At 46.5% G+C, this 72,089-nt stretch overlaps 2 protein-coding genes across 2 annotated transcripts; both read right to left on the minus strand.

Annotated features, from left to right (window-relative positions):
* Window positions 1-2,334: 2,334 nt before the first annotated feature.
* sdf4 (stromal cell derived factor 4) lies at window positions 2,335-42,236 on the minus strand. Its single transcript, XM_078425496.1, has 6 exons — window positions 41,764-42,236; window positions 17,373-17,509; window positions 12,442-12,555; window positions 6,197-6,355; window positions 5,198-5,373; window positions 2,335-4,685 (listed from the first exon to the last, which is right to left on the minus strand). Exons 1-6 carry the CDS (start codon window positions 42,066-42,068, stop codon window positions 4,509-4,511), a joined length of 1,068 nt encoding a protein of 355 aa, XP_078281622.1. The 5' UTR covers window positions 42,069-42,236; the 3' UTR covers window positions 2,335-4,508.
* Window positions 42,237-50,750: 8,514 nt separating this feature from the next.
* b3galt6 (UDP-Gal:betaGal beta 1,3-galactosyltransferase polypeptide 6) lies at window positions 50,751-63,108 on the minus strand. The gene is made up of 2 exons (XM_078425743.1): window positions 62,914-63,108; window positions 50,751-57,257 (listed from the first exon to the last, which is right to left on the minus strand). Exon 2 carries the CDS (start codon window positions 57,221-57,223, stop codon window positions 56,231-56,233), a length of 993 nt encoding a protein of 330 aa, XP_078281869.1. The 5' UTR covers window positions 57,224-57,257; window positions 62,914-63,108; the 3' UTR covers window positions 50,751-56,230.
* Between the last annotated feature and the right edge of the window lie 8,981 nt (window positions 63,109-72,089).

Below are 72,089 nucleotides of genomic sequence, written 5' to 3' on the forward strand. Positions count from 1 at the left end.
GAATGTTGGCCTTCATAACAAGAGGAGTTGAGTATAGGGGCAAAGAGGTCCTTCTGCAGTTGTACAGGGCCCTAGTGAGACCGCACCTGGAGTACTGTGTGCAGTTTTGGTCTCCAAATTTGAGGACGGATATTCTTGCTATTGAGGGCATGCAGTGTAGGTTTACTAGGTTAATTCCCGGAATGGCGGGACTGTCATATGTTGAAAGACTGGAGTGACTAGGCTTGTATACACTGGAATTTAGAAGGATAAGAGGGGATCTTATCGAAACGTATAAGATTATTAAGGGGTTGGACACGTTAGAGGCAGGAAACATGTTCCCAATGTTGGGGGAGTCCAGAACCAGGGGCCACAGTTTAAGAATAAGGGGTAGGCCATTTAGAACGGAGATGAGGACTTTTCCAGTCAGAGAGTTGTAAATCTGTGGAATTCTCTACCTCAGAAGGCAGTGGAGGCCAATTCCCTGAATGCATTCAAGAGAGAGCTAGATAGAGCTCTTAAGGATAGCGGAGTCAGGGGGTATGGGGAGAAGGCAGGAACGGGGTACTGATTGAGAATGATCAGCCATGATCACATTGAATGGTGATGCTGGCTCGAAGGGCCGAATGGCCTACTCCTGCACCTATTGTCTACGTCACAAGAAGGTGCAGTATCTGTCGATTACGTTAGAGGTTGTTGGAAGCGTGTAGGAGGTCAAAAGTGGAAATGTCAGATTACGGCAAAAGAACTGAAGTGATGTGACTGGAAACATGCCGTCACCTTTGCAGAATAGTGTTCTTCAAGGGTGCCGCCGATCTGTGTTTACCCTGCCTGCTGTCAGTCGAGACTGAAAGCAGTCTGCCCTCAGATAGCTGCCAGGTCAGTGACTTCACAACGTCCTAAGCAATTGGAGCAGAAGTAGGCCATTCCGCCCCATCAAGTCCACTCCGCCATTCAATCATGGCTGATCTGTCTCTCCCTCCTAGCCTCATTCTCCTGCCTTCTCCCCATAACCCTGACACCCGCACTAATCATGATCTTGTGTACATGTCACCACACTGTTCCCCTGTACATGGACTTGATCTGTCAGCCCAGCTGCAATCTCCACTGACAGCCCAAACACATCTGGCCCCAAGACTGCAACATCAATTCTCAACATTGGACCCAATGAGCTATCAGGTGCCTTAATATAACTAAAAACATTTTGTTTATTTATTGTCGCGTGCATGTCACGAGATGGAGTGAAATGCTTAAGAAGGAATTGCAGATGCTGGTTTACACCGAAGATAGACACAAAATGCTGGAGTAACTCAGCTGGTCATAAGTTCAAAAGTTCCAGGAGCGGAATTAGGCCATTTAGCCCATCAAGTCCACTCCGCCATTCAATCATTGCTGATCTATCTTTTCCTCTCACCCCCATTCTCCTGCCTTCACCCCACAACCGCTGACAGGCGTACTAATCAAGAATCTAAGGTAGACACAAAATGTTGGAGTAACTCAGCGGGACAGGCAGCATCTCTGGAGAGAAGGAATGGGTGACGTTTCAGGTCGAGACCCTTCTTCTGTGTCTACCTTCGATTTAAACCAGCGTCTGCAGTTCTTTCCTACTAATCAAGAATCTGTTTGGGTAAGGGCTCAGGCAGCATCTCTGGTGAAAAGGAAAAGGTGATGTCTCGGGTCGAGACCCTGAGGAAGTGTGTGTTTGTAGGTTGATTAGCTTTGGGAAAATGATAAATTGCCCCTCGTGTGTAGGATAGTGCTAACGCACGGGGTGATCGCTGGTCGGCATGGACTCACAACCCGCCCCCTCCTCTGACATCAGTCTGAGGAAGGGTCTCGACCGGAAATGTCACCCATTCCTTCTCACCCGAGATGCTGCCCGACCCGCTGAGTTACTCCAGCATTTTGTGTCCACCTTCGTCTCTTCCGCAGAATTAGGAATATAAATGTTAAACAAATTGTACGTTGCCTGCAAAGCGAAGATGAAGGGAGGAACAAAGGGAAAGTGTGAAAGATGCCAAGTGTGTGTGAACGAGAGATGGATGAGAGGAGGGATCATGGGATAAGTCAAAGGAGAGCGATTATGGGGCAAGCAGAGGAACAAAAGGACTTTCTGCTGACTGGTTAGCACGCAACAAAAGCTTTTCACTGTATCACTGCACACGTGAGAATAAACCAAACTCAAACTCCCATCTGACCATATCCCTTTGAACCTTTCCTATCCATGTACCGCTCCAAGTGTCTTTAAAATGTTGTCATTTCTCAGCTAATTTGGTTAAATATTTGGCTTTGCTCCTAAATCAAGAGTCAGCCTCATAAAATCCCGACTTTTATGTCAATTACTTTTATTCTTTCTAATGATGTGGAAGTAAAGTTACAAATTCACACCTTCACCAACACAGTTGCTCAGCACATAAATGATTTGCTAGGCTGTTTGGAAATCAAGGTGCAGCAAAATTGCTACACACGGTGAAACCTTCAACCTTTAAGGGCCAGAGAGCCAGGTTCGATTCTGACCTGGGGCGCTGTCGGCACGGAGTTTGCACGTTCTCCCTGTGACTACGTGGGTTTCCTCCAGTTTCTCCCACATCCCAAAGACGTGCAGGTTTGTCTGTTAATTGTCCTCTGCAAATTGTCCTGAGTGAGTTGGATAGAACTAGTGTGCGGGGATCGCTGATCGGCGCGGACTCGGTGGGCCAAAGCGCCAGTTCCCGCACTGTATCTCTAAACAGGGGTTGACATCTGTACCACAGCCTCTATTTCTGCCAAACACCTGCTTAAAAACAAGATTTCTCCTGCAACTCTGATTCATGATTTTATTTGATTTCTTAAGTGCAGATGCAGCAGATTCCATTTGAGCAATAAATATTAACTACAAATGTCAAGCACAAAAGAAACAAAAGTCAAATTATTGAAGCAAATGTGCAGACGATTGAACAAGCGTAATCAAACGGCCATCACCAGAGAGGATCACGAAACCCGCGGCAATACTCAGAGAATTACGCTCTTTGCGAGATTAATCCTGATTAACCCTGCAAAGTTAGAAAACTAATACAGTAGTAAGGCAGACCCGGAACTAATTCTTGGAAAGAAAAGCTTACTGAAATAGTCAATCATTGTGGTTACCCAGAACGTATTCTGCAGCAAACAAAATGGTGGATAGGATTTTGTTGATAAAACTGCACTGACTATGAAATGGCATTTGGATTAGTACTTAAAAGACAAAAATCTTCACACAAGCTCAAAGCTTTCAGCAACCCCACTTTACAGAAACAACCTGGCTGTGTCCTGTACCCTCTGATTTATGGACAAATTTAAACACAAGCACTCAAAAATAAAATGGGCAGTTAGCTGTTTTTGCTTGTTTACAAATTGGTTGGGTCATGTCACACCTAACAACATTGGTCATGAGTGGGAAGAAAAAGCATCCCCTTTGATGTCTCGTTTTCACACCGTACCCTTCCATATCTCTGTGTGTCTCCCACTCCCCTGACTCGCAGTCTGAAGAAGGGTCCCGACCCGAAACGTCGCCCATTCCTTCCATCCAGAGATGCTGCCTGACCCGCTGAGTTACCCCGGCATTTTGCGTCTAACATTGGTCGTGAATTTGTACAAAACGTACTCTGTATCCGCAGCTGAGTGACTACAATTTAAAATACAGTGATCACTAAGTAATCGAACTTGGCCATGCCCCTGTGATTAGTAATCATGATTCGGAGTCTGACAACCGTGGGCTATTCAGTGTGAGCTCCATGCTGACTTTGCAGTGGATGCGGAGATCCAGCCTGGAACTCCACAGACAACATGATTCAAAGCATTTCCTTTGCCTCAGGGCAGCGCTGAACAAGTGCTACAAGAAACAAAGCCATTTCCCCCCTGGATACAGAGGCACACCGGGAGAAAGAAGCACAGAGTGCTGGAGTAAACCAGAGGGTCAAGGCAGCAGCTCTGGAGAACATGGACAGGTGACGTTTCGGGGTCGGGACCCTTCTTCAAACTCTATTCGCCATCGAAACTAAAGGTCCCGACCGGAAAAGTCGCCTGCCCATGTTCTCCAGAGGCGCTGCCTGACCCGCTGAGGTACTCCAGCACTTTGAATATATATATATTTTTTGGTAAAGCAGCATCTGCAGTTCCTTGTGGCAACACTCCAGCTGGCAGCTCTTCACGACATACCAGTGGCGTTCTGCGCTCCGTACAAGCACCAAAGCATCTGTGGAGACTCGGCAGACAGAAGCCTTTGTGGACCACGTTCCCGTGAATCAGACCGAGACTTCCAGGAACAGTCCTCTAACCGCGTGGACCGTCACAAAGCAGAGTGTCAGAGCATGCCCCACGCCGGGCTTCCACGAAGACTTCCAACGCAGCAACGATCCCGCCTCGCTGTTTCCGAGCTCCTTCTGACAGTTGGGGCAATCGTACCGACACAGGACACGGATGGGAGTAATGCAATGAGCGAGGTTTTGTTAAAGCAGGGTTCTGGTTTCTGCAGCAGAGGAGACGGTGGGCGGTAGGGGGTGTGGGGAGGGTCAGAACTCCTCGTGCACACTCTGGGCGTAGTTCATCAGCTTGCTGCCAGTGAAGTACTCGCTGTACTTCAGGATCTCCTCCAGCTCCAGGTAGTGGTCCTGGTTCTCGTCGGCCACGGCGATCATCTGCTTGGCCTCGTTCAGGGCGCTGTACTCGTTCATGGGGTCCATGTACTCCTGCCATAGAAACACAGCGTCACACAGGGACATAAGCGGAGGTGCAGGGAGCGGAGGTGTGGGGAGCAGAGGTGCGGGGAGCGGGGGTGCGGGGAGCGGAGGTGCAGGGATGCGGGGAGCGAAGCTGCAGGGAGCGGAGGTGCGGGGGTGCGGGGAGCGGAGGTGCGGGGATGCGGGGAACGGGGGTGCGGGGAGCGGAGGTGCGGGGAGCGGAGGTGCGGGGAGCGGAGGTGCGGGGAGCGGAGCTGCAGAGTGTGAAGGTGCGGGGAGCGGAGGTGCAGGGAGCGGAGGTGCGGGGGAGCGGAGGTGCGGGGGTGCGGGGAGCGGAGGTGCGGGGAGCGGAGGTGCAGGGAGCGGAGGTGCAGGGAGCGGAGGTGCGGGGGTGCAGGGAGCGGAGGTGCAGGGGCCGGAGGTGCGGGGGTGCAGGGAGCGGAGGTGCAGGGAGTGGAGGTGCGGGGGTGCAGGGAGCGGAGGTGCAGGGGCCGGAGGTGCGGCTGATGTGGGTCACTCACCACCAGCTCGTCCATGGTGACAATCCCGTTCTGATTGCCATCGATCACCTCCTCAAACTCCTTTCTTCTCTCCTTCACCCAGTCATCATCAATGTCCTGGGCCTCTTGGTTTTCCACCGTGCCCACGGGTAACGAGATAAACTCCGAGACCGTCAGCTTCTTGTCGCCATCCTGATCTGCAGAAGTAGGCGATTACAACTGATTTATTACCAAGGTGGTGTTCGGAACCCCCCACCCCACACCACCTACACCAAATTAGCATTACTGGATCATTTGTAGTCTGGAGACACTATGCCAATTTATTTTAATGAACGGTGCACAGTGGTGCAGCAGGTAGAACTGCTACCTCACAGCGCCAGAGACCCAGGTTTCAATGTCGACCACGGGTGCTGCCTGTGTGGAGTTTGCATGCTGACCTGCGTGGGTTTCCTCCCGGTGCTCCAGGTTCCTCCCACATACCAAAGACATGCGGGTTTGTAGGTTAATTGGTACTCTGTAAATTGCCCCCTAGTGTGTACGGAGTGGATGTGCAAGTGGGTTAACATAGAACTAGTGTGGATGGGTGGATGATGTGGACTCAGTGGGCTGGAGGCAGACACAAAATGCTGGAGTAACTCAGCGGGTCAGGCAGCATCTCGGGAGAGAAGGAATGGGTGACGTTTCGGGTCGAGATCCTTCTCCAGACTGATGTCAGGGGAGAGGGCGGGACTTTGTACCTCTTTGTAGCGTGGGAGGAAACCGGAGCACCCGGAGAAAACCCACGCAAAAAAACGTACAAACTCGGACAGCACCCGTAGACAGGATGGAACCCCGGTATCTGGCGCTGTGACACAGCAACTCTACCGCTGCGCCACCGGGTGCTTCGGCGAAGGGCCTGTTTCCGCGCCGCATCTCTAAACTAAACTGTACCTCGGTGCGCGTGACAATAATAAAGCTAGGCTTTGTAAAGCAACGCCTGCACCAGTGGGTGCGAGCAGCGAGGCAGGTGGAATCAGGTACCTAGGTCGCGGATGATTTCTTTCACCATGAAGGTGAGCATTCCTCGGCTGTGCTCCGGGTGGAGAAAGGCCAAGAACTCGTCCTCGTTCAGGAGTTGATTCGCAGGGTGCTCGTCAGCCTGAAACCAGCGATCCTTCAAATTATCCAGCACTTCCTGAGCTGCCAAGCAACAAAAAAGCACACTGCACTCAGTCGCAGATTTAAAATACATTCTCTCCACAGAGGAAGATCATTTCACTTATCGAAGTTTACGCGGTTGCAGGGAGAACGTGCAAACTCCGCACAGACAGCGCCCGAGGTCGGGATCCAACCCGGGTCTCTGGCGCCGTGAGGCAGCAGCTCCACCACTGCGCCGGAGTTACGCAAAACCTAAATATTTGACGTTCCTAGTATTGGGTTGTGGGCTACCGAAGTGAAGCCTGAGACATTGGAGATAGACACAAAAAGCTGCAGTAACTCAGCAGGTCAGACTCGTATCTCAGCAAGATACTGAACATCTTTATAGGACTTTATGCAACGTTTCAGAAACATTTCAGACAGGTACATGGATAGGGCAGGTTTCGAGGGATTTGGGCCAAACGCAAGCAGGTGAGACTAGTGTAGATGGGGCATGTTTGGTCAGTGTGGGCAAGTTGGTCCAAAGGGCATGTTTCTAGGCTGTCTATCACCCTGTGGCTTTGGTCAGGCTGCATTTGGAGTATTGCATGCAGCTCTGGTCACCCATTACAGGAAGGATATGGAGGCTTTGGAAAGGGTGCAGAGGAGGTTGATGAGAATGGTGCCTGGATTAGCGACAGGGAGAGGCTGAAAACAGACTGGCAATGTCTTCTCTGGAACGCCAGAAGGTGTGGAGAAACCAGACAGAAGTATATAAAATCATGAGCGCCATAGGTAAGTTCCTTAGTGAAGACAGATCCAAAGTACCGGTTCAACTCGTCTGCCATTTCCTTGTTCCCCATAATAAATTCCCCTGCTTGTCTTCAAGAGACCCACATTTGCCTTGACTATTTTTTTCCTCTTCACATACCTAAAAAAGCTTTTACTATCCTCCTTTATATTATTGGCTAGCTCATACCTCATCTTTTCTCCCCGTATTGCCTTTTTAGTCATCTTCTGTTGCTCTTTAAAAGAATCCCAATGCTCTGTCTTCCCACTCTTCTTTGCTGTGTTGTACTTCTGCTCTTTTATTTTTATGCTGTCCTTGACTTCCTTTGTCAGCCAAGGGTGCCTCTTACTCCCCTTAGAATCTTTCCTCCTCTTTGGGATAAATTGATCCTGCAACTTCTGCATTATTCCCAGGAATACCTGCCATTGCTGTTCCACTGTTTTCCCTGCTAGGGCCTCCTTCCAGTCAATTCTGGCCAGCTCCTGCCTCATGCCTCTGTAATCCCCTTTGCTATACTGTAATACTGACACTTCCGATTTTCCCTTCTCCCTCTCAATTTGTAGAGTAAAACTTATCATATTGTGATCACTGCCTCCTAATGGCTCTTTTACCTCGAGTCCCCTTATCAGATCAGGTTCATTACACAACACTAAGTCCAGAATTGCCTTCTCCCTGGTAGGCTCCAGTACAAGCTGTTCTAAGAATCCATCTCGGAGGCACTCCACAAACTCTCTTTCCTGGGGTTCATTACCAACCTGATTTTCCCAGTCTACCTGCATGTTGAAATCTCCCATAACCACCATAGCATTACATTTGCGATATGCCAATTTTAGCTCTTGATTCAACTTGCACCCTATGTCGAGGCTACTGTTTGGGGGCCTGTAGATAACTCCCATTAGGGTCTTTTTACCCTTACAATTCCTCATTTCTATCCATACTGATTCTACATCTCCTGATTTTATGTCACTCCTTGCAAGGGAGTGAATATCATTCCTTACCAACAGAGCGACCCCACCCCCTCTGCCCACCTGTCTGCCTTTTCTATACGTTGTGTACCCCTGAAGTCAGTTCCCTGTAGCTGTTTAATTATTTCTTTAACATTACAATAGTCCCTGCCACAACTACCTCCTCTGGCAGTTCGTTCTGTACACCCACCACCCTTTGTGTGAAAACGTTACCCATCTGATTCCTATTAAATCTTTCCCCCTTCACCTTAAACCTATGTCCTCTGGTTTTCGATTCCCCTACTCTGGGCAAGAGGTTCTGTGCGTCTACCCGATCTATTCCCCTCATGATGTTGTACACCTCCATAAGATCACCCCTCAACCTCCTGCCCACTAAGGAACAGAGTCCCAGCCTGGTCAACCTCTCCCTACAGCTCAGACAACACGAGTCCTGGCAACATCCTCGTAAGTCTTCTCTGCACACTTTCCAATTGGATAACACAGTCCCTCCAGATTCCAGTAACTAGTGGGCCCGGAAACAAAAGCAGCCATTACTGTGGCTGACCACATCAGAAACCAAGATTCAACTCAGATGATAAACGAGGATACAACGCAGTGACGGGAAACATGAACCCGACTAAAAACTACGCTAATGACAAAACAACTTGAAAATAGAATACACAATTCCTTCCTCAGCATTCTCTAGTCTCACCGACTGTATGAGTCATTTCTGGTTTGGATTCTGTTCTACTTGCCACACGCTTCCATATCCCCATCAAGTTTGGAAGCAGCAGACTGTGGTTCACAACCAAGATATTACTGGATAGTGCGACTGGTGGGTACATTCCCCGCCAACTGGCATGTAGCCGATGGGCCGAACGGTCTCTTCCTCCGACTGGACAGGACACGTTTAAAGGGATATGGGCCAAATAAAAGGACGTACCTTTAGAAAGGAGATGAGGAAGAATTTCTTTAGTCAGAGGGTGGTGAATCTGTGGAATTCATTGCCACAGACGCTGAGGCCAAGTCGATGGGTACTTTTAAAGCGGAGATTGATAGATTCCTGTGTAGGAAGGAACTGCAGGTGCTGGTTTGCACTGAAGATAGACACAAAAAGCTGGAGTAACTCAGCGGGTCAGGCAGCAGCTCTGGAGAAAAGAAAGTCTTCAGAGTTTGAAGAAGGGTCTCGACTGGAACCCTTTCTCCAGAGATGCTGACTGACGCGCTGAGTTACTCCAGCTTTTTGTGTCCACTGACAGATTCTTGATGAGTAAGGGAGCCTGGGGTTATGGGGAGAAGGCAGGTGAATGGGATTGAGGGGGAAAGATAGATCAGCCATGAATGAATGGCGGAGTAGACTCGGAGGGCCAAATGGCATAATTCTGCTCCTATGAATTATGAACTAATGAACAAAAGCACTGAAGTGTCAGGGTGCTGTACTTAAACCCCGAGATCTAGTTAAATGGAACACGCAAAACAACACATTGGAAGAATTGAAGATAGTACAGGTCGGCAAATTGTAATGCACGCAGAGTGCAAGCGAGTGGAACAGAGCGTATTCTCAGTTCTCTGACATTTAATATTTAACCCCCATCAGCGGTGAATTCGCTTACCTGAAAATTTCCCCAAACGTAAATACACAACCTTTGCTCAGCTCAAACACGTTAAATGTTTCCATTTTTGTACGGGCAAAGATCTGTAACTTGTAAGGTCGGAGAGAGTGCAGATAACATCTCCGTGTGTGTGTGCAGAATCACTTGCGTGTGAGGGGGTGCTGCAACCATTGAACTTTGTGTGCTTGCAGAACAGAGAAAAATAAAAATAGGAAGCCAAGTAGATGTGAAAAACGTCGTGTTGATCTGAAAACCTGAGGTCGAGGTCTGATCCTTTGTTCCCAGGGTTGGGCAAGTACACACACACATATATTCACACTCATACACTAACACACACACATATATTCACACTCATACACCAGCACACACACATTCACTCATTCACCCACACATATATATTCACTCATCCACCAACACACACACATATTCACACTCATACACTAACACACACACACATATATTCACTCATACACCAGCACACATACATTCACACTCGTACACCCACACACATATATATTCACACATACACCAACACACACACATATTCACTCATACACCAACACACACATATTCACTCATACACCAACACACACATATTCACACTCATACACCAACACACACACATATTCACTCATACACTAACACACACACATATATATTCACACTCATACACCAACACACACACACACACACACATATTCACACTCATACACCAGCGCACACACACACACACACTCATACACCAACACACACACACAAACACCCTTGACTCCATCCAGGGATCCCAACAGTCCTTTCAGGTGAGGCAGAGGTTCACTTGCACCTCCTCCAACCTCATCTACTGTATCCGCTGTTCCAGGTGTGGTCCCCTACATGTCCGTGAGGCCTCGCGCAGACTGGGCGATGGTTTCGCTGAACACCTTCTTTCAGTCTGCCTAGACCTACGCGATCTCCCGGTTGCCAAACATTTCATCTCCCCCCCCTCCCATTCCCACCCTGACCTTTCCGTCCTGGGCCTCCTCCACTGTCAGAGTGAGGCCACACGCAAATTGGAGGAACCGCACCTGACATTTCACTTGGGCAGCTTACAGCCCTTGCATCCCCTCTCTCTCCGTCCCTACCCAACCCTCGTGGTTGTACTCGTTTAACTGTTGTCCTCTTGAGTTTCACTGTCTGTATAACTGGTGATCACCTAGCCCACAGCCAACAAGGGAACATAGTGGGCTCCATCTTTCCTTGATCATCGTTACTTTTTTGCAGATCTTTCATTCATCTGTTCTATATCTCTCTCTCTGTTGCACCGTTGATATCTCTCATTTTCCATTCCTCTGATTCTCAGTCTGAAGAAGGGTCTCGACACGAAACATCACCAATTCCTTCTCTCCAGAGATGCTGTCTGACCCAAAGGTAGATACAAAATGCTGGAGTAACTCAGCGGGCCAGGCAGCATTTCTCTCCTGAGATGCTGCCTGACCCGCTGAGTTACTCCAGCATTTTGTGTCTACCTTTTAGACTAGCATTTGCAGTTTTTTTTCCTACACATGCTGTCTGACCCACTGAGTTACTCCAGCATTTTGTGTCTATCTGCAGTTCCTTCCCACATTAATTTTCTACTCAAAATCTGTTCATAAGAAAACAGAATGGATCTTGAGGATGGTGGTAGGCTATGGGGTGTCAGGAGATGGGTCACCAGCTCCAGTCTCCTTGCTGCTGTGGGTTTAATATGGTTCCAACATGAGTGACTGCAGATGCTGGAATCTGGAGCAAGCAGAAAATAAACTGCTGGAAGAACTCAGTGGGCCAAGCAGCGACTGTGGAGGCCAAAGGGATAGTCGATGCTTTGGGTCAACACCCTACGCCAAGACGGAGAACGAAGGTGGAAGATAGTTTTAAGATGTTCTTTGCACTTTTTAATTTGCACTATGGGTAGGTAGAGGTTTTTAATCACCATTCTCACTGATGTTTTTTTTTGTACTTGAGCAGTAGGGGGTTTCAAGACTGGGCCAGGATGAGTTTCTGGTTTTGTCCCCTTTTGAGCAGTTGCTCATTACTGTTAAAGGATGAAGCTATTGCTGAGCAGCTGCTTGAGTCTCCAAGAGGCGGGAGGGAGGGGCGAGAAATGGGCAGGTAGATGAGAAGTAGAATCAGATGGGGGGAGGGTTGATGGAGAGGTGCATCCAGGTGTGGGAAGGGATAGGGACGGTGAACCTAGGGGGAGGAAACGCAGGTAGATCGGTAGAGGTGTTTACCCCCCAAATTTTGCAAGCATCCTCGCTTTTGCTCGTCTGATGGAAGGATGGTGATGGTTGAAGGCGGTTCTCCCTCGGGCGGGAGGTACATCTCCAGCTTTGCTGGCAGTACGACTCCAGCCACTGGAATATTCCCCCCCCCGACGCTCACTGCCTTCAGTTTGCCAGAGCTCCACACTGCCACAACCAGTCAATGTCGCTTCATTGTCAAGTGCGGCCATTCTTGCCTCACCCGCCTCCCTAGTTACTGGGGTTGGAACGCAACACAACAGTCAGAGGGAGGGGAATCTGCGGATTTCATTGCCACACAAGGCTGTGGAGGCCAAGTCAATGGATATTTTTTTACAGCACAGATAGGCAGATTCTTGATTAGTACGGGTGTCAGGGGTTATGGAGAGAAGGCAGGAGAATGGGGTTGAGAGGGAGAGATAGATCAGCCATGATTGAACAGCGTAGTAGTCTTGATGGGCCGAATGGCCTAACTCCGCTCCTATCCCTTATGAACTGGGGATGAAGGGTGTAGTTCTGATGGCGAATATGGACGGATACTTACTCTCCTCATCGATCTTCAACTCTTCATTGTTCTTGATTTTCTCCGCCACTTGCTTTTCGTCGAATCCTTTGCTAACCAGAAACTTGATTCGATATTCATCCCAGGATACCTGACCTGCAGAGAGATGGCACACACAGGTTTGTAAATGTACATTTTTAATTATCAAACATGGTTTTGTCAAAGGTGCGAAACTTCAAACGGTTGCTCTCAAACCACTCAAATTCCTTTGTTTATTTAAGAAAAAATCTAATCCCACTATCACCATTTTCCTAAGCGGGCCAGGCAGCATCTCTGGAGAGAAGCTCGTGTGCGGGGTGATCGCTGGTCGGTGCGGACTCGGTGGGCCAAAGGGCCTGTTTCCGCGCTGCATCTCTAAAGTCTGAAAGTCAAAGGGCCGGTTCCTGTGTAGAGCTGTTTTATGTGTCCTAAAACTGCATTTTTAAATGTAACGGTCGTTAAATATTTAAAATACACAACTGGATAAAACAAATGATTAAACCACAACTATATTTTGCACAAGCTGTTTGCAGTGGCACACACACAGAATTTCCATTGCAGTCCTTTGACGTGAGATCAGAACTGTTGCTCAGTTGAGAGGGCTAAACATTGTCCATGGTTCAAGATTTCAGCCAAGGTCTGTTCACAGTGGGGAACTCCATATTACTGCTGCCAGGATTTCTTTATTCCCTGAACTTTCTAGAAACCGTCCAAGATTCCGATCACTAGCTGTCTCTTCCCAAATCTTTGACTTTAGAGATGATTTTTTTAAACTGAAGATAGACACAAAATGCTGGAGTAACTCAGTGCATCAGGCAGCATCTCTGGAGAAAAGGAATAGGTGACGTTTCGGGTCGGAACCCTTCTCTCAGTCTGAAGAAGGGTTCCGACCCAAAACGCCACATATTCCTTCTATCCAGAGATGCTGTCTGACCCGCTGAGTTACTCCAGCAATTGGTTTCTATCTTCGGTATAAACCAGCATCTGCAGTTCCTTCCTGCACATTAATTTTTTTGCTTTTGGGTTTCTGACCTTTGAATGAGTAGTCTTTTGAAACTGCAAATCAGAAAATTTAAATAAAATAATTCTGTGTTGGATCCACCTCCTCTATAGTTAACCTCGACCACTAACTTTGTGACTTCTAATGTTTGTAAGACCTTGGCTTTGGATGTCTGTTCAACCCCCTTTTGATTGAAATTTAAAAGGTGGGAGCTGAGAAGCCAAGATTAAAATATTGTTGGTTCCAAAGTTTCACAAAGTAAACTCATGTCGATTTATCATTTGGCAAACAGTGTGGGGGGTGAATGACATAAAACATCACAGCGCAGGAACAGGCCCCTTGGCCCACAATGTCAGCACCAAACATGATACCAAGTTATACTAATCTCCTCTGCCTACACGTAGGGTTGCCAACTGTCCCGTATTAGCTGGGACATTCCATATTTTGGGCTAAATTGGTTTGTCCCATACGGGACCGCCCTTGTCCCGTATTAGGCCCGTGGGCTGCTGTCGGCGTGCGGGCCAGGAGGCGGGTTACTACGCAACCTCCGTTAGGCGAACACACTCCGTTAGCCTATACTGTCCCGGCCGACAGCAGCCCGCGGGCAGCGGCCATTGGTGAAGCGGGAGCACGTGACCGCTGGCTGGGTGAGGTCACCTGGGGCGCCGGGCGGTGACGTCACCTTGCCCCGTATTTGGGAGTGAGACAGTTGGCACCTCTACTCACACGTGATCCACGTCCCTCCACATCCATGTGCCTGGCCTTAAGCCTCTTAAAGGCCACTATTGGACCTGCCACCTCCACTGGCAGCGCGATGGGTGTTTGTCAGGAGTTTGAGGTTCACACCCACAAGTCCCTGTGTCATTTAGAGATAACCTGCCATATCTCAATTCTCCACAGCGGTGTGAGGTCCCCTGTGAAGGCGTAGGAAGTCCCTGTCAGTGTTTGCGTGCACGTGTGCAAGCGCATGTGCATGCGTGTGTGCGCACGCCAGTGTGTGCGTGCGTGCAGGTGTATGTGTGTGTCCAAATGTGTGCGCGTGGTGTGTGCAATGTGCATGTGTGCTTTTTTTAATAACATTAAAGACTTGCCCATCAATGAATTACAACCATCTTGGGAAAATAATCACATTCTGAGAGTTGGCGATGTGCCGCTTCTTGAGTTGAGCTTGGCTGCCAGACCACAAACCACAACTTGGCCCTGTGTACGAGCTGGCCCAGGGAAGCAGAAACCACACCAGCCCACACCACACACACCTCCACAATGCGGACAACCAACGACACTGCATCACATGGTAGTGTTGCTCACACAAAGGGGAATTCAACATTTTGTGGAAGTGTCCATGGTCATGAGGGGTTTATGACATCAATCGGCTAAAGTGGCCCCTGTGGACAGGTAGCAGAGGTCACAGATACAAGGCCGGGCAAGGTAGACAATGTTTGCTTCTATTTTCTTGTGTTCCTGCGTAATGGGCAATTCTGAAGAGCAAGGAAGATGAGGAGTATTCTAAAATTAACACGGACACAATCTAAAGGGATGGACAAAGCAGATTCAACGGAACGTTCTAAAGAGAAAGTTGAGCTTTAGTTCAAATGTAAGAGGACAAAACACAATTAATGCAAGGCCATTAATAGCAATGATGTTCGGAAGGATTTTGGGGTCCAAATCCATAACTCTCTGAAACATAGAAAATAGGTGGAGTAGGCCATTTGGCCCTTCGAGCCAGCACTGCCATACAATATGATGATGGCTGATCATCTAAAACAGTACCCCGTTCCTGCTTTTCCCACATATCCCTTGATTCCATTTGCCCTAAGAGCTCAATTTAACTCTCTCAACACAAGTAGATAGAATGGTAAAGATGGAATAGGGTAAGATTCAGGTAGACACAAAGTACTGGAGTTACTCAGCGAGCCAGGCAGCATCTCTGAAGGAAAAAGTCTGGGCAAGAGACTCTGTGCATTCTATTCCTCATGATTTTGTGCAAGGAAGAATGTGCCTCATAGTGCCCGAGACTTGGGTTTCAAAAGGACCAAGAAAGTAGAGAATGGAGGAAGGATTGCAGCCCTGTGGATAAGTAGCTCTTTTAAACATAAATTATCACAAGGGATAGTCACAAAGTGCAGGAGTAACTCAGCGAGCCAGGCAGCATCTCTGGAGAAAAAAGGATGGATGGACATGATCAGAAAGATCACAAGGGCTTGTAAACCAGTGGCCACATCACAGGATCAGTATTTGAAAGCATGAACTTTGAAGAAACGTACGAGGTAGTCAGATGATTCATTGAAAGCGTGAAGCAACAGAAAGGTTGATAAATTGGTGACGGGGGCTGGAACTGAAATGGCATCAACATTTGGAGTTTTGCTGCAATCACCAGAACCAGACTGTTGCTGATCTGTGTGAAAGCAAGTTGGAATCTTGCAAAGCTCTCAGATTGAGGTAACTTGTATTAAAAAGTCAGACCAAGTCAAATGAAGAGACGCGCACGCACTCACACAAAAATGCAGGAGCGATGTGAGGAATATAAGATTTTTAAAAATGCCTAGTCAGTAGGGGCAGCAGAGTGGTAGAGTGACTGCCTCACAGTGCACGAGACCCAGGTTCGATCCCGACTACGGGAGCTGTCTGTGCGGAGTTTGTACCTTCTCCCTGTGACCGCATGGGTTTTCTCCGGGTGCTCCATTTCCTCCCATCCTTTCAAAAATGTACAGATTTGTATGTTCAGTACAAAAAAAAAGTGAATTGCCCCAAGTGTGTCGGATGGTGCTAGTGTACGCGGATCGCTGTACGCTGGTCGGCACAGACTCGGTGGGCCGAAGGGCCAGTTTCTGCGCTGTATCTCTAAGCGAAACGAAAAGTAATTATGTCTCGAGAATGAATATAGGTGAATTTATCACACAGCAACCCTCCAACACTGGAAACCTGAAAATAGGTATAGAAGTCATGAATTTAAGATGAATGTGCAAAAAAAAAACTAGCAGGGGTGAATGTACAGAAAAACCACACGAAACTGCAAACACAGGAAGTGGTTTGCAAGACTACGAACTACTCCTTAAAAAAAGCTAGAAATTAGTAGGTGACTTAAAAGGCTTATGTAGGTCGAATTTAAAAAATCTGAGAATGTGAAGATAGCTAGGGTTTGGAGTTTGGAGGGGGGGAAGGGGAGACCCGACCAAGGAACAGGGTCTCCAATAAAACACCCAGCATAAACCCGGGGGGGGATCTAACTCTGCACGTCAACTCTGAATTGATTGAAAAACACAGCATAGAAACAGGCCCTTCAGCCCACTGAGTCCATGCTGACCATCAGTCACCCGTTCACACTAGTTTTATGTCATCCCATAATATATATTCACCCATATAGGTCATATGTGAAAGGAGCAGAATTAGGCCATTCAGCCCATCAAGTCTGCTCTGCCATTCGATCATGGCTGATCTATCTCTCCCTCCTAACCCCATTCTCCTGACTTCTCCCCATAACCCCTGACACCCATACCAATCAAGAATCTATCTATCTCTGCCTTAAAAATATCCATTGACTTGGCCTCCACAACCTTCTGTGGCAATGAATTTCACAGATTCACCGCTCTCTGACTAAAGAAATTCCTCGTCACCTCCTTCCTAAAGGAACATCATTTAATTCCTCTAGTCATAGACTCTCCCACAAGTGGAAACATCCTCTCCACATCCACTCGATCCTTTCACGATAGGGAATCTTTTACACAGAGTAGTGGAATCAACAACCAGAGGACATATCTTCAAGTATTCAGAGTTCACACTTGCAGATTTACAAGTGTAAATTGTATAAATTAAGATGAATTGTACCCAGGGACGGTCACCCTATCATAGGAAGGATGCCATGAAGCTGGAAGGAGTGCAGGGAAGGTTTGCAAGTGTGTAACCAGGGCTCAGACATGGGAGAGAGGTACATTACCATCCCCATCCGGGTCCACAGTTTTGAAGTACATTTTGTTCTCTTTGGCAGCTTGTTGGAAATGCTCCTCGGTCCTCTCCATGATCCACCGTTGCATCTCGCTGGCACTAATCTTCTTGTCCACATTGGAATCGACCCTGAAGATGGAAACACAGTGAAATGGTGAACATTTTCCCCAGTACGGGTGGCAGAGTGGTAGAGTCGCTGCCTTACGGCACCAGAGACCCGGTTCCATCCTGACTACGGGTGCTATCTGTATGTAGTTTGTACGCTCTCCCCGTGACCGAGTGGCTTTTCGCCGGGTGCACCGGTTTCCTCCCACACTTCAAAGACATGCAGGTTTGTAGGTTAATTGGTTTTGGTTTAAAAAAAATTGTAACTTGTCCCCAGCGTGTCGGATAGTTCTAAAGGGCTCGTTTCCACGCTTTATCTCTAAACTAAAAACTAAACTGCTTTTAAATAATGGAAAAAATAAGTCATGAAAAGACAAGGAACTGCAGATGACTATTGTTATACAAGAATTTTGCCCGAACAGACTGTAGCCCACAGCGGTACCTTTAAAGCCCATAGCACTGCAGCCGACTGGGCTTTGTTTAAATTCCCACGCGCTAAGCTGGCAGCGTTCTTTTTAAACCTTTACGTGCCAAACCAGCAGCACTGTGTGTATTGCTTTACACACCAGTCTGTAGTTCTGTGTGTATTGCTTTACACACCAGTCTGTAGTGCTGTGTGTATTGCTTTACACACCAGCCTGTGGCGCTGTGTGTATTGCTTTACACACCAGTCTGTAGTTCTGTGTGTATTGCTTTACACACCAGCCTGTGGCGCTGTGTGTATTGCTTTACACACCAGCCTGTGGCGCTGTGTGTATTGCTTTCCGCGCCAGTCTGTGGCGCTGTGTGTATTGCTTTACACACCAGTCTGTAGTTCTGTGTGTATTGCTTTACACACCAGTCTGTAGTTCTGTGTGTATTGCTTTACACACCAGCCTGTGGCGCTGTGTGTATTGCTTTACACACCAGTCTGTGGCGCTGTGTGTATTGCTTTCTGCGCCAGTCTGTGGCGCTGTGTGTATTGCTTTCCGCGCCAGTCTGCGGCTGATAGCGCTTTGTTTCCAATGGGGAGGGGGCCTCGCTCGGATGCAGCCACCTACCAAGGATTATAGTTTGAATTTGGAAGCAACGCTATTGGCCAGGACTTACCGGTGTCATCTCAATAAAATGAATCGTATCCATGTACCCGTCTAAATGTCTTCTAAACATCACCACTGCACTGCCTTGTGTAGCTTTCTCTGGCAGATTGTTACATAAACACACTACACTCTGCATGAAAAAAAATGTGTCTCACCGTAAACCAATCTCCTCTTGTTCTTGACTTATCTACCCTGGGAAAAAAAATACTTGTTATCATCTTGTTGGAGGGGACTCCAGACTCTGCCCCTCAATGTCCAGCAGCAGAAGGACCCTAGACTGTGGTCCTCCCCCCCAGAGCCTTGGTGTTAGCTGCACCAAGCTCCTCACCTAGTTCCATTCAGTTTAGTTTATTGCCACATGCACCGAGGTACAGTGAAAAGCTTTTGTTGCGGGCGATCCAGTCAGCAGAAAGACAACGCACGATTACAATCGAGCCATTTACAGTGTGTAGATACATGATAAGGGAATAGTGCAAGGTATAGCCAGCAAAGTCCGATCAGAGATAGTCCAAGGATTTATGCCCCTTATCTGTGTTCAGCTTGACTGCAATCATGTATTATCTTTCCACTGACTGGTTAGCACGGAACAAAAGTTTTTCACTGTACCTCGGTACACATGACAATAAACTAAACTGAAAACAAATGAGTGTATAAAGCTGATAATGTCGGAAGAGTTTACGCACTGTTCTTGTTTTGTGTGTATATTTTTTTATTCTGAACAAAGTTTATCTTTGGAGGAAAAAAAATCTGGAATCGGCGAAAGCATAAAGCCAGCATTGCCTGGTTTTTAAATCAAAGAAAATGAGATCAAAAAGGTAAATTTACGCTAAGCTGCAAAAACAGCCTTGTAAAGGAAACGGCGTTTAGTGAATGCTACTGAGCAGAGGCTTGCTGTGGGAGTGCGGCACGCCGTGCACTTCACAATTCAATCACTCTTTCCATCAGTCTGAAACTCCCACCAGCCACTGTTCCTTCTTGATGAGGCTGTGCTTATTGTCTGCGCACACACGCACACACACTCCGGTTTCTACCGCCGCCCCCAGCGGGCACCACGCCAACCCACTCTCGGGCACTCTCGTGATTCGTTTCCCGGCTGCTGCCAACGCATGGGACTCTACCCTCGATGCCAGACCTTGATGCCAGAAGCAGAGCCGGGCGCCAACCCTCACCCTCGCCCGACAGTTCACCAGCAGCCATTTCACACTCGCTGGGTCTCTGTGCGATGGAGATAAGAATCATATAGTCACACAGCGTGGAAACCTTGCCCACACCGGCCAACATGCCCCATCTACACTAGTCCCACCTGTCTGCGTTTGGCCCATATCCCACTAAACCTGTCCTATCCATACACCTGTCCAAATGTTTCTTAAACATTGTGATAGTCCCTGCCTCAACTACCTCCTCCGGCAGCTTGTTCCTTACATCCACCACCCTTTGTGGAAAAAAAGTTACGCCTCAAATTCTTATTGCATCATCCCCCCCGTCACCGTAAACCCATGGCCTCTGGTTCTCGATTTCCCCAACTCTTAGCAAGAGACTGTGCGTCCTATTGTTGCCGTGCAGCGTAGGTTTACTAGGTTAATTCCAGGAATGGCGGGTCTATCATATGTTGAAAGACTGAAGCGACTAGGCTTGTATACACTGGAATTTAGAAGGATGAGAGGAGATCTTATCGAAACGTATAAGATTATTAAGGGTTTGGACACGTTAGAGGCAGGAAACATGTTCTCAATATTGGGGGAGTCCAGAACAAGGGGCCACAGTTTAAGAATAAGGGGGTAGGCCATTTAGAATGGAGATGAGGAAAAACTTTTTCAGTCAGAGTTGTGAATCTGTGGAATTCTCTGCCTCAGAAGGCAGTGGAGGCCAATTCTCTGAATGCATTCAAGAGAGAGCTGGATAGAGCTCTTAAGGATAGCGGAGTCAGGGGGTATGGGGAGATGGCAGGAACGGGGTACTGATTGAGAATGATCAACCATGATCACATTGAATGGCGGTGCTGGCTCGAAGGGCCGAATGGCCTCCTCCTGCACCTATTGTCTATTGTCCACCCGACCTATTCCTCCTGTGATTCTGTACACCTCTATAAGATCACCCCTCACCCTCCTGCACTCCACGGATGACTAGTTCTTGAACGTGTGACCGTGACACAAAGTAGAACTTCCAGTGGCTTCAGCAGGAGGAGTGCTGTGGGGAGGAACTTGTACGTCTGAGCAAAAGATTGCGGGGGTCAAGTGGCGGAAAGAACACGGAGTTCCCACGTGAGTTCCAGGTGGTTTAGGAGCAAAAAGCCTCATTCAACCTGCGGTCCATGGGTGAAGCTGGAATAGAAACGGCCACTACTCTGCCCACTGGAGTTACTGTTAAATGGCAGCATCAATGGGGAAAGACACCCCAGTGATATCGAGTCAGAATGACTGGGGTTAATTTTTCAAAGGTCGTCATTTTCTCAGCGGCACAGTGGTGCAGCGGTTGCATTGGTGCCTCACAGCGCCAGAGACCCAGGTTCAATCCCAACTCTGGGTGCTGTCGGTACGGAGTTTGCACGTTCTCCCCGTGACCTGCGTGGATTTTCCCTGGGTGCTCCAGTTTCCCCCCCACAAACCAAAACGCCTGCAGGTTTGTAGGTTAATTGGCTTGTGTAAATTGTAAGTTGGCCCCAGTGTGTGTGGGATAGTGCTAGTGTATGGGGCGATCGCCGGTCGGTGCAGACTTAGTGGACCGAAGGGCCTGATTCTGCGCTGTATCTCTAAAGTTGATAGTAAAGTCTAAAGACTGCTCTCACAATGGAATAAAGAAACAAACGTGAAGCCGACACCGCTGGTGCAGAGTCATTGACGAACTGAAACAGAAAGTGCTGCAGTCGTCTGTTTCAAATGGTTTACCATTCATAAAACTACCAGTTACTATGTGGCGGCAGTTTCCGCATCTCGAGCGACCGCTAGTCCCCGTCCCACCACGAGGCGCTGGCTGCCCGTGTATCGGCCCGGCGGCCTGCCCTGCACCTCTCCCACCTCCTACCTCCCCTTGCTCTGCTGGAGAGTTCATCATTCCCACCGTCTGCATCCACAAGTGGCACGGCGATAGAGCTGCCGCCTCACGGCGCCAGTGACTCGTGCTCGATCCTGACTTCGGGTACTGGATGTGCGGAGTTTGCACGTTCTCCCCGCGACTGTGGGCGTTTCCTCCGGGTGCTCCGGTTTCCTCTCTCATCCCAGACATGCCCCTCCTCCTTGTCCTCTTCCTTTCCTACCCCTCCCTCTGCCTTTACATCTCACTCCTCCTCTCCTTATCCGATATCCTTGTCTCTCTAGCCTGTGTCACTTATTCCACCAATCACCCCCCGTATCCACCCATCACTTGCCAGGCTTTGTCCCACCCCACCTCTCTTTTCCAGCTTTCTCTGCACGTAGTCCAATCAGTCTGAAAAAGGGTCTCGTAAGCCAGTGATAGGAGCAGAATTAGGCTATTCGGTCCATCAAGTCCACTCCACCATGCAATGATAGCTGATCTATCTCTCCCTCCTAACCCCATTCTCCTGCCTTCTCCACACAGCCCTTCACCTGACTTGACCCAAAACGTCACCTGTCCATTTCCCCCCTCACTCTCCTCATCCCCTCTACGCCCCCCACTCTCCTCATTCCCTCTACGCCCCCCTCTCCTCATCCCCTCTACGCCCCCCACTCTCCTCATCCCCTCTACGCCCCCCACTCTCCACATCCCCTCTACGCCCCCCACTCTCCACATCCCCTCTACGCCACCCTCTCCTCATCCCCTCTACGCCCCCCACTCTCCTCATCCCCTCTACGCCCCCCACTCTCCTCCCACTCCCCTCACCAACGCCCCTTACTCTCCTCACTCCCCACAAATCCCCTCACTCCCCCAACACCACACAGGTTTTCTGTTTCTAAGACGATGTGCAATGAGATTATGACTGTAAAAGGAAGCCCGATTGTGCCCAGTTGGAGACACAGCAAGCAAGGAATCAGTCTTGCTCCAGTTGATTTCGATGCATAGCTGGGAAACAGGCCCTTAAGCCCACCGAGTCCAAGCCGACCAAAGTCCACCATCGATACTTCCATGTTATCCCACTTTCTCATCCACTCTCTACACCCCAAAGGCCAATTAACCTAGAAACCACCACGTCTTTAAGAAACCAGAGCACCCGGAGGAAACCCACGCAGTCGCAGGGAGAGCATGCAAACTCCGTGCAGACAGCGCCCGAGGTCGGTATGGAACCTGGCGCTGTGAGGCAGCAGCTCTACCCGCTGCGCCACTGTTCTTCTTAAGTCACCGACCGGCCTTTAACCGCAGTGGGTGACCAGATCTACTTCAAAGAGGTTTCGAGATGAGTGCAGAGCTTTTAATTGAGGACAGCAGCAACAAAGATTACACAACAAAACACTTTGAACTGGAGGCAGGGTTACACGTTGTGCTGGAGTCACAGACTGCCGGTCTGTCTCTCCGATGACCACACACTCTCACAAGCTGCCTGTCACTCACTGCCGTCTTCCCTCGAACGCAGGCGTGCCATCCCAAAGAACAAGAGGAAGCAGATTGAACTTTATTGCCTTCCCTCACAGTGAGGAATGTGGAATCCACCGTGATGGATGTCTATGGTAACTTTTATGTGGAAGGCAGACACAAAATGCTGGAGTAACTCAGCGGGTCAGGCAGCATCTCGGGAGAGAAGGAATGCATGACGTTTCGGGTCAGAACCCTTCTTCAGACTGATTTCATGGGAGGGAGCGGGACAAAGATAGAATGTAGTCGGAGACAGGAAGACTAGTGGGAGAACTGGGAAGGGGAGGGGATAGAGAGGGAAAGCAGGAACTATCTGAAGTTCCTGATATTGGGGGAGTCCAGAACCAGGGGTCAACGTTTAAGAATAAGGGGCAGGCCATTTAGAACGGAGATGAGGAAAAACTTTTTCACTCGGAGAGTTGTAAACCTCTGGAATTCTCTGCCTCAGAAGGCAGTGGAGGCCAATTCGCTGGATGCTCTCAAGAGAGAGCTAGATAGAGCTCTTAAAGATAGCGGAGTCAAGGGATATAGGGAAAAGGCAGGAACGGGGTACTGATTGATGATGATCAGCCATGATCACGGTGAATGGCGGTGCTGGCGTGAAGGGCCGAATGGCCTACTCCTGCACCTATTGTCTATTGTCTAATCTTCGCAGCTTACAAGAGCTCAAAAAAAATAAAACCAATGTTCAAACCTTTAACATTCCTTGGGCAACTTGCAGTATCTGAAGTTGAATCTTTCATTGAAGACTCCGGGACAATCCCAATGGAATTTAGTTTAAAGATCCAGCATGGAAACAGGCCCTTCAGCCCACCGAGTCCACGCTGACCATCGATCACCCGTTCACACTGGTTCTATGTTATCCCACTTTCACATCCACTCTCTTCGCACATAGGGGCAATTTAAAAGGCCGACAAACCTACAAACCTGCAGGTCTTTGGGATGTGGGAGGAAACGGGAGCACCCGGAGACTGGAGCACCCGGAGGAAACCCATACATTCACAGGGAGAACGTGCAAACTCATCACAGGTAGAATGTGCACACTTTCTTACCGCCTAATTGGCATCGGCCAATTAACCTACAAATGAGAGGGGGAACCAGAGCACCCAGAGGAAGCCTGTGCGGTTACACGGAGAACGTGTAAATCCCACACAGACAACAGCAGAGGGTGGGATCGAACCCTGGTCTCCGGTGCGGTGAGGCAGCGGCTGTACCCGCTGCGCCACCATGCCACCTATTGATGGGTCAGTAGTAACATGCGGGACAAAGTGGGCCAGCGTGGTAGATTCCCTCTCTATGAGGGACACTAGTGGACCTAATTTGTTTTTCCATAGCCGTGAAGCCACAAGATTACTATCGCTGCTGTGGCAGCCATCCACCGACCTTGCATCACAGTGGGTGACCAGACCCACTTTAAAGCCTTGCAAAATCAGTTGGAAGCTTTGCAATTGATTTCACAGATGCCAAAAGCTCTTTAGAAAAATCCCTAGAAGAACAAACATCCTCGCAGACTCTTTCAGTGTCATTTACAGCTGTCACGATGGAAGTCAAACGTCATCTTTACAAAGTGGCGTAGCGGTCGAACTGCTACCTCACTGCACCAGTGACCCGGATCGATCCTGACCCAGGTGATGTCTGTGCCGAGTTTGCACCTTCTCCCTGTGAACGCATGGGTTTCCTCTGGGTGCTCCCACCCCCCCACATCCCAAAGACGTGCAGGTTTGTGGGTTAATTGGCCCTCTGTAAATTGCCCCTGGAGTGGATGCGAAAGTGGGATAACATAGAACTAGTGATACGGGTGATCGATGGTCAGCATGGACTCGATGGGCCAAAGGGCATGCATCCTTGATGCATCTTTCAATTAAGCAATCTTGTGCAATAAGCCAGGTCCTGTTTGCAAGCTCAGCAGTGAGACCACAATGCTCAGCAGTGAGACCACAATGCCCATTGATACAAAAGGGATTAGCTCCTTTACAGGAAGGGTGTGGAGGCTTTGGAGAGGGTACACAGAAGGCTTACCAGAGTGCGGTCTGGTTTAGAGGGTTTCAGTTACTGGGAGATGTTGGATTCACTTGGATTGTTTTCCCTGGAACGTCAGAGGTTGAAGGGAGATTTGATAAAAGCATTTAAAATGATGAGTGGCATAGATAGGGTAGACAATCAGAAGCTTTGCCCCACGCTGGCAATGTGAACACGAGAGGGCATATCCAGAAGGCGAGAGGGAATAAGTTTGACAGAGATGTGCGGGCAAGTTTTTTTTACACCACAGAGAGCGGTGGGGACCTGGAACGCTCTGCTAGGGGTGGTGCTGGAGGCAGATGCAATAGTGGCGTTTAAGGTCTTTTAGACATCCACATGGAAGTGCAAGGAACGAAGGGATATGGATCACGTGCAGGCAGATGAGATCAGTTTAACTTGCATCGTACACACAAAATGCTGGAGTAACTTAGCTGGTCAGACAGTATCTCTAGATGGTTCAGGTCGAGACCCTTCTACAGACCCAACCCAAAATGTCACCTATTCCTTTTCGCCAGAGATCCTGCCTGACCCGCTGAGTTCGAGTCATCATAACATCAGTACCAAGTGTTTAGTACCAAGAATAGTCCCTTCCTCTTTTACATCTGAAACAATGGTCAGGGCCAACTAGTTCACTTTTTAAATACCGTACCACTAACCACCGCCATGAGTCAAATATTACACACTCGTCATCCGCCGACAATCAGTCGTCAATATTGCAATTCACATGCTTTACACTCCTGGCACAAATCACATCATTATACACACAGCTCATACACAGTGGGCAGCTCTCCATCACTGTACTCTGTAGGACATCCACAGACATGCTCACATTTCCGCACAGATCAGTGGCTGGGTTGAAGGAGTGCCTTATATGTCAGTTTACAGCCACATCCAAGGTTAACTAAGATGGTCTTAGTTACACTGCAGATTTTAAACAATCATTTAGTTTGAACCGTAGTCAGGATCGAACCTGGGCCTCTGGAGCTGTGAGGCTGCAGCAACTCTATGACTGCACCACTCCCCACCCTCGGCCCCACCCTCGGCCCCACCTTTAACAGGACCCTGGGATGATTGGGTTAACATAAGATGAGCGTTTGACGGCATGTACGCGCTGGCGTTTAGAAGGATAAGGGGGGACCTCATTGAAACTTACTGTAAAAGTAAAAGACCTGGATAGAGTGGATGTGGAGAGGAGGTTTCCACTAGTGGGAGCGTCTTGGACCAGAGTCCACAGCCTCAAAATAAAAGGACGTTCCCTTAGAAAGATGAGGAGGAATTTCTTCAGTCAGACGGTAGTGAACCTGTGGAATTCATTGCCTCAGAAGGCTGTGGAGGTCATGTGGCTGGATATTTTTTACGGCAGAGATTTGACAGATTCTTGATTAGTACGGGTGTCAGGGGTTATGGAGAGAAGGCAGGAGAATGGAGTTGAGATGGAAAGATGATTGACTGGCAGAGCTTTGATGGGCCGAATGGACTAATTCTGCTCCGAGAACTTAATGAGAACTTACCTCATGCTGCACATTTCCCATTGGAAACATTAGAGTTTGGAAGCATTTGAAACAGATACAAAGATGGTGTTTAAGAGCCTTTTAGACAAGCACATGGATATGGCGGGAATGGAGGGATATGGATCATGTGCAGGCAGAGGAGGTTAGTTTAACTTGGCATCATGTTTGGCACAGACATTGCGGGCCGAAGGGCCTGTTCCAGCGCAGGACTGTTCTATGCATCAGTATGCAATCTGGATCCCTTTGCAACTTCTACAGATACAAGTACAAAAATGATGAGGGGCATAGATCGGGTAGACAGTCAGTACCCTTTAGCTAGGTTGGAAATGTCAATGATTTAAGGTGAGAGGGTCAATGTTTAAAGGAGATATGCAGGCCAAGTTTTTTTTTGCACAGAGGCTGGTGGGGGGCCTGGAATGCACTGCTAAGGGTGGTGGTGGAGGCAGATACAATAATGACATTTAACAGGCTTTAGGGCAGGCACATGGATATGCAGGGAATGGAGGGATATAGATCTCGTGCAGTCACGAGATTAGTTTAACCTGGCATCATGTTCAGCAGAGGAATTGTGGGCCGAAGGGCCGTTCCTGTGCTGTACAGTTCCATGTTCTAATATTTTATCTCTCTAGCAACTGAAGTCTGACGCATTTTGCTCTGTTGCCCTTGACACTAAACGTTAGTGCGAAATATTTTCTGGAACGTAGCTTTAACTGAGTGAAGTGGCTCATTTCCGCCCCCCAGTGGACAGAATTGATGAACAAAAGCAACCACTTGCATTCTCACCGCATTGTTAGATCTACCAAGCATCACCGGAATGTAATTTCTTCATCTTGCAACTTGGACAACAAACACACACCACTATTTTTTTAATTTTGAAATTTGAAGCTGAACAATAAGCGGAGACCAACTTCTCCACAAGCAGTCTGTGGCAGGGGCTCAAAAACCTGAGTCTTTTTGGACTTAAACAGCTTGGAAACAGGCCCTTTGTCCCACACCGACCAGCAATCGATCACCCCATACACTCACACTATCCTACACACTTGGGACTATCTACAATTTTTACCGAAGCCAATCAACCTACAAACCTGCATCTCTTTGGAGTGTGGGTGGAAACTGGAGCGCCTGGGGAAAACCCATGTGGTCACAGGGAGAACGTACAAACTCCGTACAGGCAGCACCCGTAGTCAGGATCAAGCCTGGGTCTCTGGCGCTGTAAAGCAGCAACTCTGCCACTGTGCCACTGTGCTGCACCGTGACATACATATCTCTGCAGATCTGTCCCGGGCCCAGCACTTTGATCCAATCATCAGCCAAGCTCACCGCCGCTATTGTTTAGAAGATCGAGGAGATTTTGGTAAATTGACAAATACTGTTGGATTTCTACTGGCGTGCAGTAGAAAGCACACTCACTGGTTGCAACACAGCCTTGCTCCCACGTCACCCTGGCCACGCTCTCATTTTGTCAATACCGACGGCAAGGTGGTCCAGGAGCCCAAAAAAACTGTGACCATCTGGTTCAAGAACAGCTCCTTCCCAATAATCATCAGTCTCTTGAACACCGCACAACACTAACCCTACGTCTGGACCTATGGTCTTCAATGGAGTGCATCTTTGGTTGAACTACATACTTCGGTTTTGCATTATCATGGTTATCTAGTAATTAATTTATTGTATTATCGATGATTATGTATTGGTCTGTGTGTTATTGAGTTAAGCTGGAGCAAGGAAGAATTTCATTGTTCTGTTACCCGTACACGTAACAGGTAAACCCTCTTGGCCCTAGTCTCGACTCAAGCCAAGAACCATTGCACCTTCAACTTGAACAATGCTTGGTATTGGGAGTGGATGATTATCGTCATGTGCAGTGAGGTAGAGTGAAATACTTTTTTTTGTTTCCATGCTATCCAATTAAAACATCTATTACTATGCACGAGTATAATCAAGCTAGTTTACAAGTAGAACAGGTAGAACAAAGGAAAAAAAGCCAGAGTGCCGACTATACTTTCTCTGCATTGTGGTGTAATTGTAAACCGGGTCACATGCAAATAAAATGATGAGAGGCGCACAGTCCTACATTGTGGAAACAGGCCCTTCAGCCCAACTCGACCAACATGTCCCATCCACGTTACTCCCACCTGCCTGCGTCTGGCCTTTATCCCTCTAAACCTGTCCTATCCGTGTACCTGTCAAAATGTTTCTTAAATGTTGCGATAGTCCCCGCTAGATAGTCAGAATGCTTTCCCCAGGGTGGAAATGTCATAGAGTAAAGGGCAACACTTTAAGGTGAGAGGGGCAACATTTAAAGGAGATGTGTGGGGCAATTTTGTATTTGCACACAGAGGGTGTGGGTGCGTGGAAAGTGCTGCCAGGGGTGGTGCAGGAGGCAGGTGCAATAGTGGTGTTTAAGAGGCTTTTAGTCAGGCACATGGAAGTGGAGGGACAGAGGAATATGGATCATATGCAGGCAGAGGAAATTAGTTTAGCTTGGCATTATGTTCAGCACAGACATTGTGGGCCAAACGGCCTGTTCCTGTGCTGTACTGGTCTGTGTAGTTCAGTGTTGAGGCTGACACCGTGTCATGTTTGCGTCTGCTTCCTGCATCCCCCTGTGCTCTGCATTGAACCCGGGCACAGGTTTGTATTGTACAAGTTACTCATAAATGGAAAATTCAAAGTTCATACCGCTGATAGACACAAAATGCTGGAGTAACTCAGCGGGTCAGGCAGCATCTCTGGAGAGAAGGAATGGGTGACATTTCAGGTCGAGAGTGACCCTTCTTCAGACCGCTGGGGTGTAAGCTGCCCAAGCAAAACATGAGGCACTGTTCCTCCAATTTGTGTGTGGCCACACTCTGGCAATGGAGGAGGCCCAGGACGGAGGGGTCAGCGTGGGAATGGGAGTTAAAGTGGTTGGCAACCGGGAGATCCAGCAGGCCTTAGCGGACCAAGCGCAAGCGTAAAAGATTGTGGCGAGTCCATGACTAGAATAGCGAATGGAAATTTAGAGAGACAGCATGCAAGTCCATGCCCACCAAGTCCATGCTGACCATCGAACACCTGTTCACATTAGTTCGATGTTATCCCACTTTCTCACCCACTCTCTCCTTACTAGGAGGCGATTTACAGAGCGAGGGCCAATTAACTGACAAACCTGCACGTGTTTGGGATGTGGGGGGAAACCGGAGCACCTGGAGGAAACCCGCAGTCACAGAGAATGAGCAAACTTCACATGGACAGCATCCGAGATCAGGATTGTTCATACCTGGGTCTCTAGCGCTGTGAGGCAGCGGCTCTACCCGCTGTGCCACTGTGTCGCCTGTGGTTGGTCTCCAGACCAGGGGAGCTGATATTTGGCTAGGAAGTGCTGCAGGATATGTTCACGAAGTTGATTTCAAGGATAAAGATAAGTATAAGGACAAAGATTCCTTATGTCCCCCCCACCAAAGGAAGCATCAAGGACACCCGTCCTGTTTTACAAGAACAGGAAGATTGCGTGATAGCAAACTGTGCAAAATTCCAAGAGGAATTAACTGGAAAGACACTGCGGCTTATTCATCTCGCTGGAAAAATCTAGAAAAAGCAGGCAGATTCTCTAAGACACAAAGTGCTGGAGTAACTCAGCGGGTCAGGCAGCATCTTTGGGGAACATGGATAGGTGATATTTCGGGTCGGAACGCTTCTTCACACTGAATGTTGGGGCAGAAAAGAAAGTTGGGAGAGAGAAGGGGGGAAGGACAAAGTCTGGCAGGTAACAGGTGGATACAGAGATAGGCAGATGGTTGGACAAAGGCCAGAGATGAAAAGACAGAGGGTGTGAGACAAAAGGATTGAAGAGGAGTGAATTGTGAAGCTAGAGAAAGGAATGCAGGTGGAAAGGGAGGGAGAGGAGAGAAAAGTGTGAGACCAGGTGAGAAAAGTGTGAGACCAGGGGAAGGGGGTGGGGTTGTGGTTTATATGGGGGGGGGGGGGGGGGAGATGGAAAAAGGGGAGGGTTATGTAGTTACTTGGAGAATTCAATGATCAAGCCATTGGGTCGTAAGCCACCCAAGATTCGTTCAGATATTTCGGTCAGCGTTATGGCATTCATGATGTAATGAGAAAGCTATTTCCTTTAAAAACTACAATCCTTTGGAAATCTTTACTCATGAGCTTGTGGATTAACAGTCCTTCAGGCTATTCCAGACCAAGAGTTGTATGTTTTTGGGTTTACAGGAATGAAAAATCATTGTACTGGAGTAGGGGTGGGGCAGGCTTGAGGGGCCTCGGGTGTACCTGTGGCTCCAGTGTGTCGACAGTAAGCAGCGGAGTCGGCACTGTTAACCCCTGGTCAGAAACCCACAGGTTTTAAGGTCATAAGTAATAGGAGCAGAATTAGGCCATTTGGCCCATCAAGTCTACTCTGCCATTCAATTGTGGCTGATCTATCTCTCCCTCCTAACCCCTGCCTTTTCCCCCAAAACCCCTGACACCCGCACTAATCAAGAATCTATCTGCTTTCAAAATATCCACTGACTTCGCTTCCACAGCCGTCTGCGGCAAAGAATTCCACAGATTTACCACCCTCTGACTAAAGAACTTCCTCCTCATTGCCTTCCCAAAGGAAAGTCCTTTAACTCTGAGGCTTTGACCTCTAGTCCTAGACTATCCCACTAGTGGAAACATCCTCTCTGCATTCAATCTATCCAAGTTTTCCCAAGCTCTCCTGCTCTTGTACAAAATCATGAGAGAAGTAGATTGGGTAAATGCACAGTCTCTTGCCTGGAGTAGGGGAAATCAAGAACCAGAGGACATAGGTTTAAGGTGAGGGGGGAAAGATTTAATAGGAACCCGGGTGGTAACTTATTCCACCCAAAGGCTGGTGGATGTATGGAACGAGCTGCCGGAGGAGATAGTTAAGGCAGGGACTATCACAACATTTAGGAAACATTTTGACAGGTACATGGATAGGACAGGTTTGGAGGGATGTGGACCAAACGCGGGCAGGTGGGATTAGTGTAGATGGGGCATGTTAGCCAGTGTGGGCAAGTTGGGCCGAAGGGCCTGATTCCACGCTGTGTGACCTGTCTCTAGATACATAGAAAATAGGTGCAGGAGTAGGCCATTCGGCCCTTCAAGCCATTCAATATGATCATGGTGATCAACTAAAATCAGTACCCCATTCCTGCTTTTTCCCCTGCCATATCCCTTGATTCCTTTAGCCACAAGAGCGATATCTAATTCTCTCTTGAAAACATCCAGTGAATTGGCCTCCACTGCTTTCTGTGGCAGAGAATTTCACAGATTCACAACTCTCTGGGTGAAGAAGTTTTTCCTCATCTCAGTCCTAAATTACCGACCCCTTATTCTTACGGGAGGGAAATGGGCACCAGACCCAGGTTAATGTTCCTGTAGAACACCACACGATCATTGGTGACGCGAGGTCAGCTGAGAATTCACATTTACCCAACATGTTCACAATATTTCTCTCCACAGATGCTGCCCCGGTGCCAGCATTTGCTGTTTGTGTTTATGTTAAACCAAGACCCATCTGGTCTTCCATACTGGAGATGATCCCATGGCACTTTTAAAAGGAATTTGGATCCCCAGGGTCCTGTTGATATTTAAGCATTTCTCAACATCACCAACATTCGTACAATAATTCTGGGGATGCTGATAAAGACGAACAAAAGAAAACCAGTTTTTCCAGATTGATGGCTATAGTCAATAGCTTGAAACATAAACCCCTATTTCTCTCTCGGCAGACAGCACAGCAGGTAGCAGTAATTATACTGGGGAGTAAGGAGATGGTAAAACTTAAATTAATATTTTGAGTCTTTCCTTTTAAAAACAGTACAGAAGAACAGATCTGGGCAGAATGAGTGGCAGAGAGAAATGAGTATTATTGGGGGAATTAATGATCTTATGGAGGTGTATAAAACCATGAGGGGGAACAGATAGAGTGAAGGCACAATGCACAGTATGCCTTGTCACCATCCCATCAGCTAACAATGAACCATTCTACATTATCTTAGGTCTTCCATGGGTCTGAAGAAGGGTCTCAACCCGAAATGTCACCCATTCCTTCTCTTCAGAGATGCTGCCTGTCCCGCTGAGTTACTCCAGCTTTTTGTGTCTATCTTCCCTTATCAAAGTGTGCTTGGACCTGTCGTTTTCACACCTTACCCTTCCTCTAGACTCCCTCTCCCCTGACTCTCAATCTGAAAAAGGGTCTCGACCCAAAACATCACCCATTTCTTCTCTCCAGGGATTCTGCCCGAGTTACTCCAGCATTATATGATGAATTTGGACTTTCAGAAGGCCTCCAATGTCCCACACAAGGAGTAATTTATACAAAATAAGAGCACAAGACACTGGCGGTTAATATACTTTGTTTGATTGAAAGATACAGCATGGAAACCGGACCTTCAGCCCATCGAGTCCACGCCCATCACTGATCTCCCATTCATACCAGTTCTATGTTATCCCACTGTCTCATCCGCTCCCTGCACTCTAGGGGCAATTTACAGAGGACCAATCAACCTACAAAATCGCATGTCTTCGGGATGTGGGAGGAAACCGGAGCACCCAGAGGAAACCCACGCGGTCACAGGGAAAGCGGGAAGCTCCACACAGGCAGCACGTGAGGTCAGGATCGCACCTGGGTCTCTGGTGCTGTGAGGCAGCAGTTCTAGCAGTTATGCCACTGTGCCGCGCCTGACTTAGGAATTGACAGAAAACAGGATCGGAATAAACAGGTTATTGTTAGGTTGACTATCTGGTGGCAGGCTCCAGGGAGCGGTGCTGGGTCTCTGCTGGTGTGACCCAGGGACCGGTGCCAAGACTGTGCTGGTGTAAGGGGTTAAACATTCGACATTTCGCCATATGGGTTTTATTGCAGGGGTGTAAAAAAGGTGTAAAAGCTCCAGCTCGATTATGTTGCCAGGACATCCTGTTGCTCAGCATGGAGGCACGGTTTATGGTTGACCATCCTTTGATATGGGCAACTGGCTTTAAGGCTTTGATGCTTAACCATCCTTTGATGGTTAAGGGGAACATTTGGTCATATCGACTGTTCTTTGGTCCTGGGAATACCGAGGACATGTAGGTCACACAGGACACGGAGGACATAGGGGTCCTGAAGGGCACATAAAGATTTATAGGACATTGTAAAACTTGCCATATAAGGTAGCAACAGGAAATGTACTGGCACATGTATTTTGGGTATAAATATGTGTAATTGTTAGCATTCGGGGAGAGAGACTACACTAGCTTCCTGAGTGTTTCTAAACGCTCCGGTTTCTAGACTCTCTCCCACCTGGGTGAGTAGAATAAAGAGGTTATACGAATTCGGTTGTCTGACTATTCTGTTCATAGGGCACGAACTACAACATTTGGCGTAGTCGGCAGGATCTCTTTGGCACTGTCAACCACGAACGACTAAGAGGCAGCGGTGACTGAAACACGTCCGAAGGGGACAGAGTGCACTTCTCGACCGTTGTTCGAGACCCCGGACGTTGACGTTTTTCAGACACTGAAGTCCCTCGTTTGGGGTTGATTTTGTGTTCAACTGAGATTCACAGACGAACCGATAAGGAAAAGGGCAAGGATAAGGATGATATTGAGGTAAGAGTCTTTATCGCATGAGTCTGTGGCCTGGGTAAATTTAAGAATAATTTCATAACATGATATAGTGATTGGTTGTCAGGCCAGGAATGGGACAGGCTATGGATATAAGAGAAATTGATTGTTTGGTAATTGGATGTCAGACATGTGAGACGGACTTTGGATAAGGTGATGGCGGTGCCCCGGTATTATAACGTAAAGGGCGGTCACTCTTGTTGACATTGTCTTGGTCTGGGTAAATTGATCGTTTGGTAACAATTAATGTGGGAGCGAGAAGCAGTGAAGAAATGGGAAAAGAGGATTAAAAAAATGGAAAGAGGGGGAAGCACCATCAGGAGTCAAGGGAGCGAAGTTGGAGGGAAAATGCAAGTAGTAGAGGGATATCAGTGTGTGATAGGTTGGGAATACCGAAAACATGCGATATTTTGCAAGCGGAATGTAAGGTGTATGATCTAAGACATGACCGTGCTACCCGAGCTCGAGGTGAATTTAAAACCTGTACCAAAGGGATATATCTCGCCCAACAACAACAAAAGTCAGAATCCGAACCACTGGAGTCTTATAGCGGCTTTATTAGGTAATCAGGAGTCCGAGGGTGACGAGGAACCCTGGACACGTCCGATCCCCACAGCCCCACAGGCAGCGCCACCGGCTGCGGTTGTGCCAGTCCCGGTTCTACCCTCCCCGCCAGAATATTGGGGACTACCCCCCGATAATGAGACAGCATCAGGGATTATGGATAGGTCCCAGACAAAGGGTTAAGTTGCGCCACGAACAAGAATCCGCACGATCGGCGCTAGAGATTGAGGATACTGCCCACCCTAGCCTTTGTCAGTATACCTCATGCTGCCCAGCAGGCTGAATTATTTGCCCTCACGCAGGCCTGCCACCTTTGCGTTGACCAATGTGCTAATATTTACACCGACTCACGATATGCCTTTGGGGTTGCACATGATTTTGGTAACCTGTGGCAGCACAGGGGCTTTTTGACTGCAGCAGGCACTCCTATTAAAAATGCCGTGTTTGTCCGAAGTGTACTAGCGAGTTTAACACTCCCGAAAACCTTGGCTATCATTAAATGTAATTCGCATACATCTGTCAAGGATCCCATTTCTTTCAGGAATGCATTGGCTGACACATTGGTACGCACAGAGGCCCTGACCCCTACCATTTTAGTTTCTTCAGGTGAACAACAGCAGTTTTCTGCAAATACTGCTATGCCCAGTGTTTCGGAATTCTGCCAGCTTCAGGGGGACGCCCCTGAGGCTGAGAGACACCGGTGGAGCCAGGATGGGTGTTCCACTCGCGAATCTGACTTGCTTTGGGTTACTGCCTCTGGCAAAGTTTGTGTCCCTAACGCGCTTTTACCTGTTTTGTTGCATTATGTGCACTCTCTTACCTATGCTGGTAAGAGGGGAATGTTGAATGTAATAAATGCTACATGGTATCACCCCAAAATACATTGGTGTTTACAAATTGATTTTATTGAATTGCCACGTGTACATAGTTATAAGTATTGCTTAGTTATTGTTGATGTGTTTACCTGATGGATTGATTTTGCTATTGATGTTGCTATTTTGCTATTGTTACTCCTGTTATTAGGGGAAGTGCACTCAAGATCTATATGGGATTGTGGTTAATCTGTATTTACTCCATGACATTTATGTAAAGACGTTCAGATGATATGCAGAGGAGGCAATGGCACAATACCCTGGAAGGCAGAAAGAATAGGACCCTGCTCAGGATGGTTTAATAAAACCAGAGCTAAACAATTGAGAGACCAAGCCTATTGGGTTGTACCCTGTGGACATGCTTTGTTTCCAATGCCTGACAGATGAATTTAGTTTTTGTCTTTCAGTCCAGGTATTTTTAAATTCATGTTACAAGTTGACAAAGCTTTTAATCAGGCATAGCAACTTCATGATGAACTATTTTATGGATAACACCTTTCCTTACTCCTATTCCGTGCACGCTTTACTATTGACTTATTTATTGCCTAGTATTGAGAGCGATAACCATTTGCTCGGAGGGTGAGCTGGTGTTTCAGAACACCAGGTCAGCATGTGACAGAGCTGATGTTGTCACCCAAGGATTATGAATGCCAGTTTTTGCAGGAACAAAAACGGTTGATAGCAGCTGTTCTACACACGTCCAGTATTCTGGCTGTTCCACGTGTTCAGGATGTGCATGCAATAATTCAGCATTTCTCATTGGGGTACCTCTTCATACAGAGATATAACAAAGGAAATTTGAGCACAAGACTGCTGGACTAGTGTAGATGGTCTAAACGAACTGTATCTTTGGCTTCACATTTCAACATTTGTTTTTTTTAACTGGATGAATTGAATATTTGAGAATGAATTGAAGATTACAATTGTGCTGGAATTGTGGACCCTTCCCATTTTTGTACTAGCTTAGTTGATAAATTAGCCTTTGAAGCCTATTTACTTGGGTCAGTGGGTACATAAGATATTTAAACGAAGTATTTTGCTTTTCATTTATTCAATGCCTGAGGACCACATTTAGAAAACCTCTATGCGTATAACCCCACTCTACTACAGGATTAGCCCCAGCTGAGGTATTATATGGGAAACCACTCCGAACCCCTTGGGGGATGGAGGGAGAGGGGTGCATCAACCTCCATGAACTGTACGACCTGGATGAGCGATTAATTGAATAAATGAAATTATTAACCCAATCTTTATCAGCCTAGCATTCTCAGGTCCGAGACGCCCAGAAACCACGGGACAACATGAGGCTGAGATGGGATTGTGGATTATATTGACCCTCGGTAGTCAGATAGAAGGACGAACCTCGGATCTCCGGCAAACCAATCGTTTCTTCAACCAATCGTTTGACCAACCAACCAAGCGAACCAATCGTTTATGTCAAACATATGCTTCACAGGTGGAACGGTCTGCCTGTTGGGTGTGCGCCCCAGGTTTCAACACATGGAAAAAGCATGATGCCTCTTTACCCGGTACCCTTCACTCCGAGTGAAGTCAGGTCTGCCCGGTTCGTTTTGAATCACTCACAGAGCCCTGGCCCCAATAATTGGTGTACGGATTACGACAACCAATCAGATGACTGTGGATGTCAATGTTTTAATGGGTGGTTCTTGAGATCCTATCTTAATCAAACACAGGAGAATTGGCCCCAGATGCAAGTTAATTCTCCTCATGACTCTCCAGAAACACCAATAAATACAACCTGTTTCTGTAGAATGGGATTCAGCACATGCACCCATATCAGTACTACAGTTCCCCCAAGACCTCTCAATGGGACTTACTTAATATGTGGGAGCTGAGCATATGTCTGGTTACCAGGACTTTCGCCACGGTATGATCAGGGATCTTATGAGACCTGGACAGGGTGCTGTTATCTAGCTTTTGTAATCCCACATTTACGAATCATAAATCATCCTCTACAGCATCCAGAGTGGCGCTCTAAACGAGCTGTATCGGAGTTTGACAGGTTTTGGTGGATAATATTCCCGAGATGGGGAACCGCTCGGGCGGGAACTGAAATTTGAAACTTAGCTAGTGTCCTGGAACAATTAGCAAATTGTACTGCTGATGGACTGTACGAGACTCAGGAACAAATAGGCCAGTTAACAACTGAAATGATGGTCCTGCGTCTTGTCGCTCTCCAGAATCGTATGGCTCTAGATTTCCTGCTAGCCGAGAAAGGGGATACCTGTGCTATGATAGGGCAAGAATGTTGTACATTTGTACCAGATGTATCCTCTAATATCATCAATATCGCGGGGCATGTGAAGGAGGTTATAGAAAGAGCATTTAGTGTTTGAGCCCTCTGAGGGGGCGCTGTGAACTGTTTATGTATATGCTGTTATGTTTGTGTGCCATTGTATGTATGTTCTTAGTACCTGAACTAATGTACAGCACTTTGGTCAATGTGGGTTGTTTTTAAATGTGCTATACAAATAAAATTGACTTGGCTTGACTAGGAAAATAGGGGCAGATTTAGCCCAAAATCAAATTAATGCTTCAGGATGGGATTGGTTTGGTTTAGGATATTTGTGGGGGCCGATTTTCCATTATGGCAGTATCTTTCTGTTAATTGTAGTGATTCTGTTAATTTGTTATTGTTTCGGTCCATGTATACGCCAACTACTTGTTAATCGGTCAATTTAAAAATAAAAATAAAACAGGTATGTAGGTTAATTGGCTGGGTAAAATGTAAAAATTGTCCCTAGTGGGTGTAGGATAGTGTTAATGTACGGGGATCGCTGGGCGGCACGGACTTGGTGGGCCGAAAAGGCCTGTTTCCGGCTGTATATATATGATATGATAACACAAACGGTGATTATAGTATAATCAAAGAGGGGAATGTAAGGGGTTAAACATTCGACATTTCGCCATATGGGTTTTATTGCAGGGGTGTAAAAAAGGTGTAAAAGCTCCAGCTCGATTATGTTGCCAGGACATCCTGTTGCTCAGCATGGAGGCACGGTTTATGGTTGACCATCCTTTGATATGGGCAACTGGCTTTAAGGCTTTGATGCTTAACCATCCTTTGATGGTTAAGGGGAACATTTGGTCATATCGACTGTTCTTTGGTCCTGGGCATACCGAGGACATATAGGTCACACAGGACACGGAGGACATAGGGGTCCTGAAGGGCACATAAAGATTTATAGGACATTGTAAAACTTGCCATATAAGGTAGCAACAGGAAATGTACTGGCACATGTATTTTGGGTATAAATATGTGTAATTGTTAGCATTCGGGGAGAGAGACTACACTAGCTTCCTGAGTGTTTCTAAACGCTCCGGTTTCTAGACTCTCTCCCACCTGGGTGAGTAGAATAAAGAGGTTATACGAATTCGGTTGTCTGACTATTCTGTTCATAGGGCACGAACTACAACATTGGTGTGACCCAGGTACTGGGTCTCTGCTGGTGTGACCCAGGGACCAGTGCCAAGACTGTGCTGGTGTGACCCAGGGACCGGTGCCAAGACTGTGCTGGTGTGACCCAGGTGCTGGGTCTCTGCTGATCTCAATCCATAATCAAAGCTTTGGGAGGGGACAGGCATGCAAGTTATCCAAGTCTGCCGATGATACAGCTGGGAAGCAGTACCACTTACCAAATACATTCAAGGTCAAGTTTGGTAGATTATTTAAAAATATTAAGGCAATCAACGAAAATGTGGTTAATATTAAGAAGTGGCATTGAAGGAACAGGGAAGTAGAGATTATTGAGAAAGAAGGCACGGTGGCGCAGCGGTAGAGTTGCTATCTCACAGCAAATGCAGCGCCGGAGACCCGGGTTCGATTCCGACTACGGGTGCTGTCTGTCCGGAGTTTGTACCTTCTCCCCGTAAGTTTTCTCCGAGATCTTCGGTTTCCTCCCACACTCCAAAGATGTACAGGTATGTAGGTTAATTGGCTTGGTAAATGTAAAAATTGTTCCTAGTGGGTATAGGATAGTGTTCGTGTGCGGGGATCGCTGGTCGGCGCGGACCCAGTGGGCCGAAAGGGCCAGTTTCTTTATCTGTATCTTTAAACTAAATTAAAAGAGGATCCCGACCCAAAACATCACCTATCCATGTTCTCCAGAGATGCTGCCTAACCCGCTGAGTTACTCCAGCACTGTGTCTATCTTTGGTATAAACCAGCGTCTGCAGTTCCTTCTTATCACATTGTTGAGTCGTCCAATGAACTGATTGATTCACATCTACTTCGACTGCACCCTGGCCACGCTCTCATTTCACTCCTACCATCGGGAAGGAGGTACAGGAGTTTGAAAACTGTGACCACCAGCTTCAAGAATACGTTCTTCCAAACAACCATCAGGGTCTTGAACACTACACAACCCTGACCCCAACTATGAACTTCTTTGGACTGTGTTTGGTCGCACTTAGGACTAGAGTTTTTTGCACATTTGTATTGGGTTATTAATTTATTCTTATTTTTTAAATTGTCATTATATATTATCCGTGTGTAAAGTGTTTACAGGCCTGTTATGCTGTTGCTTCAGGTAAGCAATGCCTCGACATCCCTGTCTATATCTCTAATTTCCTTTCCCCGCCCGACTCTCATTCTGAAGGGTCTCGACCCAAAATATCACCCATTCCTTCTCTCCAGGGATTCTGCCCGAGTTACCCCAGCATTTTGTGTCTATCTTAAACATTTCATTGTTCAGTTATTTGATACATACAATAATTAAACACAAGATAGACACAAAATGCTAGAGTAACTCTGCAGGTCAGGCAGCGTCTCTTGAGAAAAGGAATAAGGTGATGTTTCGGGTCAGAACCCTTCTTCAGACCATTCTTGACTCACGCTCACCCAGTCTGTCTCAGAATGAAAGACTTTACCCACACTGGAAAAACACCAACAACTTGCACCATCAACATTTGGACTCCTGTTTATTTTGTTATCCACATTCCTGAATCAGACCACATCGAGCAATCAGGCTAGGGCAGAGCCAGACATTACTGGAAGTTTAGGTTGGAGACACAAGGAACCGCAGATACTAATTTACAAACAAAAACACACAAAGTGCAGGAGTAGCTCAGAAGGCATCTCTGAACAAGTCTGCACAAGGGTGTTGGAAGGAACTGCAGATGCTGATTTAAACCAAAGATAGACCCTAAAAGCTGGAGTAACTCAGCAGGTGAGGCAGCATCTCTGGAGAAAAGGAATAGGTGGCATTTCGGGTCGAGACCCTTCTTCAGATGGGTCCCGACCTGAAACGTCACTATCCATGGTCTCCAGAGATGCTGCCTGACCAGCTGAGTCACTCCAGCACATTAATATGTGTAGGAAAGAACTGCAGATGCTGGTTTAAACCGAAGATAAGACACAAAAAGCTGGGGTAACTAAGCGGGTCAGATAGCATCTCTGGAGAAAAGGAATAGGTGGCGTTTCGGGTCGAGACCCTTCTTCAGACTTGTGTGTGTGGTTTTGGAGAAAGTGCAGGATGCTTTTGGTGAAAGTGCAGGTTATTTTGGTGAGAGTGCAGGATGCTTTTGGTGAAAGTGCAGGTTGCTTTTGGTGAAAGTGCAGGATGCTTTTGGTGAAAGAGCAGGATGCTTTTGGTGAAAGAGCAGGATGCTTTTGGTGAAAGAGCAGGATGCTTTTGGTGAAAGAGCAGGATGCTTTTGGTGAAAGTGCAGGATGTTTTTGGTGAAAGAGCAGGTTGTTTTTGGTGAAAGTGCAGGATGCTTTTGGCGAAAGTGTACGTTGTTTTGGTGAAAGTGTAGGTTGTTTTTGGTGAAAGTGCAGGTTGTTTTGGTGAAAGTGCAGGATGCTTTTGGTGAAAGTGCAGGTTGTTTTTGGTGAAAGTGCAGGATGCTTTTGGTGAAAGTGCAGGATGCGTTTGGTGAAAGTGCAGGATGTTTTGGTGAAAGTGCAGGTTGTTTTGGTGAAAGTGCAGGATGTTTTGGTGAAAGTGCAGGATGCTTTTGGTGAAAGTGCAGGATGTTTTGGTGAAAGTGCAGGATGTTTTGGTGAAAGAGCAGGTTGTTTTTGGTGAAAGTGCAGGATGTTTGTGGAACATTGCGCAAAGGTTACTCACTTTTCGAAGATAGAAATCAACTTTTTCCTGTTCTTCACGGGCTCCGAGTCTTCCTCGAACTCCTCGATCTCCTTGCCCAGGAAGACCTCCTGGTGGAAGTCCTTGTTGAGGACGCCACCCTTCTCCAGCTTGAGGCCGTTGACATGGTTGGGCGGCTGGATCTCGTTGTCGTCCTTGGCGGCCTTGTCGCGCTTGGCGGCCGAGTTGTTGGTGGGCCGGGCGTACACGTCGACCAGCACGAAGAGGGAGAAGCAGGCCACGTACAGGCTGGCGATGCTGCACAGCACCGACTTGACGGAGACCATGGCGTGAGGCCGGCGGCAACTCACCTCAAACTGTCCTGAAAACTGGCAGCATTCAGCCTCAGCGCCCAGCCCCCGCCAGCCGGCCCCGGGCCCCGGCCATCGTCTCTCCTTCTCCTTCTCCTTCTCCTTCTCTTTCTCCCTCCCTCCCTCGGCACAAAAGGCGAGCGGCTCACCGCTGTGCTGTGGGCGGGAGGGCGGGCTCGCACCAGGGCGGGAGGGCGGGCTCGCACCAAGACCGGCCCTTTAGCGCCCCCTGGCCTGGATGACTTGGTTCTGTCGGCGCCGCTCTCCCCCAAATCTCCACGGCAACCTGGGTCTGAAGAAGGGTCTCGACCCATTCCTTCCCTCCTGAGATGCTGCCTGACCTGCTGAGTTACTCCAGCATTTTGTGAAATAAATACCTTCGATTTGTACCAGCATCTGCAGTTATTTTCTTATACTATGGGTTAAAGGGGGAATCTATATACTAAAACTATCTTGAGGGGAGGGGGAGGGGGGGAGGAGAGGGGGGAGAGGGGAGAGAGGAGGGGGAGGGGGAGGGGGAGGGGGAGGAGGGGGAGAGGAGGGGGAGAGGAGGGGGAGGGGGAGGGGGAGGAGGGGGAGAGGAGGGGGAGAGGAGGGGGAGGAGGGGAAGAGGAGAGTGGAGGGGGAGGAGAGTAGAGGGGAGGGGAGGAGGGGGAGAGGAGAGGAGGGGAGAGGGGAGGAGAGTGGAGGGGAGAGGGGAGGAGAGTGGAGGGGAGGGGAAGAGGACAGGGTGCTGCACCAATGCAGGAGAGGTTTGGGCCCAACGGGTCCACTTGGTCTGGAATACACCTAATTTCAGTTGCCAAGTTATTGGAGTGCTGTAAAAACCTAATTGGCTCACCAGTGGCACAGACGTGGCAAACCATGGGTCGGCAAAACAAAGAATATCATTTAAGTATTCATTAAAAGTATTCATAAAGTTATATAATCATACAATGTGCCTGCAGCCCAACTTGTCCACACCGACACACTTGTCCACATGCCCCATCTACTGGGGTTGCCAACTGTCCAGTATTAGCCGGGACATCCCGAATATTGGGCTAAATTGGTTTGTCCCAGACTGGACCGCCCTTGTCCCGTATTTGACTGCGACTACTCAGTTATCACCAGAGGGCACGCTTAGAGATAGATCCTAGATCTGATAGAACAGCATGCATGTTGCATGTGCTGTTGACACCACGCACGAGTAATTCGCCTGTCATCCAAACACAGGCCCCCTTATGCACATCAGTTGTACGCTATATTTTGCCAAAACAAAAAGTTTCAGTAACGTCTGGTGATGTTCGGTCGGTTTGGCATGCGCAAATATGGATAAACCTGCAAAAAAAGGAAAGAATGTGCAGCTATAACAAGCAATGGGAATCAAAATAGACATGAGTTAAGCCCGTCAGCGGTGACTCGACAAAGACCTTCTGTACTTTATGCCGTCGGGAATTCTCAATTGGCCATGGAGGTGAGAATGACCTAACTTGGCATGCTTCCACCAGAAGTGCACAAGAAGGCCACACTAGCTAAAGGTGCGAGCAATATTGGTGCATTCTTCGTGAAATCTACTGCGGAAAATGATAAAATCGCACAAGTGAATCCTCATATGTGTGCCATATGGTTAAACATGGACTCAGCTATAACAGCACCGACTGTCTTGCTAAGTGCAACAGTGCTTTGTTTAAAGACTCAAATGTTGTGAAGAAGATGCACTTGGGATCAACGAAAGCTGAGATGATTACAATGAATGTTTTAGGGCCAAATACTGTGCGGGGTATTATGGATGATCTGTTCCCGACCGAAGGTGAGCTCGCGGAGCCCATGTATTTCTCAGTTGCCACCGACGCCTCAAACAAGGGAGATAGAAAAATGTTTCTAGTGTGCGTGAGATATTTCTCTGTGCGTGTAAGTTGCTTGACTTTTATGAAGACAGTGATGAAACTGCAAATGGCATACATCAAGCTCCGATGAGCTGTCTGGAAAAGTATGAACTGGATATTAGACACATCACAGTCACATTATGCAGCAGATATAATGCCAATGTAAACTTTGGAAAACACCACTCAGTTTACCAGTTATTGAGCAGTTCCAACAATCGCCTTCTGAAAGCTAATTGCCCAGCTCACATAGCTCATAATGCCTGCAAACACGCCTGTGATCAGCCGTCAGTGGATATTGAGACAATTGTTCTAAAGGTCTACAGCCACTTCTCAATATCTGCTTCCCGAAGAGAGGAACTGCGTTCATTTTTTGCCTTTGTTGACATAGAGTGACGTGAAATTGTGCGTCATGTTTGCACACGATGGCTCTCTCTTCATCCAGCTGTCGAGCGTCTCCTGCAAAGCTGGCCAGCTCTTACATCATACGTCAGGTCCCTTGAAACCTGTCCTGTGGCACTGGAGAGGATTTTTGAGGATGAAGAAAAAACTGGAGCTACTGAAATCTATCTGTGCTTTTTTTCCACAACATGGGGTGTGTTTTTGACCAACTCGTAAAAAAAGTTGGAGGAAACAAAGATGTTTACGAGGAAGTCCGAAAGTTCAGAATGAAGATGCTTCAGTGTGAACAGGGCAGCTTTTTTGGATACCGGGCCAAGCAGCTGATGGACAAACAAGTGCCAGCACACAGGTCCAAGCAGCAACAAGACTTTGTGAAGTTCTGTGACTCTCATTACATACATTGACAAGTGGTTTGATTTCTCACCAGAAAATCTAATGATGAAATGGAATGTTGGCCTTCATAACATTCAATGGAATGTTGGCCTTCATAACAAGAGGAGTTGAGTATAGGAGCAAAGAGGTCCTTCTACAGTTGTACCGGGCCCTGGTGAGACCGCACCTGGAGTACTGTGTGCAGTTTTGGTCTCCAAATTTGAGGAAGGATATTCTTGCTATTGAGGGCGTGCAGCGTAGGTTCACTAGGTTAATTCCCGGAATGGCGGGACTGTCGTATGTTGAAAGGCTGGAGCAATTAGGCTTGTATACACTGGAATTTAGAAGGATGAGGGGGGATCTTATTGAAACATATAAGATAATTAGGGGATTGGACACATTAGAGGCAGGAAACATGTTCCCAATGTTGGGGGAGTCCAGAACAAGGGGCCACAGTTTAAGAATAAGGGGTAGGCCATTTAGAACGGAGATGAGGAAGAACTTTTTCAGTCAGAGAGTGGTGAAGATGTGGAATTCTCTGCCTCAGAAGGCAGTGGAGGCCAGTTCGTTGGATGCTTTCAAGAGAGAGCTGGATAGAGCTCTTAAGGATAGCGGAGTGAGGGGGTATGGGGAGAAGGCAGGAACGGGGTACTGATTGAGAGTGATCAGCCATGATCGCATTGAATGGCGGTGCTGGCTCGAAGGGCTGAATGGCCTACTCCTGCACCTATTGTCTATTGTCTATTGTCTATTGAAACTGCAACCGATCGGCCTCTATGAGGCGCTCTCCTTCACTGAACTGGAGCAGGTGGTGGCTGCCCTTAAAATGGCAGAGACAGTCAATATGGGCCAACTCTATGAAGAGTTCTGTGCTAGCTGGGAGGAAATACAGAAAGCCAGACAGGATATCACAAAATCCACCAGTGAGAAGTGGGTGGCAGTTTTCCAAAACATAGGGAAAGCCAACTTGGTCAACATGCTCAGGATTGTCTCATTTGTCCTCAGTGTGCCAGGCTCAGATGCCTTAGTAGAGAGGATCTTCTCCCTGATGACCATTACATGGTCAGACTCAAGAAACAGATGCAGCGTGGAGCTGATCAAAAATGAACTTCAAATACATGTGAACTGTGACTTGTCATGTGAGGACTTCTGTCTGGTTGTGCAAAAGGACAAAGGACTGCTTGAATCAGTCAAGAGCAGCAATAAATAATCAGTCAAGAGCAGCAAGAAAAGTAGACTTGGTGAGTCCCCTCCTCTTTTCCTCTTTTGCAGTGATTATATGTCTTCAAGTCAAGTCAAGTTTATTTGTCACATACACATACACACAGAAATAAGACATTCTGGCCTTCCATCGCAGTGAGGAGGTGACTGGAGGAGACTCACTGTGATGGATGTTTCTTTTTTATTGTTTTGTGTTGGTTTGTGATTGTGTGTGTAATTGCTTATTTTTATTGCTCTTATTGTTGGACTGTGGGTGACGAAATCTCGTCCAAAAGACTTGTTTTTTTGGATGACAATAAAAGTTATTCTGGTTCTGATTCTGATTCATATATAACACTGAAGATATGTATACATGGTTCATATATTGGATTTGTTTACCTATTCAGGATTGTTGTTTTTCTCTCTCTCTCTTTTTTGAAAAAGGTCCCTGTTACCATCTGCTAGTTGCCAGACCCCTCAGTCACTTCATGCTTGCACCATACCCACACCACCACGGCACGCCACCTTTTGTCCCTTATTTGGGAGTGAGAAAGTTGGCAACCCCACCATCTACACTAGTCTCATCTGCCTGCATTTAGTCCATATCCATCTAAACCTGTCCTATCCATGTACCTGTTTAAATGTTTCTTAAATGTTGCGTTGGTACCTGCCTCAACTACCTCCTCTGGCAGCTCGTTCCATACACCCACCACCCTTTGTGTTAAAAAAATTACCCCTCAGGTTCCTATTAAATCTTCCCTCTCACCCCCTCGCTTTAAACCAATGTCCCCATTTCTCGATTCCCTTACTCTGGGCAAGAGACTCTGTGTGTTGAGTCATGTAGGAAGGAACTGCAGATGCTGGACCGAAGATAGACACAAAACGCTGGAGTAACTCAGCGGGTCAGACAGAATCCCTGGAGAGAAGGAATAGCTGACGTTCAGCTTCACTGATGAAGGCTCTCGACTCAAAACGTCACCTATTCCTTTTCTCCAGAGATGCTGTCTGACCCGCTGAGTTACTCCAGCTTTTTGTGTCTATCTTCTGTGTGTTTAGTTGATCTATTCCTCTCATAGTTTTGTCTATCTCTAAAAGGTCATCCATCCCACATCCTTCTGCACTCCAATAAATAGTGTCCTAGTCTGCTCAACCTCAGGCCATCAAGTCCAGGCAAGGAAAGGAACTTCACTGTTTTTGTTCTTGCCCAGCCAGGCTTACATGTGATTCAAAACTCCCAGCAATCGTATCTTCTCTCTGAAATATTCAAACACGTTAGCTCACAGTCAATAAGGGATACTTTTCTAGCCGTTAGCACCCTAGGGTGGGTGATGTTTCGGGTTGGGACCCTTCTTCTAATATGTCAATAAGATCTGAGATTCTCCCCTATATTCTCAGATTTCCCAGCCAGTGGAACTTCATGTCAGTCTGAAGAAGGGTAGCGACCTAAAATGTCACCTGTCCATGTTCTCCAGAGCTGCTGCCAGTGAGTTACTCCAGCACTTTGTATCTGAAAGCCAGCATCCGAAGTTCCTTGTTTCTACATTCTTAACTTGTTTTCTCTCAGTTTTTGAGAACTGATCAAATTACTTCTTACGCTTCATTTCAGGAGTACATCCTTGGTTTGTATAATTATACTTGAGTACTTTAACCTTTGGACTACTGGCATCGTTCCTGTAAACCTTTGAAGACTATTATGTCCTTGCTCAGGTGTGACGTGCAGAACTGAACATGATACCCCTGGTGTGGTCTAAGTGGTAATACAGGGACACAAATGACTGCAGATGCTGGGATCTTTAGCTTAACACAAAATGCTGGAGGAACTCGACAGATCAGGCAGCATCTGTGGAGGGGATGCACAGTCAATGTTTCAGGTCGGGACCCTTCTATAGACTCCGCAGATGCTGATGTTACAGAATTAAATTGTCATGCCATTATTTGTAGACTATGCCGTGGAATATGAGGTGCTGTTCCTCTATTTTGCAATTGGCCTCATCTTGGCAGTGTTTAGTTTAATTTAGTTTAGTTTAGAGTTACAGCGAGGAAACAGGCCCTTCGGCCCACCGAGTCTGCGCCGACCAGTGATCCCCGAACATTAACACTACCCTACACACACTAAGGATAATTTACAATTTTACCAAGCCAGTGAACCTACAAACCTGTACGTCTTTGGAGCGTGGGAGGAAACCGGAGCTCCCAGGGAAAACCGACGCGGTCACGGGGAGAACGTATAAACTCCTTAGAGACAGCACCTGTAGTCAGAATCGAATCCGGTTCTCTGCCCCGTAAGGCAGCAAATCAACCGCTGAGCCACCGTGCTGCCCTTGGAGGAGGTCAGTGTGGCAACAGGGAGGGGCATTGAAATGGCTGCCAACCTAGAGCTCCAGGTAGCCATGGTGGAGATAGCGCAGGTGCTCACTTGAAATGGTTGCCCCGTGTGCATTTGGTCTCACTGATGTAGAGGTCACGTCAAGGTAGGGTTGCCAACTGTCCCGTATTAGCCAGGACATCCTGTATTTTGGGCTAAATTAGTTTGTCCCGTACTGGACCGCCCTTGTCCCGGATTAGTAGGGTTGCCAACTTCCTCACTCCCAAATAAGGAACAAAGGGTGACATCACCGCCCCGCGCCCCACGTGACCTCACCCAGCCAGCGGCCACATGCTCCCGCTCCACCAATGGCGGACGCCATTAATGGAGCGGGAGCACATGGCCGCTGGCTGATTCGATCCCGACTATAGGTGCTGTCTGTACGGAGTTTGTACGTTCTCCCCATGACCACGTGGGTTTTCTCTGGGATCTTTGGTTTCCTCCCACACTCCAAAGACATACAGGTTTGTAGGTTAATTTGCATGGTATAAGTGTAAATTGTCGCTAGTGTGTGTAGGATAGTGTTAGTGTGGGGATAGTGTGGGGATCGCTGGAGGGTGCGGACTCGGTGGGCCAAAGGGCTTGTTTCCGCACTGTATCTCTAAACTAAACTAAACGTTAAGGAGGATGGTTCACCAGAGTGGAATAGAACATGCATATAATTTGGTGTTAACAGTCTGTGAATATTAAGTATTACCCGTTGTATCAGTAATTTCTTTCATTCCCAGTCTTCAATCCTTCATCTGTTGATTAATGAAAATTTGTCTCTCGTATTAATTCACTTTTTTTTATCGAGACCTGAATTGTGCAGAGTAGGTTTACCAGAATGATGTGTAGGAACCGCAGATGGTGGTTATACCAAAGATAGACACAAAATGCTGGAGTAACTCAGCGGATCACAGCAGCATCTTTGGAGAAAAGGATTAGGTGACGTTTCGGGTAGAGACCATTTGTCAGTCTGAGAGTCAGGGGAGAGGGAAAGTGGAGGTCTATCCCCTGACTATTCCTCTTCTTCAGCGATGCTGCCTAACCCGCTGAGTTTTGTGTCTATTATCAGAACAATGCCTGGATTAGGGAGTATTAGCTTCAGGGTGAAGTTGGACAGACTTGGGATTGTTTCCTCTAGAACATCAGAGGTTGTGATAGAAGTGTATAGAATTATGAGGCATTGATAGGGTAGACATCAGAACCTTTTTCCCAGGATGGATATATACACCAAAGGACATAGCTTTAAGGTGAGAGGGGCAAAGTTTAAAGGAGATGTGTGGGGTAAGTGGGTAACAGAGGGCAGTGAATGCCTGGATTGTGCTGCCAAGGGTGGTGGTGGAGGCAGACAGGAAAGTGGCATTTAAGAGATTTTTGAATTGGCACAAGGATATGCAGGGAATGCAAGGCTATGGATATGTGCAGGCAGATGAGAGTTGGTCATCATGTTCAGTACAGACATTATGGGCAGAAAGGGCTGGGGCTGCGCTATTCTATGGCGTACCCATTGGCAAGATGCAGCAAATAGCAGGGAAACTTCATCATTGAATTCCCTTATCATACAAATGGTTATTGGTCAACGAAAATCAGTTGCCTTGAAGTTATTGATCTGTGCTGTTTTTGGCAATGAGCCAAAGCTGTGAAAGTTGCAAAATTCAAAGCCTCCATTGTAAGGACTTTGTAACCTCAATCGATTGTACTGCACCGTTTTCTGGTTTCCTTGCGTAATACTGCATGGAAAGTGGTGCTTGCAATCTGGGCTTCTCTACTGATGTGTCGGGGGTTTACATTCCTTTGCTATAGCACAGCACAAAGAATCTTTGCTGCCAGCTCTTAGAAGAATATACAACAATGCAGAAGATAGACACAAAATGCTGGTGTAACTCAGTGGGACAGGCCGCATCTCTGAAGAGAAGGAATGGGTGACGTTTCAGGTCGAGACCCTTCTTCAGATAACCGATACTCTTCCTGCTTCTAGACGAACATGAGTGGAAGGGTGTGAAGGAGTTTTGATGTCAAATTAAACTAATCTCCTCCGGTGGAAGCAGATACAACAGCAACATTTAAGAGGCTTTTAAAATAGCCACATGGATGAGCAGGGAATGGGGAGAGATCGTGTACAGCAAGGACACTGGGCCGTGGGGACCTGTTTCTGTGCTGTACTGTTCTGTAACAGAGCACAAAGTGCTGGAGTTACTCCGACTATCAGGCAGCATCTCTGGAGGACATGGATAGATTACTTTTCGGGTCGGGGCCCTTCTTTCGACTGTTTGTAGTGGGGAGGAAAAATCGGAAATGAGTTGGGGCAGGACAAAGCCTGGGAAGTGATGTTGAATACAGGTGGGAGGAATAGTGTATTCTATTCACTGCTTGCCAAATGAACACACACAGTGTTAAGGTAGTACTGATGGTGATTGGAGGGTGGAGAGAGTAATGGCAGAGGGAATAATAAACCATCACAATGGTTGCACATACTTAGTTTTAATTTACTGATCACAATACAGGTATTTAAACAATATCATTTTGTCATGATTTCAGCATTTTTCAATAAACACAGCATTGCATTTTAAATCTGTTCATTAAAGTCACTGCATAATACTTCTGTAATACTGTCCAATTTGTTTCAAGGTAGAACTACCCCTTCAACCTGCACCCAGCAAGTCAGGTAACCAGTGTTAGTGAAGGACTAGTCAGCGGTATAGCCCCTTGGGTTTATGTAGGAAGGAACTGCAGATGCTTGTTTACACAAAAGGCAGACACAAAATGCTGGAGTAACTCAGTGGGACAGGCAGCATCTCTGGATAGAAGGAACGGGTGACGTTTCGGGTCAAGACCCTTCTTCAGACTGAGTGTCTGACTTGAAACGTCAACCATTCCTTCTATCCAGAGATGCTGCCTGTCCCGCTGAGTTGCTCCAGCATTTTGTGTCTTCCCTTGGGTTTATTATGGGTTTCAGTTGGCCTTGGCCACAGGCTGCCCATAGACAGATTTGCTATTTTATATCATAAGGAATGATGGGTGGAGCAGCAACAGCACCGTGCTGAGAGGCAACTTATGGCCACAGGAGGGTGCAAGACTCAGGGATTAGGTGGTGGTTAAAATGTTAATACGCTAAAAGGAACTTTGAATATGGAAGTGTTTTCACATATTACAGATGCAATACTAGAGCATGGTTCAGACCTCAAACTCGTCAGCAATATAATTCAATGAGAAATCCAATACCAAAGATCCTAGAAAACTAGGAATAGAAACAACCCGAGATGCCAACTCTTCCTTTTCTCCAGAGATGCCGTCTGACCTGCTGAGTTACTCCAGCATTTTGTGTCTTATCCTAGAAAACTAGTTTGCATCTTTGACTTCTAAATATGTCCATTTCTATTTCTTTACCGAGTTAGAAGTTGTAACTTCTCAAGTTTGGGTGCTGCATCTGTCCATCGTGCTTTATATGGAACACCTCAGGGATTTAATTCACCACTGGACTTTGAAAATGGCGCCAAAACATGGCACCTGTTGCTTGCGGGCTCCGTAGACTATTTCTGTACACTTGCTAATCGAGATTTCTAGGATCTTTGGTGACAATACAAGCCCCATTGAACCGTAGTTGTCAGTCTGAGACGTGCAGATCACTGGGAACTGGGACTCCACACAGTCAGCACCTACTGTTGTGCCAAAGAGTACAGAGATCTGACGGGCTTTAATAATAAGTAATTTAGTTAAAAGAACCACAAAATGTAACAGAAAATGCAAGATATGCACAAGTCAGGCCGCTGTGGAAAAAGGAAAAGAGTTAACGTTTCTCTTTTGACCTGCTTGAATTTTGTCTTTTGACAGATTTGCAAGTTATAGTTTGTTAATTTTCAATATATTTCAAATTATTAGCCGACAGTGACACAGCTGGTAGAGTTGCTTCCTCAGCGCCACAGGCCCGTTCAATCTTGACCTCACGTGCTGTGTGTGTGTGGAGTTTGCACGTCATCCCTGTGACCGTGTGGGATTCCTCCGGGTGCTCCGGTTTCCGCCCACATTCCAAAGACATGCGAGTTTGTTGGTTAATTGGCCTCTGTAAATTGCACCTGCTATTTAGGCAGTGGACGTGAAAGTGGGATAACAAAAAACTAGTGTAAATAGGTAATGAATGGCTGGCGTTGACCCCGTCAGCCAAAGGGCCCGTTTCCATGCTGTATCTCTAAACTAATATAAAAAAACCATGCACATCCAGTGCCATGAAGATCCCCAAGCTTGCCAGAGGAAGCAGTCTGGGCCTTCGTCAGACGTTTATGGGGTGAGGTGCACTTACTTTATCAATTGTGAACAAATGGGTTTTCAACCAAAGCTGAGTACCACTGACATTAATTAATGAACAATACTGATAATGTGCAAGGACATTTTTAAAAATGCATTGATCCCTTTCCTGAACTAAAATACGTACTCAAATTGTTCTACAGTTAAAGGCTATCATCGATTAGCAACACTAACTTTCTACACTTTCACTACAATGAAAATTCAAATGCGTTACTACAACATTACAATTCACATAACGTTCAAAATACAATGGAAAATAAATCTTCAAGTACTGGATTTTCAACCAAATGAGTGAAAATTGAAGTGTTTTTAAAAACATGCACAAGCAGAGGCCAGGATAATAGTTTTTCACTGAATCCAACTGAAAGAGTTAGTAGATTATGTTGTGCACAACAAATCTGTTCAGAGCTCAGTTTTCAGTTCGACATTCTTTGAAGCAGCATCTTCCTTACAACGCACACATGGAAACATCCAAGCACCCACATCATTTGTCCAGTTTTTCTTTTGTTGAGGTCTCAGATGGCAGTATGGACCCAGAAGGTTGCGGCAGTGGTGAACACGTTGTCATTGTCTCCCGACGGCCAACATCAGAATGCATTAATGATGCTGCAGGTAGCGGGCAGTGCAGCTGTTGCAACTCAAGAACCTTTTAGAGCATTTGTAGGTGAGATAGCTTGAATGGAAACAGTACATAACGGGAACGTTCTGTGGGAATGCCGGAGCCATTAAAGAATGGCGATACCCAAATAAGTTAAACGTCCATAATGTTTGATACACCATAAGCTGATCATTAGCAACGCTTTTGTTATTTAACTTAAAATTATTCCGGATTGAAAGTGATTAATCCGGATCGAGCATGATTAACCAGTACTTTATTACAAGAAATAATTTGTATGGTTTATAGAAAATAAATAAAATTACATTTAATTTTCACACCTAAAACATAGAACAATACAGCACAGGCTCTACAACATACAATATCCGTGCTGAACATGATGCCAAGCTAAACTAACCCCCTCTGCCTGCATGACCAATATTCCTCCATATCCATGCGCCTATCCACAAGCCTCTTAAATGCCACTCACTCATATGATTTACTCTTTAGAAATATTTTACAACAGGAGGAAATTTCAACCAAGTGGCACAGTGATTGACACAAGTCCGCATGAGAGGTATGTTGTACATTGGCTGGCTTAAGACTCGTGCGCTTGCAAGTTTAATTTGTACATAGATATTTTAAATACGTTGAAAAGCTAAAAGAGCGAGAACCTGGTTGTCCTTGGATAAATAAAAACATATTTGGAACGTGGTTTGTTCTTAATCTGCTAATTCCAGTTCTACATTCAAGAAAAGTGTTCCCATCAGTCAGGGTGTGTAAGACATACTGTCCCGTTTGTTTACACGTCCTTTGTCCTAGTCTGAGGAGCATCCTTGTCCCAAAAGAAAAACCCTTCCTAATGCAATTTAATTATATTCTTATTAATAAAATAGCCCCTTTACAAAAAAAATAATTGGCTGAAATGTTTAAAAAAACCATGTATTTCAAGATAAAGTGCAAGGAGTGGGGAAAAAGTGCCCTTCAACTAATTTACCAACAATCACAGTCCTGCACTAAACGCGAGCAAAAAAACAATGATCTTACAAGGAGTAATATCACCTCTACATACACACTGATTAATGGAAGGGTAACCTACAAGATCTTACTTTCAATGTTGTTGATTAATTGGCACTGACTTTAAGGTCTCCTGTGACGTTGGGTTCGAGTAAATGGGCCTGATTCTAACTGAAAGCAGTAACCGGAATTTGCTCTTAGACCAGACATTAATGGATGTTGCTAAAAAGGCCAGGACGTCCAAATCTGATTCTTAGTCTTAAAGAGATACAGTGCGAAAACAGGCCCTTCGGCCCACCAAGTCCTAACCAACCAGTGATCACCGCAAACTAACCCTATCCTACACACTCTAGGGCCAATTTACAATTACACCAAGCCAATTAACTTACAAACCTGTACTTCTTTGGAGTGTGGGAGGAAACCAGAGCACCCAGAGAAATCCCACACAGGTCACAAGGAGAATGTACAAACTCTGTCCAGACAGCACCTGTAATCAAGGATTGAACCCGGGTTCCTGGCGCTGTAAGGCAGCAACTCTACCACTGCGCCACCGTGTTAACGTTGCTGGCATTGGTTTGGAAACATTGAAAACTCAGTTGAGGTTGCATCAAACCCGACGCACCTCCAAATGCTGAAGAAACCTCAACACTTAGAAAAATCATTCTGCTTACGCAGGGTACAGCAGGCTTTAAATATGTTTTCCCACACATATTTCTTCCGTGCTTTCATTATATCTTTTCCTATTTCAGAAGATTCTTGGCTGCTGCTTGCAAGCACACACGTGGAATCGTAAAATAATCCTAAATATTTTACGCTTACCTGTTCATTATCAGGAAAATACAGCCCCAAATCTGTGGAGTTTGGTAATTTATGGGATTCTCCAAGTCTGTTGTGATATTTGAATTATTTGTTTCTCTAAAATGCCATTTGACAATAACACTTTCATAATCACCCAAAGCTATTAAAAGGATAAAATGTTGGCTTTTTACTTGAAGGAACCATGCATTGAAACCAGCACAGCACAGGTCCTGTACAAAAGGACCTGCACGTGGATTTCAGTGTTTCCAGGGAATTGAGTAAACCCAGATCTCATTCTTGCAAAGTTAAGTCAGTCAAATATGTCCACTCCCTTCCCCTACCCCCCGAAGCACTAACAAGTGGTAGATAAATGGCAAAACACTTCTGCAGCTGATCAAAAGGTAAAGCAGAACAGTGCCAACAATATAATCATGCAACAACAGCATTCCTGGATCCACATTTGCCATGCAAATTTAGTTGGACGTGTTGATCACTCTTGCAACATTTTATACAAATTAACCTGGACTCCTATCTCTTTGTTTTAAAACAATAATGTGTTGCCGTCCAAGTTTAAAACCAAATTTATTTTGGTAAATTTTACTTGCGAGATGGCTACCTTGTCAGATGAGGGCGAATTCTAACTGGACAAGAACAAATTAACAAAATGCAAGGCTCAGAGTCAAGCCAAAGGTTTCACCCAAATATGTTGTTCATTTATACTCATATATAAATAGAGATGCATATGCATACACGCAAATATTTTTACATTTACCTTTGTTGAATTAGACAAATTCTAGAGCTTTTGGCTCTTGTGCAATGAAGTACAACAAGAGTCAAGGATCTCTCAGTAACAACTGTTGGAACAAGTTAACACCAGGAATTCTTCAGTGCCCCATTTGCACCCAGAAACGATGAGAAAGGATGGCATTGTACATCAATGTAAAAGCCTGTCTGCGATGGGAGTCCGACAGGGATCGAATCTGTGGCACTATAATGAGCTATTCTCTGCTCTGATCGGGAAGAACAGCAGCTTTGTGCTTTTTGGAAAAAAAAACACCAAGTGTACATGTGCGAATCTCGTAGACTTGCTATTAGGAAAAGACCAATGTGCTGGCAAAGTAATGAACAACAGTGCTGGAGTCCCTTTCCAGAGAGATTTCCTGTACTGACATCCACTCCACCACTTTGAATTCTCCAAACAGGTCTCAGTGAGTTCTCCTTGCCAGGGCTACATTGTAGATCAGGGGATGCCATCCTTTCGCTGGCAGCACTGAGATGGCGGGACATACCAATCGTAAATGTACGAGAGTCTTACTTTGACCTCCTCTTTGCACAGTTTCCCTTCCCTTTGGAGTGTCTGCTGTTTCTCCAGCATGTCCTCGATACTCTGCTTGTGCGTCACTATGTACTTGTTGTTGCACCCGCGCGACTTGTACTCTGTGTCAAACCGTGGGTCGTGGATGCGTTTGACATCGATTGGTGCCAACCAAGCCCCCAAAGATACATCCTCACTCTGCCAGACCTTCAGATAATCAATGTTAATTCGAATGTAGTGCACAAGATCAGAAGAGAGAACGTACCCACCCCCAAGAGCATAAGGCAAATAATAGTCACACAGTACCCAAGTGCTCTCCTTCCATTTTCCATTCGATTTAACTCTTCCTCGTCCAGAGAAGAAACCCCAGTAGAGTTTCTTTGGCTCTTTAGCTTTCAGTTCTTCTTTAATGATATCTAACCTGGCAAATGTGTCATCGTCTGCTTTCAGGACAAACTTAAAATCCACATTTTGGTCTAGCCAAGCGTACATGTGAAGAACCTTGTTGGTAAGGTTCTCATATGAGTCCTTCAAGTCCGGGAGCAGCAGTAGATCATGATGGCGACTGTTCTCCTGCTCCAGGTTTTGAACCTCCTCTGGTGCGAGCCCACTGGTGCCGATGGCAAAGTAAGGGAGTATTTCGGAGTCTCGGTTGGCCAGCCACGTGCTCCTGATGATGCTCCTCCTCTCGGTGTACTTTGGGCCAGTGGTGATCAGCAGCACGAGAAAGGCCGAGAAACCCTTGGCTCTGCTCTGGCCTTGAACGTCCGCTCGCCTCTCCACCCCATGAGGCAAGCCTGGAGATTTCAGCGTCTCCGAGGTGCATTTGGCCAGGTAAAGTAACATCAGAGCAAACAGGGACAAGGTGCCAATACCAAGGGCTGTTTTGTGGCGACAGACAAGTCGAGCTAGATTCATTGTGAAGGTGCTTGGCTCTTTAGAGTGCCTTCAGCTGGAGGGGAAGAAAAAAAGTTGACAATATTACAAAGAGCAGCAATGTTTCACATTGTAAAAGAGTTTTATTTTCTGTTACTAACCACCTAGGGCGGCACAGTGGTGCAGCGCCAGAGACCTAGGTTTGACCCTTACCCCTGCTGCTGTCTATGTGGAGTTTGCACGTTCTCCCTGCGGCCACGTGGGTTTCCTCCAAGGGCTCCAGTTTCTACCCACAGCCCGAAGACGTGCGGGTTTGTAGGTTAATGGGCCTCTGTAAATGTCTTCCTTTTGTGTAGGAAGTGGCTTGTAGTTCCCAATCAAGAGATTAATCAATTAACCATTGCACAATGCCAAATCTAAAGCAGCTTGCTGCCTGGCAGGTGCCTCCATTACCTTAAAAAACATTCCAAATACTCTATGAATACCTGCAAGGCTACACTTGCCAGGGCGTTTCCGTTGAGAAAGGGGATCAGAATAAAAGGCTGAGTGGGAATAGCTTTGACCGAAAGGCTATCATATGCACTATAATCCCTCTTTCTCACTACTGCAAACTCTTGAAATGAACATAATCAGCACAATGTGTAGGAAGAAACCGCAGATGCTGGTTTAAACCGACGATAGACACAAAAAGCTGGAGTAACTCAGCGGGTGAGACAGTATCTCTGGAGAAAAGGAATAGGTGGCATTTCGGGTTGAGACCCTTCTTCAAACCCGCTGAGTGACTCCAGCTATTTGTGTCTATAAGGATAGAGTTCTTAAGGATAGCGGAGTCAGGGGTTTTGGGGAGAAGGCAGGAACGGGGTACTGATTGAGAATGATCAGCCATGATCACATTGAATGGCGGTGCTGGCTCGAAGGGCCGAATGGCCTCCTCCTGCACCTATTGTCTATAATCAGCACAATGCTGGATGATATTTAAGAGGTTGCAACGACAGCATTGTTGCATCCATAATCTTGGCAAAAAAAAGATGAGCAATTGATATTCAGGATCTGTGCACAATCTGATTTCCTGATCCATTTGAGAGAACCTCGAGCTGTGTCGAACAGGCAGTTTCTTCAAGAAATGTCTTTAAAAAGGATCTTCTCAAGGCATATACAAATAAGGCAACTTGCATTTAAACATCCACTTCCACAGCCTCGGGTCCTCGATGTGCATTAGAGGCAATGAGCATCTTCAGAAATGTAGTCACTGCAGTAACACGGACACTGGAGATTCAAATTCCTCCATTCTGCAGTGCTGTCAATTTGAAATACATTTTACAATGAAAAAGTGAAAACAGGTTCTCACTTTGGTAAAGCATTTTAAGGGTTAATGAGAAGATGTACAGTGCAGTGAGAGAATCTTAATGAACAGAGGATGAATCAAAGAGTGGGCTGGGTATTAGTGATGGGAGTGGGGTTTATAAAGGGGTAGAGTGGCACATCAGGGCCAACTAGCCACTACTTGTGGATCTATAAGGATAGGGTGGCACAGTAGCACAGCAGTCGAGTTGCTGCCTTACAGCGCCAGAGATCCTGATTAGATGCTGTCTGTACAGAGTTTGTATGTTGTCCCTGTGACCACGTAGGTTCCCCCCGGGTGCTCCGGTTTCCTCCCACACTTCAAATATGTACAAGTTTGTAGTTTAATTGGTTTCGGTAAAGACTGGCCCTAATCTGTAGGATAATGCTAGTGTATGGGGATCGCTGGTCGGTGCGGACAGTGGCTGTATCTCTAGACTAAATTAAACTAAAGGTTAGTGGGGTCGAACCCTATCATCCCACACTTGAGGAAATGAAACGAGGGAGGGGAGGGTCCTGAAATGCCAACTACAAAAAGGGTCTCTTAGAATGCAATGTCATAGCCCCTATTGTTTGCTAGAAATTGGTGAAAGGCTTGTGCATAACATCTCAGAACAATTCCACTCAGTCTCTGATGCTCGTCCAAGTATGAGCTTGAAGATACAGGCAGCCAGAAACCTCAAAAACTGCAAGTGAAATATAGTTAATGTGAGATGAATGGAAGAGTTATCAGGGAAGGGACAAGAATTATTGCAGTTATTTTTTGAAACCATCAACCTTGCAAGTATTAACATTTGTATCTATAATCTGGTTTCATGGTCATAGTGATCACATTCCCAAAAGCTATATTGTAACAGAAGTCAAATGGAAATGTTACCAAGGTCACACTAAGAGAAAGATTTGTTTAGATCATTAAATCCTGAAAAAAGCTGCTGATCTTATCCCTTTCTCAACAGATCAATCAGTTTGCATCAGATCATGCGGAGGTTGAAAGTGCCGTCGACATTGTAAGGAGAGATAAGTGCATGACAAGTGGGATACTAATTAAATCAGGAAAAGTCCACAGAAATGTACAGAAATCCCATCAGAATTTGTGTGTAGGAAAGAACTGCAGATGCTGGTTTAAACCAAAGATAGACACAAAAAGCTGGAATAACTAAGCGGGTCAGACAGCATCTGTGGAGAAAAGGAATAGGTGACGTTACGGGACAAAAGGGTCTCGTCCTGAAATGTCACCTATTCCTTTTCTGCATAGATGCTGTCTGACCCGCTTAGTTACTCCAGCTTTTGGTGTCTACCATCAGAATTAATGTCCACTGGCCAAACATTCTGAAGGGATTTCCTAAATTGCTTCCAACCCAGCTAGCTATCCCTTCCTCATTTAATAAATACATCAGTGAAAAGAATGGTCTCACCCGACACGTCTTCCTGACTGAAGGCCACAGCGGTTTGAATGCTGAATTTTATACGTATCCAGTACGAACATTCTTGTTAAATGTGATCTAACACATTTAATCTGGTGATCCAATATCAAAGCACGAGATTGTAACAGTTTACAGTGCAGCAAAGCATTAGTATTCAATGCAGCACAGTAATGTTATTTCATACATCACATCACCACCAAACAGGAGACAGTGGTCATATTTGACCGAGCAACATAGTAATATTTCACTGGAACGCTGTTATTCATGACAGCAGATCAGCAGCGCTGTTCAATGGAGCACAGTATTCTGCCAGAACTGGAAGCAGGCAGTGTGTCTGATGATGTCCAAACCTCAGCTCAGGGTCAAATGGGACACCGCGAATAGTCGTAGGCTGCTCACCAGGAAAGAGCCAACAGCCTCCCTTGTGGGCGGCACGGTGACACAGCGGTAGAGTTGCTGCCTCACTGCGCCAGAGACCCGGGTTCAATCCTGACTACGGATGCTGCCTGCATCGAGTTTGTGCGGTCTCCCCGCGACCTTTCTCCTGGATCTCCGTTTTCCTCCCACGCTCTAAAGACGTGCAGGTTTGCAGGTTAATTGGCTTGGTATGATTATAATTTGTCCTAGCGTGTGTAGGATAGTGTTAGTGTGCTGGGGTCGCTGGTCGGCATGGACTCGGAGGGCCAAAGGGCCTGTTTCCACGCAGTATCTCTAAATGAAACATAAATATAGAAACATAGAAAATAGGTGCAGGAGGAGGCCATTCTGCCCTTCGAGCCAGCACCGCCATTCACTGTGATCATGGCTGTTCGTCCACAATCAATAACCCGTGCCTGCCTTCTCCCCATATCCCTTGATTCCACTAGCCCCTAGAGCTCTATCTAACTCTCTCTTAAATCCATCCAGTGATTTGGCTTCCACTGCCCTCTGTGGAAGAGAATTCCACAAATTCACAACTATCTGGGTGAAAAAGTTCCTTCTCACCTCAGTTTTAAACTAAAGGAAAAGGGACAAGAACAAAATGGTTTGTTACAGGGTCTGAACATGATATTGGATCTTGAACATACAGGTGCGCAAGATTAATAGGAGTGATTGGGGAGTTGATGTCAGAAGGGAAAAGGTGGTGGGGGGGTGGGGTGTGAGAGGGAAGATCACCTAAATACACGTTTCACCCAAACGTATGCACTTTGTCTTGTGCTTCTTTATCCACACTTCTTGGCAATTTCACTCAGAACTCCTTGCAGGATCGAGCGGCAACCAGCAAGGCAGTGCAGGAACGTCACTTCAGGAGACAATCTAGCCACAAGGAGGGGCATTTCTAACATGTTGGGAATGGAGCGGGGCTACAGAGGATGGTGGCACTGACCACGTCTAAGATATTAAAGAAGTGGGGAAGGGCAAAGAGAGTTTGTACTCCGAAGTCAGAAGATTTTTTAAATAACTTTGACTGGGACAGCCTCAGTGCTCGGGGCAGAACTCAATTGGAGAATCAAACACCGCAGTGCATGTACAAAGATTGTGGATTCCAATGAAAGATGTGGATGGAATTTACAGGAAAACTGCTGAAAGTGTTGTATATTTAGGAATACACCCAATAACACTGCACTCTCCAAAATATTACGACAGGATATCCCTGAATTGTGTTTAGTTTTGTTGAATGCTAGATATTGATAAATCCTACAGAACACAGCATTCTCATGAATAATCCTGATTACCTGCCAATTCCCCCGCTATATCTGTGGGAAGAGAAGCAAGGTTAATTCTTCAGGTCAAACACCCTTCTGAAGTATTTTCAGCATTTTTACTTTGGATTCCAGCAATGGCTGTTTTTTGTTAATTTTCTGCTTTATAATCATTGTTTTCTGATGCCCCCATGTGCCATCCCAAGGCATAAAGGGTGGGTTTTGCAGAGTGTCCCAATACTGTTAAAAACTTTTAAAAGCCATTTGGACAGGTCCATGGATCGAAGAGGTCAGGTGGGACTAGCATAGAATGGGCATCTTCGACAACATGGACAAGTTGGGCCGAAGGGCCTGTTTCAATGTTGTGCGACACTTTGGCAGTTAATATGGGACCCAAGGAGGGATTATCAATCATTGGGCAGTTTTCACACTTGCATGAAGTGAGATGGCAAGGAAGCAGAAAAATAGAGGTAAAGGGGAAGGGTGAGGGGAAATTTAGGGAAGCTTCAACGTGGCAAAATAGGCCTTAATGTTAAAAAAAAATCCATTCCCCAAGTCTTCACAACCTCTTAGGAGAGAATTCCAAAGAATCCTCCAGAGTTCAGACACAACATCAAAGCATCTCAACACCATCAAGTATAAATCAGAGTTTGCTTGATGGCACTTCATCCACCATTGTCACACTGCAGTTACTTGTCATCCACAAGTACTGCAGAAGCTTCTTCCCTCACCAATAATTCAAGGGCAACAAAGAGCATAGAAACATCAGCTGCAAGCTCTCCTCCAAGTCACTCATCGTCCAAACTTAGAAATCTACCAGCATTCTTTAAACCCTCGAAGTCCTCACCCAACACTGTGGAGACATCTGCACTCAAAGGCCCTCCACGGTTCATTGTTGCCACACACTACCTACCACCTTGTATCAAGGGCAACTAAAGAAGGGGAAATAGACATTTGCTGCAAACACCCACATCTTGTAATTTAATGAATAAAATACATACAATGCAGTGTTTAGGGCACCATAATCTATGCAATATTATTCAAGTACACGAGGTATTATTTCAAGCAATTGTGTTATATAGGAACGTTATTAAATCAAGACATTGCAACGTTATTAATTCAACTTTGTTAAGTATTATTTACAGTAATGCAGTATTGTCATTTTAAGGCATTATTATTCATGACAGCACAATAGTGCAGCATTAATCCTAGGGCTGCAAATGTCAGCATTTGTCAACACAGAATTGTTTATTTTGATGAAAGGAGGGCAATATTATGGTCTTACTCAGCGCTCCATTCATTGACTGCGGGCCGAGCGAGGCGGGCGATCACCCCGCGGTTGTCCAGGCGGCTCCATCCGGCAGCGGCTGCCGCTTCCCGGCCCCGACCCCTGAAGAAGGACGCAGCGAGCACGAAAAAGCGGCATCTCCGCAGCAGACGGCTGTGGCCCAGCGACGTGGCGCCACCCCCTCGCCTCAGCCCGCCCTCTTCCTCCTCCTCCTCCTCCATCACGGCCCAGAGGCCGGCGATCCCGCCTTCTTCCACCCCCCGCCATCGCCTAGGAGGACTCGCCGGTTCTCCCCCTAGCGGCCAGGAGGACCGTGTCGTGCAAAGATACTAGAGGAACAAGATGGACTACTCCGCTTAAATCGTCTATACTGAAGTGTAGTGCGCAAATGAGCCATTTTTGTAGGCATTTCCCGCCATTTTAGTAGGCAAAACCCGCCGTTTTAGTAGGTAAAACCCGCCATTTTAGTAGGCAAAATCCGCCGTCCTTTAAGCCTCTCGCAGTGTAATCAGCGTTTTGGGGGAACCGTATGTGCGATGATACCATTAAAATGCAGAATATATATCATCTATCAATTCATAGATTTTTGTTATTTTTCTTTTAAAATGTTTCCGCAAGTTTTGCTTACTAAAATGGCGCCGTGACATGAGGTCGAGTGGTCTATCTTGTTCCTCTGGTGTCTTTGGTGTTGTGCTCGCCAGCTCTCCCTCGGTGACTGGGGGACAATAGACAATAGGTGGAGGAGGAGGCCATTTGGCCCTTCGAGCCAGCACCGCCATTCAATGTGATCATGGCTGTGAGATGCAAATGTGAGTGCTCACAATTACGATGCTCGAGACAATCTAGAGAAACAAGTATTTTATTTGCAAGTCTGCAGAGTTGGGTGCCTTCCCTCTCAAGACACACCGAGGTCGGGAAAATCCCTTCTTTTTATTCACTTCACTTTACAATTGTCACATCTTAAATTCCTCCCCTTCGGGCTCCTTCCAATCGGAGCACTGAGGTGCACAATCTACCGTCATCGCCCCTGTTGCCTCCCACATCATACATCGCATGTACATTTAAATGAGGCATCTTGTCATGCGGGGCGTTTTTGCAATATTCATTTATCTCATTAGGCATGCGCAGTACAGAGTAGTTCATGCCCTCTCCCCTAGTGCTCTGGTCATCTTGCCCTCCTAGTTCTTTGGATATCTTGCCCTTATCCTCGGAATGTCACTATTTACTCTTTGGATATCTTGCCCTTATCCTTGGAACGTCACTAGTTCCTTGGATATCTTGCCCTCTCCTTGGAACGTCACTAGTTCCTTGGATATCTTGCCCTTATCCTCGGAATGTCACTATTTACTCTTGCGGTTCTTAGTCAGGTCAGCTATTTCTCATGGTCCTTAGTTTAAATCAATTAACCCTTTTTACTTCTCTCTCACAATGGCTGATCATTCTCAATCAGTACCCGGTTCCTGCCTTCTCCCCATACCCCCTGACTCCACTATCCTTAAGAGCTCTATCCAGACCAGAGTAAGAGCTGGGCCGAGGCAGCGCCAAAACCAAACAAGCAGTCGGCTTGGAGAGAAAAACCCCCCCCCATCTTTTTCGGATTGAGGACCTTTCACCAGAACGAGAAACGTGAGAAAGATAAGCATGTTTCAGATGGCAGACAGAGGAGGGGCGGATAGAACAGAGAAGATATTACATTGCACCACTGAAACAGGCCATTCTCATCTGACCATCAAGTACCAATTTATTACTTCCCTCGTCTTCCAGCACTTTGGTCCGTAACCCGAATTACCTATCTACTAAGAGTCACACAGTGCAGAAACAGGCCCTTCGGCCCAACTTGCCCATGTTGACCAAGATGCCCTTTCTGCACCAGTCTTATGGGTCGATATTATGGGTCTTATGAGCTCAGTCTGAAGAAAGATCTCGACCTGAAACATCTCCCATTCCTTCTATCCAGAGATGCTGACTGACCTGCTGAGTTACTCCAGCATTTTGGTGTAAACCAGCATCTGCAGTTCCTTTCTACACATGTATCTATCTCAGTGTTTTTTAATGTTCTTGAATGTTTCGGAGTCTGTGCATCCACACCATCCAGGGACCTAAATAGCCTTTTGAGGTGAAGCAAAGATTGATGTGCACCTCCTCCAACCTTGCCTATTGCATTTGGTGCTCCCGACATGATCTCCTCTGTGTTCGACAAGAACAAGTGCAGACTAGGTGGCTGGTGTGCAGACCATTTGCAATGGCTACCCCAGGCTCCCAGTTGCAAACAATTTCACGCCTCTTCATATTCCCAAACTGACCGATCTGTTCTTGGCCTACTCCAACACAAGCCAGAAGATCAACACCTTATATTCTGCCTGGATAGTTACAACCCAAAGATTTCAGCACCGACCGTACCAATTTAAGGTAACCTGCAACTGCAATCCTCTCTCACTTCCAATGTAGGTCCAGTCCTCCCATTTTGGTTGAAACAGAGAACTTAGGATGGAGGTTTACAAAAATAGACACAAAGCGCTGGAGTAATTCAGTAGGAAAGGCAACATTTCTGGAACATGGACAGTTGATGTTTTGGGTCAGGGCCCTTCTTCAGACTGATTGTGGGGGGGGGGGGTCTAAAGGTGGGTTCTGACCCAAAAAGTCACTTATCCATGTTCTCCAGAGATGTTGCCTTTCCCGCTGTGTTACTCCAGCACTTTGTACCTATTTTTTTCAACCAACATCTGGTTTTAGATAGGCACATGTATATGGAGCTATATGGATCACGTTCAGGCAGATGAGGTTAGTTTAAATTGGCATTATGCATGGCACAGACGTTGTGGGCAGATGGGCGTGTCCCTTTGCTGTACTATTTTATGTGTGTTCTATAACTGTCTTGTCAGAGATCCACTAATTGCTGATGCTGGCAATGGTTTGCACTGGTAGGGGCACTGGAGAGGCAAGAGGCCTGGTATCTCACTGTGCAAAGGCTTTACGGCATTGCTACACTGACAACCATAGCCTGGAGTGAGATAATGTGAACTTGAAGATGGAAAGGGAAATTGCGTCCTGACTTAGGGGAATGGGAGAGAAAGGTCTGAACTTTTAAAATAAAATTGAGCTTTTCTGCATTTTTGTTCTGCTTGACTTATGAAAGCAAAATGTGTTTCAGATGTGGTTTAGATTTTAAATGTGGTCCGCACCACGCGGAGTGTGTAGAAAGAAACTGCAGATCCAGGTTTGTACCAAAGATAGACATATAATGCTGGTGTAACTCAGCCGGTCGGGCAGCATCTCTGGAGAAAATGGATAGGTGACATTTCGGGTGTCTGAAGAAGGGTTTTGACCCGAAACGTCACCTATTATTTTTCTCTAGAGTGGACTAGGTGTCCCTAGTGTGTAGGGAGTGGATGGAAAAGTGCGATGACATAGAACCAGTGTGAAAGGGTGATTGATGGTTGGCGCGGACATGGTGGGTCGAAGGGCCTGTTTCCATGCTGTATTTTTCAATCAATGAAATAATTCAATCAGTTTTGTCATAAAGAGAGCACAGCAAGAGAAGGGGGTGAACAGGAGGCCAACGGGGGGGGGGTCAGGCTGCACTGTTGTTCAGTGACGATTCCACCATGGAATGATGGCTGAGACAAAGATGCAATCTGAAGCCACATCATGATGAAGCAAGAAAAATAGAAAGCACCACAATATTGGTGTGTTCAGTTTGGTTTAGTGATACAGCACGGAAACAGGTCCTTCGGCCCAACGTCCACGCCGGCTGTCGATCATGCGTTCACACGAGTTCCATGTTATCCTACTTTTTTCATCCACCGGGCGGCACGGTAGCGCAGCGGTAGAGTTGCTGTTTTACAGCGAATGCAGCGCCGGAGACGCAGGTTCGATCCTGACTACGGGTGCTGCACTGTAAGGAGTTTGTACGTTCTCCCCGTGACCTGCGTGGGTTTTCTCCGAGATCTTCGGTTTCCTCCCACACTCCAAAGACGTACAGGTATGTAGGTTAATTGGCTGGGTAAATGTAAAGAAAATTGTCCCTAGTGTGTGTAGGATAGTGTTAATGTACGGGGATCGCTGGGCGGCACGGACTTGGAGGGCTGAAAAGGCCTGTTTCCGGCTGTATATATATGACATGATATGATAAACACCAGGGGCAATTTACAGAAGCCAATTAACTTGCAAACCCTCATGTCATTGGGATCTGGGACGAAACCGGAGCGCCCGAAGAAAACAGAACACAGTCACAGGGAGAACGTGCAAACTCCACACAGACAGCACTCTGGCGCTGTGAGGCAGCAGCTCTACCCGCTATGCCACTGTGGCATTCACCACGTGATTGAATTCAGAATATTAACCTAATGCCTTTGGGGAAAATGTGATAAAGTGCATTCATAATTAAGTACAGGGGTCCCAGAGAAAATTAAACCCTACATTGTTTAACATTAACTGTTGCTATTTGAGCAAGAGTAGATTTAAATAATTCTTTTTGTAGCTGCATGCAACTGTTGCGGTGGTTTGTACCTGTGTCCTGCCACAGGAGGTCACTAAAATGCAGTATTTAGTATTGAAGCAGCCATTTGCTGGATTAAGGCCCATCTCTATCCTGAGCATTGAATCTGTTTTACTCCTGCCTGAACATCCAAACAGAAATCTGAACAAAACACAACAACTCCTGGCAAAACACAGTTCAAAATTCCAAGTGACTGGAATTAAGATGGTCGTGAAATCTTTTTAAAATGTTTCTGGCAAACTAAGCAGCTGGTAAAATAGTGATAATGAGATGCGTAGATAGGGTAGATAGAGAGTCAGAATCTTTTTCCCAGGATAGAAAAATCAAATACTAGCGGGCAGAGGTGAGAGGGACAAAGTTTAAGGTGAGAGGGACAAAGTTTAAGGTGAGAGGGACAAAGTTTAAGGCCTTCAGCCCACCAGGTCCGCACCGACCAGCGATCCCCGCACATTAACACCACCCTGCGCTCACTTGGGGCCATTTACACTTAAACCAAGCCAATTAATCTACAAACCTGTACGTCTTTGGAATGTGGGAGAAAACCCACGCGGTCACGGGGAGAACGTACGAACTCCGTACAGACAGCACCCGTAGTCAGGATCAAACCCGGAACACTGCAAGCGCTGTGAGGCAGCAACTCTACCGCTGCGCCACCGGGCCACCCTCACGGAGATGCGTGGGGCGTTGTTACACAGATAGTGGTGGGTGCCTGGAACAGGGTGTGGTGGTGGTGAAGACCACCGATATGATAATGGCATTTAAGAGACCTTTGGATAGGCAAATGGATGTTGAAGGAAATAAGGGATATGGATATGTGTAGGCAGATCGGAGCTGGCTTGCAACCTCCGGCATTCCAGAGGAAACAATGCAAGCCTGTTCAACCTCTTGTTAAATACCTCTAATCCAGGTATCATTATGGTAAACCTCATGTGCACCTTTTCCAAAAGCCTCCACATCCTTCCTATAATGAGGCGACCAGAACTACACAGTAATCAAGATTCAAGATTCAATTTGTTGACACATGTACCAATTAAGGTACAGTGAAAGTTGAGTTACCAAATACTCCAAATGCAACCAATGTCCTACAAAGCTGTGGGACCATAAGCTAAAAATGAAGAAAACTTGCCACTTTACATTTCTCTCAATGCAATGCCAGCACAAGTGGCAACCCTGCTGAATGTTTGCGCTCATTTACTTTTGTGACTGTGTTTGGCGCAAGCTTGCCGCTCCCTAATCACCAAGCCCTTTTAGCCCGAAGGATGTCGGTTTTTAAAAGTTCCCTATCCCCGTAAAGGGGGGCACGGTGGTGCAGCGGTAGAGTTGCTGCCTCACGACTACATTTTTCACAACTTTGGACTTAAATCACACAAAATGGTGCCAGAAACCTGGTGGCTCTTGTATACTGTCTTAGTGTGATCTACTATTCCAACATTCTTGTACTTAAATATGATTGTGCCTGCATAAAAGTAAGATATTTACTGAACTGTAGGCAAAAAAGGAACTTCACTGCACCTAGTTACATGTATCAGTGACGTACCATTGAACCTGAGCACATTCATTGTAACTAATTCACTGCCATGCTCAGCTCTGTGTTTCTGAGTGAAGGCTGTGAATCACAGCCTCGGTGTACCCTTGAGCTCATAATCCCAGTTGGCATTTATGGGCTGCATTATCACCATTGTAAATGTTCATCTTGAGCCCCGGCTGGCCTATTACAGATTGAACGGCATCCTTTGAAGAAGAGAAAGGAACTCTTCTGGTGTTCTGGCTAATATTCTCCATTCATCACCATCCCTAAAAATGTGACTTTGTTTGCTGTTGGTGAGATCTCACGGTGTAAAAGCCGGTTGCCATTTACATGCACTCAGCAGTGTATGGTGTATGTTAATGATAATTCTACAGCTAACCAGTCCAGTAGGAATGGTACACAAGAGACTGCAGATGCTGGAATCTTCAGCAAAACACATAGAGCTGGAGGAACTCAGCGGGTCAGGCAGCATCTATGGAGTGAATGGACAGGTGACATCTCGGGTCGGGGCCCTTCTACAGTCATAAGAACTTCCCCGGGCCCCATCATTTACTGCGTAAGTCCTGCCCTGGTTCGGCTTACCAAAATGCAACACCACAGATTTAACTGAATTAAACTCCATCTGCCATTCCTCGGCCCATTGACCCAGTTGATCAAGGTACTGATTTAATCATAGATAACTTTCTCCACTATACCACCAATTTTAGTGTCATCTGCAAACTTACCACATACATTCAAATCCAAATTATTAGTGCACATGACGAACAATAGTCAATCCAGTACCAATCCCTGAAGTATTGCACCTGTTATAGGCATCCAGTATGTAAACAGCCCTCTACCACTACCCTCTGTTTCCTACCTTCAAGCCAAGTTTACCACCAGTTAACTCGGCTGAGTCCCATATGATCTAACCCTCCAGACCAGCCAACCATGCGGTCGGTATCTTGTCAAAGGCGTTGCAAAAGTCCAACTACCACACTGCCTTCTTTTAGGTCACCTCATTAAAAAAAACACAGTCAAATTTGTGAGACATGATTTTTGATGAAGTGCCTTTGAACAAAGTGCCTTCAGTCTGAAGAGGGGTCCCGACCCGAAACGTCGCCCATCCCTGTTCTCCGGAGATGCTAGCTGACCTGCTGAGTTATTCCAGCACTTTGTGAATTTGTTTTCAACTAATGTTGTTACGGAAAACCTTAATACAGACTGTTTTTTTGGAAAATAAGCCTCCGTTACTCAGAAGGCCACCCATATCTGGTTTCACTACTTGGTTTCACTACGTTTTACCAGGTCTATCTCATTTGGGACAGGTTGATATTCCCTCTCTCTGGAATGAAAAACATCTTCAGTCAGAGGGTGGTGAATCTGTGGGATTCATTGCCACAGAAGGCTGCGGAGGCCAAGTCAATGGATATTTTTAAGGCAGAGATAGATAGATTCTTGATTCGTACGGGTGTCAGAGGTTACGGGGAGAAGGCAGGAGAATGGGGTTGAGAGGGAGGGATAGATCGGCCATGATTGAATGGTGGAGTAGACATGATGGGCCGAATGGCCTAATTCTGCTCCGATCATTTAAAATCTTGTGAACTTATGTTTTTAATTTTTATTTGATTTTAGACTGATTAGTTATGTTTATTAAATTGGAAGTTAATTAGTCATGGAATCAAAATGGAGGAGGGGGAGCATATTGATTGAAAAAAATTGTTCATCAGTTGTTAGTACAAATTGTTAATAACTTGCTGATAAATTTAGCTTCGTTCTTAATTAATATGTGTATCGGCACCTTTTAGGTTTAGGTTTATTATAATTACACGTATCGCATGTATAAAAAACTTTTTTGTGTGCTATCCAATTAACATCAGATAAGTCTATACATGAATGCAGTCAAGTCAAACGCGACAGTCAAGAGCGAAGAGAAAGATGGGCCGAATGGACTAATTCTGTTCCTATCTCTTATGAACTTATGCATCTCAAGGACCTACCAGTGCCTTCCTGAAAGGTCTACCAAGGTCCTAATCCAGCTGAGTAAAAATATGAGGAACTATTTTGCTCAAGTAATGATTAGTTTGGCAATGAAAGGAACATTTACACAAAATACAGATGGGTGCAATAATGGAAGAGACAGCCTGCCAGAGGTCAGGAATCATAAAGCTGAACGGTCTTTTCTCACGTTCTAAGTCATATGTACAAATAAAAACACAATGGTGCCTTGCTAGCAAAGCAACCCCTTATTTTTCTGCATCAGCATAACCTTTTTATGTCTTGCCCTTTCATAAAACACATGGAAGTAAAACATAATTCTCTTCATTTCAAGGTGTTTATTCAGCAGGGCAGTTTACTGAGATTTAAACCCGAGACGCACTCAAAAATGACTTCTTCCAATCAGACTTCTCCACAGTTGATTCTTCTCTCCGCAGCAGAGGTGAGGTAAGGGAATAGTCAACAATGTACAACTAAGGAAAATCAAAGCAGCTGTTGAAACTAAAGCACTGCTGGCAGCATTAGGCGGCAAGACTAGTCCCGTTCTTTAATCAGTTTTCTGTCCCCATTCCAGCCCCACAACACATGGGAAAGCATTAGGAGCACAGTGAACTCTCATTGTCAGTGATATTGCTCCAATGCATCTTCTGTTATTGCTTCTATTACTTGTGGGGTTTTGATAGGGATGTCACTTTTAATGAGGATGGCTCTAAAGCAGGCTCTCAACTTGAGAAGATGCCTCACACGTTTTGCCTCCACATGTGCCGCTTGGCACGCTGAGTTTTCCCAGCAAGAGCGGCGCATCTGGTCGAGCTGTTGCCTCAGAGCGCCAGAGACCCAGATTCGATCCTGACCTCGGTTTCTGTCTGTGTGTAGTTTGCACGTTCTTCCTGTGACCACGTGGGTTTCCTCCGGGTGCTCCGGTTTCCTCCCACACCCCAAACACATGCAGGTTTACAGGTTAAGTGACCCTCTTTAAATTGCCCCTAGTGTGTACGGAGTGGATGCAAACGTGGGATAACATGGGTCTAGTCAATGGTGGGATGTCTAGTCTGTGTGATGGACTTGGCTACATCTGCAACAGTCTGCAATTTCCTGTGGTCTTGGGCAGGTAAGGATGGACAGATTTCTTTCTCTAAAGATCATCAGTGAACCTTGTGCTGGTTTTCT

This window comes from Rhinoraja longicauda, chromosome 30, assembly GCF_053455715.1.
Source record: "Rhinoraja longicauda isolate Sanriku21f chromosome 30, sRhiLon1.1, whole genome shotgun sequence".
NCBI lineage: Eukaryota > Metazoa > Chordata > Chondrichthyes > Rajiformes > Arhynchobatidae > Rhinoraja > Rhinoraja longicauda.

Bases quoted from the DNA above. Each gene is read 5' to 3' on its own strand.
- b3galt6 (XM_078425743.1), bottom strand. From the start codon at position 57,223: ATGAATCTAGCTCGACTTGTCTGTCGCCACAAAACAGCCCTTGGTATT.
- sdf4 (XM_078425496.1), bottom strand. From the start codon at position 42,068: ATGGTCTCCGTCAAGTCGGTGCTGTGCAGCATCGCCAGCCTGTACGTG. The intron at 5,374-6,196 runs GTACCTGATTCC...CTACTTCTGCAG, and splicing joins AGAAATCATCCGCGACCTAG to ATCAGGATGGCGACAAGAAG. The intron at 4,686-5,197 runs GTGAGTGACCCA...TTTCTATGGCAG, and splicing joins TCACCATGGACGAGCTGGTG to GAGTACATGGACCCCATGAA.